The 70,287-nt window shown below is 49.6% G+C and overlaps 1 long non-coding RNA gene across 2 annotated transcripts; it reads left to right on the top strand.

The window, feature by feature from the left end:
* The first annotated feature begins 26,418 nt into the window (after positions 1–26,418).
* LOC127472626 (uncharacterized) lies at positions 26,419–51,155 on the top strand. 2 transcript variants are annotated; one of them, XR_007905091.1, is made up of 3 exons: positions 26,419–26,433; positions 47,066–47,124; positions 51,107–51,155. It is a non-coding gene; the product is annotated as an uncharacterized LOC127472626 (long non-coding RNA). The 2 variants fall into 2 exon arrangements; XR_007905092.1 differs by lacking the exon at positions 47,066–47,124 and adding an exon at positions 35,293–35,351.
* Positions 51,156–70,287: the final 19,132 nt, after the last annotated feature.

Here is a 70,287-nt window from a genome sequence, read left to right as displayed (position 1 = left end):
TTCCAGATTTTCCCACATTTTCCCACATTTTCCCCCATTTTTCTTGATTTTTCCCGATTTTCCCCATTTTTCTGGATTTTTTTCCCATTTTTTCCCATTTACACACATTTTTCCTCATTTTCCCCCATTTTCACGGATTTCTCCTCATTTCCCCCATTTTCCCACAGTTTTTCCCAATTTTTTCACATTTTCCCAGATTTTTCCCCATTTTCCCCATTTTCCCCAGATTTTTCCCCATTTCGCCCCCATTTTCTCCGATTTTTCCCCATTTTCCCACATTTTCCCAAACTTTTTCCCACATTTTCCCAGATTTTCTCCCTATTTCCCCAGATTTTTCCTCATTTTTCCCATTTTTTCCCAGATTTTTTCCCTATTATTTTCCCTAATTTCCTGGATTTCCCCCCTTTTTTTCCCACATTTCCCAGATTTCTTCCCGGATTTCCCCCCATTTTCCATGATTTTTCCCACATTTTTTTCCACATTTTCCCAGATTTTTCCTCATTTTCCCCCATTTTTCCCAGATTTTTCCCCATTTTTCTCAGATTTTTTTCCCCATATTTCCAGATTTTCCCAGAATATTCCCCAGTTTCCCCCCATTTTTTCCCTATTTTCCCAGATTTTTCCCATTTTTTCCCCTTTCCCCCCCATTTTTTCCACATTTTCCCCAGATTTTCTCCCATTTTCCCCAGAATTTCCCAGGTTTTTTCCCAATTTTTCCCCATTTTCCCAGTTTTTTCCCAATTTTTTCCCCATTTTCCCGGATTTTTTCTCGATTTCCCCCCATTTTCCCAGATTTTCCCCCCATTTTTCCCACATTTTCACAGATTTTCACACATTTTTCCCCATTTTCCCCCTTTTTTTCCCTCATTTTTCCATATTTTCCCATATTTTCCCCCATTTTCCCCAGAATTTCCCACATTTTCCCCCAGTTTTCCCCATTTCCCCGGATTTTTCTCACATTTTTCCCAGAATTTTCTGCAATTGCCCCATTTTCCCACATTTTCCCAGATTTTTCACCATTTTCCTGATTTCCCCCCCATTTTTCCCACATTTTCACAGATTTTTCTCCAGATTTCCCCCACATTTTTCCCCCATTTCCCCACATTTTCTTGGATTTTTGGGTCCCCAGTTTTCCAAATTTCCCAAATTTCCCCAGTGGGAAAAAATGGGGGGAAAAAACCAGGAATTTTGGGGAAAATGGGGAAAAACTGGGGAAAAAAGTGGGAAATTTGGTGAACACCAATGAAAAATTGGGAAAAATGGGGGAAAATTTGAGAAAAAAGTGGGAAATTTGGGGAAAATTGATAAAAATGGGGGAAAATGGGGGGAATTTAGGAAAACTGGGGGAAAATCTGGGAAAATGTGGACAAACGGGGGAAATTTTGGGGAAAAAGTCAGAAATTTGGGGAAATGGGGGATTTTGAGGGGAAATGGAGGGAAAACTGGGAAAAAAGTAAGAAATTTGGGGAAAACGGGTGAAAAATCAGGAAAAATGGGGGATAATTGGGAAAAATTAGGGGAAATTTAGGGAAAACTTGGGAAAAAATGGCGGAATTTGGGGAAAATGGGGAAATTTGGGAAAAATGGGGTGAATTGAGAAAAAAATGGGGTAATTTGGGTAAAATTGGATGAAAAATTGGGGAAAGTTGGGAAAAATGGGGGGAAATTTGGGGAAAATGGGAAAAAATGGGGGAAATTTGGGAACAATGGAAGGAATTTGGAAAAAAAATGGGGAAAAATTGAGAAAAATGGGGAAATTTGGGAAAAATGGGGGAAATGGGGGGAAAATTGGGGAAAGAGTGGGAAATTTGGGAGAAATGGATGAAAAACTGGGAAAAATGAGGGGAAAATTTGGGAAAAACTTGGGTGTCCCCACCAGGTTCGGCCCCGCCATGGCCCCGATAGCCCCGGGATCAGGTGAGACCCCTACCCCATGCCCTGACCCCTCCCCCTCCCCGAGGTCACTGCCCTGACCCCCCGAGTCCAGGCTGTGACCCCTCCCCCACCCCGTGGCCCCTCCCACACTTTATGGCCCCTTCCCCATTCTGTGGCCCCTACCCCATTCTGTAGCCCCTACCCCATTCTGTGACCCCTCTCCCACTTCATGGCCCCTCCCCCACTCTCTGACCCCTCCCCCACTCGATGGTCCCTCATCCACTTTATGGCCCCTCCCCCACTCTCAGACCCTTCCCCCACTTTATGGACCCTCCCCCACTCTGTGGCTCCTCCCCCACTCTGTGACCCCTCCCCCATTCTGGGACCCCTCTCCCACTCTGGGGCCCCTCCCCCACTTTACGGCCTCTCCCCCACTCGGTGACCCCTCCCCCACCGACAGCTTCTCCCTGCAGAGAGAACAGCCAACACACTATTTCACTTCTCACTTTAACAAAGCTCTTTTCTCCTTCTAGCCCCTCAAAGGCGCCAAGGCCACATAGGAGGCCACACACAAACAGTACTCCTCTTCCCACTTGACACCACCTTCCCCCTCACTGTTCTACAGGGAACACCAGGAATCTGCTCGCAGAGGCCTCTCGTTTCCCATCAGTAGCTCAGCACAAGGAGTTAAAGGAGCTCAAGCCTTAGGCCACAAGAACTGACAGCGAGGAAACTTTGGGAGCAAACTAATGCTGCTAACACGGACCCAGCTGAATCCAGCACACAATCACAGAATCCAAGAGTCCTTCAGCTTGGAAAAGACCTCCCAGCTCACTGAGTCTTGTGCAGCCCCTCCCCGACCGCCTGCAGGGACTGGATGATGCTTTGCACAAGCACCAAAAGGAATGTTGTGAAAGCCATGGCCTGCAGGAGGACACAGAGAAGGGCTTGGTTGGGGCTGGGAAGGAGGGAGCTGGCGCTGGGGGAGCGGGGATGGAGCCTCGGGGATGTGGCGCAGCAAGGACAGGGGCCCAGGCAGCTGGTAGGTGGAAAGACCTCACCCCTGCCCCAGCAGCAGCACCGGGCCCTGCCCAAGGCGCTCCTGCCAGGGGCTGGGCCCTGCAGGCAGGGGCAGAACCCACTCCCTGGGGCGGCCTTGCTGCCCCGGCCCTCGTCCGGCCCAACCTCTCCCTGTGTGCGTGCTCCCCACAGCACAGGTTGCACTGGGCAGCATCCCCTGATGGGCCCTGCAGAGCTGCCCCACGGGGACACTTCCCTTTTATGTCACAGGTGCCACAGCCTGTCCCAGCCAGCCCTGCCCATTGTCCCCACCCCGGCTCAGTGACTCACAGTGGCCCCTGGCAACCAAAGAACCAAAGCCCCACACCCCCAGAGTGCAGCCCTACCCATGTGCAAGGGGCCCCCAAAGGGTTCCCTGCACAAAGCAGCCCCTCCAAACCCTTGTCAGATAGAAAACTGGGGGACGTGACCCTTGGATGCTTTTAGTACACAGATACAAGCTTTTCTTGAATAATGGAGGGGGTCACTTTTTAATTATTAATATTTACAGTTATCCATTTGGGGACAGGATGTCCTACAGGCTAATGTGCTGTCACATTTGGAGTGAAAAGTACTTTTCAAAGAAACCCAGGGTGCATGGGTGATGCACAGGAAGCTGCCAGGTCACCCAATGTGAAGCTCAACACTGCTTTGCAACAGCACTGCCCTTTCACACACATCTTTGGCAAAGACAAAGATGTCAGGGTTTAGTTTCTAAATCAGTAACACTTGACAAGACCTCTTTATGAACTGACAGCAAGAGAACTTAGGAGCAGCTTAGGGTTGGCAAGTGTAGGAGCCAAGAAGAGAAGGGCTGATGGGTATGTCATGAACACTGACAGCTGGATGGTCGTGGAGCCGACCAAGGACTGCCAGACACAAAAGACATCACCTGCTGGACTTGGCCCAAACACCAGCCCCCTCCTCTCCCTTCTCAACCACTCAACCACAGCCTGCACACACCCACACCTGCCAGGGCCAACTGGCTGTTTCTCTTCTCTTTTCTGCCTGGGGGCGAAGGAAGAAGGACAGGGAGGGCATTTGCCTTCGGGCCAGAGGGAAGGGGAAGGAGATCCCCCCAAATCCATCCCTGGCAGGATGGGGGCTGGAGGGGACATTGGGGGACACCCAAGAATATTTTTGAGGGGAAGAAAGGATGAGGGCACCCACAGGGGGTTGAGGGGGGGGAGGGACCCAGGAATCTCGTAGTGGGACACTGGGGAGTTCCCAGTAGTTTCTTGGAGGGGGGGACCCTCAGCAGTCCAGGGTGGAAAAATGGACGGAGGAATCCGCCGTAAAGGGTGGGTGACACCCAAAAGACTCTAGGAGGGGGTCGGGAGGGGCCCCGGAGTCCTGAAGAGTGTTTGGGGGTCCCCAGGAGGGAGTCTGGGGGTCTGAGGTGGTCCCAGGAGATTTTCAAGGGTTAAGGGGATGCACAGGAGATTTGGGGGAGGAGGGGGAAAGGCGGAGGGTCCCCAGGAGTCTTGGGGAGGATCTGGGCGGTTCCCGAGAGTCTTGGGGGAGATTCGGAGGGGTCACCAGGAGCCCCCGGACCCCCTGAACTCACCCCACACCACCATGGTCTCGTTGGGGCCGCACGTGAAAAACAGTGCGGCGGGGGGAGACCCTGGGGCCGGGATCGATCGGGATCAATCTGGTTCCATCCCGATCCTCCCCTCCTCCGCCATCACCGCCCCGCTCCCGGCAGCCCCCGCGGAAGTTTTGACGTTCTCACCGGCACAAGGACAGGGGCCCAGCAGAATTTGGCAATGACGTCATTCCAACAGAGCCGTTCTATTGACTGCGACCCACGAGGGAGCCCCAAAACCTGTTCATGGCTTGGGGGGGAAGGACAGCCGGCATGGCCGGGAACGGGGGTGCAGAGGGTGTTCAAGTGCCCTGGAAAGGGGCAAAAAACTTTCCCCTCTCCCTCCCAGTGCCCCCTCAGCCCATCCCAGTGTCTCCCCTCTCCCCCAGTGCCCTCTCAGCCCATCCCGGTCTCTCCCTTGCTCTCCCAGTGCCCCCGTCCATTGAGGTCCCAGCCCAACCCTGCCCCCCGCTCTGCTCCGGCCTGGATTTCTCCCCTGCAGGGGCAGCTGAGCTGGCTCCAGGGTGGGCGGGAGCTTTCGGGGCAGGGGGTGGCTCCTGACATGCTGTTGGAACCGCCCCTGTCTGGGCGGGCCCGTCAGCCTGGGGCACCTCCTCACCCGAGCCTGGGGGACGGGCCGGCAACTGGGAGGGGCTTTGGGAAGGAATGGGGAGGCTGAGAAGGGCTTGGAGGTCGTGGGGGTAAGTGGGAAGGGGTTTGGGGGAGTTTGGGGGTTTGGGAGGGAGGTTGGGGAGATTGGGGCAGCTGTGAGGGGTTTTGGGGAATCGTCGGGGATGTGGGAAGGAACTGGGAGAGAGTTTGGGGGCATCCTCAAGGGGAAGGGGGCAACTAGGAGAGGGTTTGAAAGGTCCTGGGAGGGCTGGAGGTAACTGGGAGGGGTTTGGGGGCATCTTGTGGGTTTTTGTGGGTCTGGGAGGCAGTCTGGGGGCCTCGGAGGGTTTAAGGGGAAGTTGGGAGTGTCCTGTGGGACCGGGATGGGATTTGAGGGTTCCCGGAGAGGCTGGGAAGGCTTTATGCCTTTCTACTGCGGGCATTGTCTAGTATTGATGGGGGTAATCCGTGAGTCGACTGTTTCATAATCATCCAAATTTTAACAAGACTTTGAAGGTGGTCAACCTCAGTTTGAAGCAGCTCATTTTTAGCAACAAATTTATCCGATTTTTCTCCTGTTTCCCTCTCAAAGGCTAACGATGACTTCAACACCACATTTTCTGATTTCAAAACAGTAGACTCAACATCAGAAATCCATTCATGACTTCCCTGTCAGCACTCCATCCAAATGTCTGTGCACTCACTGTGGCCTGAGAGAAACCTGCCTGTTTGCAGCGCACTGACTGGGCAACTTTTCTTTTTGCAGGTGGAAAAGGGCAGATATAGAAAAAACAGATGGGTCCAGCAGAAGTGATGCTGCTTCTGTCAAAAGCAGAGCAGAGACCAAAAGCACTTTAGGAAGTTGCTTACAGAAGCACTTGTGCATTCCAAGTTACAGCTCAGGAGTCTCAGTGACTTGTCCAACATGGGAGTTCCTTTTCCATTTCTCAACCCCCAGATTCCTCAGGAGTAGGAAACTGAAAACACTGACTCAGAAAAGCTCCATTCCTTCCTAATAATTGTGCTTTGTCCTTCCCATTTGACAGTGCTCTTGGAAATGTGCTGGTGTGATCTGGATCTGGGAGCAGCCCTGACCTCCCACAGCCCTGACCACACGCACCTCATCCAACGGCAGGAAGAACCTGCCTGGCTCCTGCTGGGGTTCTCACCACCCACCGACAGCTTCTCCCTGCAGAGGGGTGGGCAACTCCCCAGGCAGGATGAGACCTGACCCCAGCAGGCAGCAAAGTCCCTGCCCTGGCACAAAGAACCCCGGAGCACAGGGACCCTGCTCTGCAGGACAGCCCCGGGCATCCCTGGCTGCACCCCCACTTTCCCACCCCGCAGCCATCCCTGGGAGAAGGAGCCCACCTGCGCTGTCCCTCTGACGGTGCTGCAGGGAAGGCCTGCCCTGGAGAACATCCTCCTCCGGCGCAACAGAGAAACTGGGAGAGTCCTGACAGATGTGCAAGGCTGTGGGATGTGGTAGCTTTAGGAGATTCCTCCAGGAACACAAGCGACATTGCCCTGCACCTGTAGACTCACTCTGCAGAGGAGTGTGAAGTTGTGTCCCCAAGTTGTGTCTCAGCTGAACACCTCCCATCTTTCTGCTGCCTTTAACCTCCCTTTACCTTTCTTCTCTTCTCTCGTGCCTACAGGCAGTGCCCTCGGCCCTGCTGGGCTGTGCAGAGGAGCTGCTCCTGGGCAGAGCTGTCTCTCTGCAGTGCTACCCGCTTGCCAGGATTTCCCTGTGTGCCAGGAGCCCGGTCCAGCTGAGCAGCACAGCAAGAGCCAAAGGCAGCCCTTTCTCTGCCCCTCTGGGTTCCCCGCAGGTGTCCCTGGGGTTCCAGGGGAACCTGCTGTGGAACAGACTGAAGGAAACAATGATGTTCCCTCTTCTCACCTCTTCAGTGACACTTCTTTCCAGCAGTGACACTTCTTTCCAGCAGTGACATTTCTCCTCTTAGAAAATTACCAGGGTATGATGATCACCTTTTCTAGTTTCATCATTACACAGGACACCTGGAGGGTGACAGCAAAGGATCTGGTAACTCCCTGGCACAGCGGGGGTTTTCCTGGAGTCACACAGAGAAATGTGTCAGGGCTCTGAGAGGTGTCCAACCATGAGCTGGACTGATGCACTCACGGGGGTGTTCAGAGACACGAGTCCTTCCCTGGCACACACACAGGCAGTTCATTGCAGCAGGGGCAGTGTCTCCCTGGGCTCCTGCTACCACTCCCAGAGCCTGGAGCCACCTCAGCCCTGTAATGCTCCCACCCTGCCCACTCCTACACTTCAGATGAACATTGGGGTTTTCTAGTCACTGGAACTGCCCAGACCAGCCCCTCCCTGGTGCCCCCATCTCCCTGCCCCGCCCCAGCCCAGCAGAGCAGCACAGTCGTTTCTGGTCCTGCAGCAAGAAAGGGAGGCAATAGAGGACAGGGACAGTGACTGCATGTCTGGACTGCTCAGGAGATCATCAGCTCAGGCGGCAGCTCCTGCAGCCCCAGGGCCAGACCCGCTTCCCAGTGGCCCAGGCAGCTGCTGCCACGTGGGCACAAGCTCTGCTGCCCAGGAGGGTCCTGTAGTGAAGGGCTTTGCAGATGGCCATGTAGCGGTCATAGGACATGATGGTGAGAAGGGCAAGCTCCGCTGTGATCAAGAAGAAAAGCAAAAAACACCTGTGCAGCTCATCCTGAGTAGGACATGCCCCTGGTGTTCCAGAGGGAATTGGCCATGGCTTTGGGGAGAGTGGTGCAGATGCAGCCCGGGTGTGTGAGGGAGAGGTGGAGCAAGAAGAAGTCCCTGGGGGGTGTGCGGGTGGTGGTGGCAGGCTACGGCGCTGAGGATGAGGCCGTTGCCCAGGAGGGCAGTCAGGGAGATGCCCAGGAAGAAGCAGAAGTGCAAGAGCTGCAGCCAGGAGGAGGAAGTGGGGGATGGAGCTGCTCTTGGACATGAGCTTCCTCCGGGCATCAGGAAATGTCCAAGGAGGAAAAGGCAGTGAAAACTTTGGGACAGGTTTCCTAGATCAAACCCATGAATTCCTCTGAGCATCTACCCTCATCCCAAGTATCTGCAGTCACACATATATAGATTCTGGACTGTAGAAGACAGGCTTAGCATGACTTTAAGATGATTTCTTCTCAATTCTTTGATTTATTTTTCTACTGCCAGGTCTGAGAGGGGCATCGTGGAACCAAAGGAACCCTGAGACATTTCAGAATCCCACATGTGTTGGGTCTGTCTGAGCTGGAGTTCATTTTCTCACTGCAGGTGTCACAGGGCTGTGCTTTGCATTGGGAGCTACAAAGGGGTTAATCACACCAGTGCTTTGGCAACTGCTGAGCAGGGCTGGTGCAGCATCTGCATTGTCGGTTTCGTCCCCTGAATCGGGGGCAAGATCATGGGAGGCGATACAGACAGGTCAGTTGAGCCAAATGGACCAAAGGGACATTGCAGAATATATGGCGTCAGCTCAGCTACAAGAGCTCAGGAAAGGAACAGGAAAGGGGGAAAATCCATTTTTTTACAATACATGCCTTCTGAGCGGCTTCTCTGTGTGGTGAAGCCCTGCTTCCCATGAAGTGGCCAGGTATCGCTGCTGACAGGAAGTAGAGAGAAAATCTTTTTATTTTCCTCTTCACTTATGCATGCGCAAACTTTGGCTTTTGCTTTAGTAAAGTGCCTGATCTCAAGGTAGAAATAATTTTCCATCTTATTCTGTCTCTTCTGTCTGGCTGGGAAGGGCAGCAATAGAGCAGCTTGGTGGGCACCTGGCATCCAGGTAAGGTCAACCCACTGCAACATTGCAGGGTCTCATGGAACCAAAGGACTGCTGGGAGACTGGGGGAACTCACGGAATCAAGTGGCTGTCGTGGCACTGCCCTGCATCATAGAAGCAAATGTTCCCTGGGAAACTACAGAAACCAGGGACTTAAGGGACATCATTGGGATGTGCGGGACCTCATGGAATTAAACAAATCGTGGGATATCTTTGGAACTTCATGGAATCAAAGGGATTGGAATCAAAGGGATAAAACAAAAGAATTAAACCCCATGACCAGAAACCATTGGATCGAACATTTCTTTAATATGCCAGCTGGGGATTCATGGGGGTACTCTGCCATGCATGAATCAAAGAATCAGTATAAATTTCGGAGTATAAATACAGTGATACTTGAAAGACCCTCCCCTTCACAAGCAGTCCAAAATTCTCTTCTGATTTTAGGGTCAAATAGCCTCTTGGATTTTATTCGTGGAGCAAGACTGCCATCTAGCGTCCATTTCTTCTGGGAGGGGCAGTCCTTTTCACAGAGTGGTCTTCTCCCTTAGCAGGCCTCGTAGCGTCTCTGATTGATCTATCCGACCCCTAACCCCTAAACTAAATGCTTTAGGACCAGCTAAGACGTGTCTTAGAACTTCCCATTTGCTTAAACAATGTAGAATTGACTTTCTTCTTAACAGAACAATCTCTTATTAAACAAGTTTTCTGAGGCCTGTAAGCTAATTTCTTGAAGATGGGCATATGATACACTCTCTATTAGTTTCCATGTATCATCTACATTCTCTCTCCTACAACTAATTGTAGTCTTAAAAGAAAAGAAAAGACTGCTACCATGCCAAGAAAGCAAACCCCTTTGTTGATTAGGATTTTTATCTAAGAAAAACTTCTGATTTACGAAGCCATTAAGGATGGAGATCCTCTCTCATTTCAGTGCCATTGTGACAATATGGGGCCTCATGTAACACATGGAACACAGACCACTGCACATTCCCAAGCAATCAAGGGGCCATTGTAACACTCCAGGGCCTCATGGAAGACGGAGGCGCCGCAGAGAGACCTCAAATCAGAGGTTTGGGCAATCCTCAACCAGAGAAAGTTCAACAAGGGCAAGTGCCAGATTCTGTCCCTCTGATGGGGCAACCCCGAATGTCCGGACAGACTGGGAATGATATTCTGCATAGCAGCGCTGGAAAATGGCGGTTCCAGCAGCATGTCAGGAGCCACCCCCTGCCCTGAAAGCTCCCACCCGCCCTGGAGCCACCTCAGCTGCCCCTGCAGGGGAGAAATCCAGGCCGGAGCAGAGCAGGGGGCAGGGCCGGGCTGGGACCTCGATGGATGGGGGCACTGGGAGAGCAGGGGAGAGACCAGGATGGGCTGAGGGGGCACTGGGGGAGAGGGGAGACACTGGGATGGGCTGAGGGGGCACTGGGAGGGAGAGGGGAAAGTTTTTTGCCCTTTCCAGGGTACTTGAACACCCTCTGCACCCCCGTTCCCGGCCGTGCCGGCGGTCCTTCTCCCCCAAGCCATGAACAGGTTTTGGGGCTCCCTCGTGGGTCGCAGCCAATAGAACGGCTCTGCTGGAATGACGTCATTGCCAAATTCTGCTGGGCCCCTGTCCTTGTGCCGGTGAGTCACTGGATAGAACGTCAAAATTTCAGCGGGGGCTGCCGGGAGCCTGGCGGTGATGGCGGGGGAGGGGAGGATCGGGATTGAACCCGATTGGTCCCGATCGATCCCGGCCCCAGGGTCTCCCCCCGCCGCACTGTTTTTCACGTGGGGCCCCAACGAGGCCATGGTGGTGTGGGGTGAGTTCTGGGGGTCCGGGGGCTCCTGGTGACCCCTTTGAATCTCCCCCAATACACTCGGGAACCGCCCAGATCTCCCCGAAGACTCCTGGGGACTCTCCGCTTTTCCCCCTCCTCCCCCAAATCTCCTGTGCATCCCCTTAACCCTTGAAAATCTCCTGGGACCACCTCAGACCCCCAGACTCCCTCCTGGGGACCCCCAAACACTCTTCAGGACTCCGGGGCCCCTCCCGACCCCCTCCTAGAGTCTTTTGGGTGTCACCCACCCTTTACGGCGGATTCCTCCGTCCATTTTTCCACCCCGGACTGCTGGGGGTCCATCCCCCCAAGAAACTACTGGGAACTCCCCAGTGTCCCACTACGAGATTCCTGGGTCCCTCCCCCCCCCCAACCCCCTGTGGGTGCCCCCATCCTTTCTTCCCCTCAAAAATATTCTTGGGGGTCCCCCAATATCCCCTCCAGCCCCCATCCTGCCAGGGATGGATTTGGGGGGATCTCCTTCCCCTTCCCTCTGGCCCGAAGGCAAATGCCCTTCCTGTCCTTCTTCCTTCGCCCCCAGGCAGAAAAGAGACAGCCAGTTGGCCCTGGCAGGTGTCGGTGTGTGCAGGCTGTGGTTGAGTGGTTGAGAAGGGAGAGGAGGGGGCTGGTGTTTGGGCCAAGTCCAGCAGATGATGTCTTTTGTGTCTGGCAGTCCTTGGTCGGCTCCACGACCATCCAGCTGTCAGTGTTCATGACATACCCATCAGCCCTTCTCTTCTTGGCTCCTACACTTGCCAACCCTAAGCTACTCCTAAGTTCTCTTGCTGTCAGTTCATAAAGAGGTCTTGTCAAGTGTTACTGATTTAGAAACTAAACCCTGACATCTTTGTCTTTGCCAAAGATGTGTGTGAAAGGGCAGTGCTGTTGCAAAGCAGTGTTGAGCTTCACATTGGGTGACCTGGCAGCTTCCTGTGCATCACCCATGCACCCTGGGTTTCTTTGAAAAGTACTTTTCACTCCAAATGTGACAGCACATTAGCCTGTAGGACATCCTGTCCCCAAATGGATAACTGTAAATATTAATAATTAAAAAGTGACCCCCTCCATTATTCAAGAAAAGCTTGTATCTGTGTACTAAAAGCATCCAAGGGTCACGTCCCCCAGTTTTCTATCTGACAAGGGTTTGGAGGGGCTGCTTTGTGCAGGGAACCCTTTGGGGGCCCCTTGCACATGGGTAGGGCTGCACTCTGGGGGTGTGGGGCTTTGGTTCTTTGGTTGCCAGGGGCCACTGTGAGTCACTGAGCCGGGGTGGGGACAATGGGCAGGGCTGGCTGGGACAGGCTGTGGCACCTGTGACATAAAAGGGAAGTGTCCCCGTGGGGCAGCTCTGCAGGGCCCATCAGGGGATGCTGCCCAGTGCAACCTGTGCTGTGGGGAGCACGCACACAGGGAGAGGCTGGGCCGGACGAGGGCCGGGGCAGCAAGGCCGCCCCAGGGAGTGGGTTCTGCCCCTGCCTGCAGGGCCCAGCCCCTGGCAGGAGCGCCTTGGGCAGGGCCCGGTGCTGCTGCTGGGGCAGGGGGTGAGGCCTTGCCGCCTGCCAGCTGCCTGGGCCCCTGTCCTTGCTGCGCCACATCCCCGAGGCTCCATCCCCGTTTCCCTAGCGCCAGCTCCCTCCTTCCCAGCCCCAACCAAGCCCTTCTCTGTGTCCTCCTGCAGGCCATTGTTGCAAAGCAGTTTAAATTTAGTAGTAGAATGGCTAAGGCTTAAGTAAGAGGGTAGGCCTAGAAAGCAACACTTTACAGTAGTGAGTTAAGCAGCAGCCTTGTTCGTGGGAATAGAATGTACTGAAGAAGTAGAAACAATAATCAAAAGATTTAGTCAAGCATGTACGTAACGATTTGTACCTTAGATGTGGTAAGGGTCTGTTAAACAGTTTCTAGGGGGGGTAAGACAACTTAAGCAGATTTATGATTAGAGTAGATGATTGTTAATTGTTATAAACTACTGCACCTGGTTTGCTATAGAAACTGTAATTGTTTTAGCCGTGAGAATACATGTAAACTTGTTTGTGTATAAAAGCTGAACTGAGAACGAGGGTCGTTGGAACCCTGTCTTGGGGCGTTAGCCCGCAGGTTCCCGGGGCCCCGAATAAAGCACCCATAAACCGGCACTTTGTTGGTTTGTGTCTTTGTTTACGGGCAACACCATGGCTTTCACAACATTCCTTTTGGTGCTTGTGCAAAGCATCATCCAGTCCCTGCAGGCGGTCGGGGAGGGGCTGCACAAGACTCAGTGAGCTTGGAGGTCTTTTCCAAGCTGAAGGACTCTTGGATTCTGTGATTGTGTGCTGGATTCAGCTGGGTCCGTGTTAGCAGCATTAGTTTGCTCCCAAAGTTTCCTCGCTGTCAGCTCTTGTGGCCTAAGGCTTGAGCTCCTTTAACTCCTTGTGCTGAGCTACTGATGGGAAACGAGAGGCCTCTGCGAGCAGATTCCTGGTGTTCCCTGTAGAACAGTGAGGGAGAAGGTGTAGTCAAGTGGGAAGAGGAGTACTGTTTGTGTGTGGCCTCCTATGTGACCTTGGCGCCTTTGAGGGGCTTGAAGGAGAAAAGAGTTTTGTTAAAGTGAGAAGTGAAATAGTGTGTTGGCTGTTCTCTCTGCAGGGAGAAGCTGTCGGTGGGGGAGGGGTCACCAAGTGGGGGAGAGGCCGAAAAGTGGGGGAGGGGCCCCAGAGTGGGAGAGGGGTCCCAGAATGGGGGAGGGGTCAGAGAGTGGGGGAGGAGCCACAGAGTGGGGGAGGGTCCATAAAGTGGGGGAAGGGTCTGAGAGTGTGGGAGAGGCCATAAAGTGGATGAGGGGCCATCGAGTGGAGGAGGGACCATGAAGTGGGAGAGGGGTCACAGAATGGGGTAGGGGCTACAGAAGGGGTAGGGGCCACAGAATGGGGAAGGGGCCATAAAGTGTGGGAGGGGCCACGGGGTGGGGGAGGGGTCACAGCCTGGACTCGGGGGGTCAGGGCAGTGACCTCGGGGAGGGGGAGGGGTCAGGGCATGGGGTAGGGGTCTCACCTGATCCCGGGGTTATCGGGGCCATGGCGGGGCCGAACCTGGTGGGGACACCCAAGTTTTTCCCAAATTTTCCCCTCATTTTTCCCAGTTTTTCATCCATTTCTCCCAAATTTCCCACTCTTTCCCCAATTTTCCCCCCATTTCCCCCATTTTTCCCAAATTTCCCCATTTTTCTCAATTTTTCCCCATTTTTTTTCCAAATTCCTTCCATTGTTCCCAAATTTCCCCCATTTTTTCCCATTTTCCCCAAATTTCCCCCCATTTTTCCCAACTTTCCCCAATTTTTCATCCAATTTTACCCAAATTACCCCATTTTTTTCTCAATTCACCCCATTTTTCCCAAATTTCCCCATTTTCCCCAAATTCCGCCATTTTTTCCCAAGTTTTCCCTAAATTTCCCCTAATTTTTCCCAATTATCCCCCATTTTTCCTGATTTTTCACCCGTTTTCCCCAAATTTCTTACTTTTTTCCCAGTTTTCCCTCCATTTCCCCTCAAAATCCCCCATTTCCCCAAATTTCTGACTTTTTCCCCAAAATTTCCCCCGTTTGTCCACATTTTCCCAGATTTTCCCCCAGTTTTCCTAAATTCCCCCCATTTTCCCCCATTTTTATCAATTTTCCCCAAATTTCCCACTTTTTTCTCAAATTTTCCCCCATTTTTCCCAATTTTTCATTGGTGTTCACCAAATTTCCCACTTTTTTCCCCAGTTTTTCCCCATTTTCCCCAAAATTCCTGGTTTTTTCCCCCCATTTTTTCCCACTGGGGAAATTTGGGAAATTTGGAAAACTGGGGACCCAAAAATCCAAGAAAATGTGGGGAAATGGGGGAAAAATGTGGGGGAAATCTGGAGAAAAATCTGTGAAAATGTGGGAAAAATGGGGGGGAAATCAGGAAAATGGTGAAAAATCTGGGAAAATGTGGGAAAATGGGGCAATTGCAGAAAATTCTGGGAAAAATGTGAGAAAAATCCGGGGAAATGGGGAAAACTGGGGGAAAATGTGGGAAATTCTGGGGAAAATGGGGGAAAATATGGGAAAATATGGAAAAATGAGGGAAAAAAAGGGGGAAAATGGGGAAAAATGTGTGAAAATCTGTGAAAATGTGGAAAAAATGGGGGGGGAAAATCTGGGAAAATGGGGGGAAATCGAGAAAAAATCCGGGAAAATGGGGAAAAAATTGGGAAAAAACTGGGAAAATGGGGAAAAATTGGGAAAAAACCTGGGAAATTCTGGGGAAAATGGGAGAAAATCTGGGGAAAATGTGGAAAAAATGGGGGGGAAAGGGGAAAAAATGGGAAAAATCTGGGAAAATAGGGAAAAAATGGGGGGAAACTGGGGAATATTCTGGGAAAATCTGGAAATATGGGGAAAAAAATCTGAGAAAAATGGGGAAAAATCTGGGAAAAATGGGGGAAAATGAGGAAAAATCTGGGAAAATGTGGAAAAAAATGTGGGAAAAATCATGGAAAATGGGGGGAAATCCGGGAAGAAATCTGGGAAATGTGGGAAAAAAAGGGGGGAAATCCAGGAAATTAGGGAAAATAATAGGGAAAAAATCTGGGAAAAAATGGGAAAAATGAGGAAAAATCTGGGGAAATAGGGAGAAAATCTGGGAAAATGTGGGAAAAAGTTTGGGAAAATGTGGGAAAATGGGGAAAAATCGGAGAAAATGGGGGCGAAATGGGGAAAAATCTGGGGAAAATGGGGAAAATGGGGAAAAATCTGGGAAAATGTGAAAAAATTGGGAAAAACTGTGGGAAAATGGGGGAAATGAGGAGAAATCCGTGAAAATGGGGGAAAATGAGGAAAAATGTGTGTAAATGGGAAAAAATGGGAAAAAAATCCAGAAAAATGGGGAAAATCGGGAAAAATCAAGAAAAATGGGGGAAAATGTGGGAAAATGTGGGAAAATCTGGAAGAAAATCTTGAGAAAAATCTGAGAAAATGTGTGAAAAATTGGAAAAAATGTGGGAAAAATGTGGGAAAATGTGGGAAATTCTGGGAAAAGTGGAGGAAAAATCTGGGAATAATCTGGGAAAATGGGGAAAAAATAGGGAAAAATGTGGGAAAATCTGGGAGAAATCTGGGAAAATGGGGACAAACTGGGGGAGAAATGCTGGAAATTCTGGGGAAAATGGGGGGAAATGGAGAAAAATGGGAAAAAATCCCAGAAAATGGGGAAAAATGGGGAAAGATTTAAAAAAAATGGGAAAAAATCTTGGGAAAATCTGGGAAAAATGGGGAAAAATCTGGGAAAATCTGGGAAAAATGAGGAAAAATCTGGGAAAATGTGGAAAAAATGGGAGAAAATCCAGGAAATGGGGAAAAATGGGGAAAGATAAAAAAAATTTTGGAAAAATGGGGAAAATATGGGAAATTGCGGGAAAAATCCAGGAAAATGGGGGAAAAAATCTGGGCAAATCTGGGAAAAAAGTGACAAAAAATCGGGGAAAATGTGGAAAAAATGGGAAAAAAAGTCTGGGAAAATCTGGAGAAAAATGTGTGAAAATCTGGGAAAATCTGGACAAAATGGGGAAAAATCTGGGAAAATGGGGGAAAATGGGAAAAAATCTGGGAAAATGTAGGAAAATTGGGAAAAATGTGGAAAATGGGGGGGAAATGGGTAAAAATTCAGGAAAATGTGGAAAAATGGGGGAAAATCTGGGAAAAATGGGGAAAATGGGGGGAAATGTGGAAAAATGGGGAAAAATGTGGAAAAACTGGGTTAAACTGGGAGGAACTGGGAGAAACTGGGCCAGAGGGAAAGGGATGTTGCCATGGAAATGTGAGCCCGCCCCTCCCCCACCCGGCCCAGGGCCCACGGGGGGGGGGGGAACTGGGTTAAACTGGGACATACTGGGAGGCACTGGGGGGGACACTGGGAGTTACTGGGAGCTACTGGAAGCTACTGGGGGGTCACTGGGGTTACTGGGATGGACACTGGAGTTACTGGGAGCTACTAGGGGGGTCACTGGGGTTACTGGGATGGACACTGGAGTTACTGGGAGCTACTGGGGTGGTCACTGGGGTTACTGGGAGTTACTGGGATAGACACTAGGATTCCTGGGAGTTACTGGGAGCTACTGGGATAGGCACTGGGGTTACTGGGAGCTACTAGGAGCTACTGGGGGGGTCACTGGGGTTACTGGGGGGGTCACTGGAGATACCAGAGGCATTACTGGGGCTACTGGGAGCTACTGGGAGCCACTGGGAGCGGCCCATCCCCCTCCCTCCCCAAGGTCACCCCAAGGACACGGAGGGGGGGAGGAGGGGAAGCCCTGCCCCCTCCCAGTCCCTCCCAGTCCCTCCCAGTTCCCTCCCAGTCCCTCCCAGTACCTGAACTGGTCACACTGGGAGCGGCTCCAGGTGCCCCCTCCAGTTTGGGCCCCAGGAGCTATTTTCGGGACGCGGTGACGTCACTGGGGGGAGGGGCCTCGAGGGGGCAGCCCCTCCCCTCTCCCTTCCCAGTACAGACCAGTAAGGGACCAGTAACGGCCCCAGTGGGGGGGGGAGGGGAAGGAGGGAACAGTGAGGGTGGGGATGGAGCAGGATGGTCCTTGAGCGTGGGGGAAGGGTAGGAGGTTCCCTGAGGGTGGGGGAACGGCAGGACCATCCCTGAGGGTGGGGGAGGGGTAGGCGGGTCCCTGAGGGTGGGGGAGGGGCAGGAGGGACCCCGAGGTGGGGGGAGGGGCAGCAGGGTCCTGAGGGTTGGGGAGGAGCAGGGAGGGCTCCTGAAAGTGAAGGAGGGGCCCTGAGGGTCCCTGAGGGTGGGGGAAGGGTAGGAAGTTCCCCGAGGGTGGGGGAGGGGCAGGAGAGTCTCTGAGGTTGGGGGAGGGGTCCTGAGGGCCCCTGAAGGTGGGGGAGGGGCAGGGAGGGCTCCTGAGAGTGGGGGAGGGGTAGCAGGTTCACTGGGGGAAGGGGAAGGAAGGGACCCTGAGGGTGGGGGAGGGACAGGAGGGACCCTGAGGGTTGGGGAGGTGCAGGAAGGGGGGGGGAGGGGCTTTGGGGGGGCCCTTAAAGGTGGGGGGAGGGGCTGAAAGTGGGTCCATCATTGGGAGGGGACACGCCCACCCAAAACCCAGTAAGTCCCACTTGAGCTCCCAGTTCAGGGAGGGGGAGAGGATGCAAAAGACACGCCCACTTGCAGAGGCTATGGCCACCTTGGGATGGGACACGCCCACCAGGGAGAGACCACGCCCACCTAAAGAAGGGACACGCCCACCCCCAAACCACTAAGTCCCAGCTGAGTTCTGCCTTAACTGGTCCTTACTGGTCCCACCACCCCATTCCGCGTTCCAGTGACCCGTACTGGTCCATACTGGTTTATACTGGTCTATCCTGGTTTATACTGGTCTGTACTGGTCTGACCTTGATGGAGATGCTGAAGTGCTCCCAACCCCCTTAACTGGTCCTTACTGGTCCCACCACCCTATTCCGTGTTCCAGTGACCCGTACTGGTTTATATTGGTCTATACTGGTCCATACTGGTTTATACTAATCTATACTGGTCTATACTGGTCTGTACTGGTGTGACATTGACGGAGATGCTGAAGTGCCCCCAAGCCCCTTAACTGGTCCTTACTGGTCCCACCGCCCCATTCCCCGTTCCAGTCACCTGTACTGGTCCATACTGGTTTATACTGGTTTATAGTGGCCCATACTGGTCTATACGTGTCTATACTGGTTTAAACTGACCTGACCTTGATGGAGATGCTGAAGGGCCCCCAACCCCCTTAACTGGTCCTTACTGGTCCCACTGCCCCATTCCTCATTCCAATGACCCGTACCGGTCTGTACTGGTTTATACTGGTCTATACCGGTCTATACCAGTCCATACTGGTCTATACTGGTTTATACTGGTCTGTACAGGTCTGACCTTGACGGAGATGATGAAGCGCCCCCAACCCCCTTAACTGGTCCTTACTGATCCCACCACCCCATTCCCTGTTTCAGTGACCCGTACTGGTTTATATCGGTTTATACTGCTCTACCCTGGTTTATACTGGTCTATACTGGTCCATACTGGTTTGTACCGGTCTGTACTGGTCTGACCTTGATGGAGATGCTGAAGTGCCCCCAACCCCCTTAACTGGTCCTTACTGGTCCCACCACCCTGCTCGCTGTTCTAGTGACCTGTACTGGTCCATACTGGTCCATACTGGTCCGTACTGGTTTTTTACTGGTCTATACTGGTCTATACTGGTTTATACTGGTCTATACTGGTCTACAGTGGTCTATACTGGTCTGTAATGGTCTGACCTTGATGGAGATGCTGAAGTGCCCCCAACCCCCTTAACTGGTCCTTACTGGTCCCACCGCCCTGCTCCCCATTCCATTGACCCATACTGGGTCGTGGTGGCAAGAACCCCAGCAGGAGCCAGGTGGGGTCTTCCTGCCATTGGATGAGTGCTCTGGGAGGTCAGGGCTGCTCCCAGATCCAGATCACAGCAGCACATTTCCAAGAGCACTGTCAAATGGGAAGGGCAAAGCACAATTATTAGGAAGGAATGGAGCTTTTCTCAGTCAGTGTTTCCAGTTTCCTACTCCTGAGGAATCTGGGGGTTGAGAAATGGAAAAGAAACTCTCATGTTGGACAAGTCACTGAGACTCCTGAGCTGTAACTTGGAATGCGCAAGTGCTTCTGTAAGTAACTTCCTAAAGTGCTTTCGGTCTCTGCTCTGCTTTTGACAGAAGCAGCGTCACTTCTGCTGGACCCATCTGTTTTTTCTTTATCTGCCCTTTTCAACCTGCCTGAGGTTTCTCTCAGGTCAAAGTGAGAGCACAGACATTTGGATGGAGTGCTGACAGGGAAGTCATGAATGGATTTCTGATGTTGAATCTACTGTTTTGAAATCAGAAAATGTGGTGCTGAAGTCATCGTTAGCCTTTGAGAGGGAAACAGGAGAAAAATCGGATAAACTTGTTGCTAAAAATGAGCTGCTTCAAACTGAGGTTGACCACCTTCAAAGTCTTGTTGCGCCAGAGTGCAGAGAGAAAACTGTTGCTAAAAAAACACGCTCCTGGTTTGGTCAGGCAACTTCATAAACCAGTGTCTTACCCTGGCATTGAGACTTGGGAAACCACAGAGAACCCTGATTCTAAGTCTCAGGAGAGAAAGAAACAAGGAGAATTTGAAGTTCAACTGATGTTTCTAGAGTCTCCCAGCTTTCCTCACATTAATGAAAATAGACTGAGTGATCCCTGTGATAATGAACAAAGGGAAGATTATTCTTTACCTCCCTCAATTTCCTTTGTGCCTGATACTGAATCCACTAAAAACCCTTGGACTCAAAAAGAGAACCCGACCCAGAAAACAACTCAATTCATTCTGATTCAAGTGGTTAAAGAGCAGAAGCATTATGGCGATAAACCTGGACAAATTAAAAGCCAACTAGTGAAATCCTATCAGTATATCACATACCTTGGGATTCCACTTTGTTCTCCTCAACAGTTAATACAATTTCCAATGGATATGGGGACAAAATGTTGGCAGCAAAATGCCAAAGATGGGATTAAAACCCAGACGAAAAAGAATTAAAATCACTGGAGAAAAAGAAGAAACCAGTCTTCAACCAAGAGCTTCACCCTGTTACTGTTTTGGTGATATTACCTTTTTGCTTTTTATTCTAATAATCATATTGTATGTTAAAATTTGGATGATTATGAAACAGTCAGCTCACTGATTACCCCCATCAATACTAGAGGATGCCCGCAGTATACACCCGTCCCAGCCCCTCCAGTAGCCGTCAAATCCCGTCCTGGTCCCACAGGACACTCCCAACTTCCCCTCAAACACTCCGAGGCCCCCAGATTGACTCCCAGATCCAGAAAACTCTTGCTGCCTGCCCATGGAGTGCCCAGTGTGGCCCACCAACTGCACCACAAAGTCAAAGCTTCCAGGCTTTCTTTCCTGGCAATTAGGGCTGTTGTTTCCTGTTTTCAGCCATGCCTCCCAACTGATAGCCCAACTCCCAAACTGCTAGCATGCCTGTTGATACAGAATTGTTAAAATAAACCTTACCAGTGTATGTTTTCAGACACCGATTATTTAGTGTCGTTTCACTTTAATCCACCCCAAGGGAATTATTAATAAAAACCTGAGTTACCCCCTCTCCCCTTTTCCTGGGGCGGGTTGTAACACCAATCAGCACTGACTCCGCCCAGTAGGCATAGCAAAGGAAGTTTCCTTTTGGTTTAGGGTTTAGTGTTAGGGTTAGGGTTAGGGTTAGGGTTTATGGTAAGGGTTAGGGTTAGGGTTAGGGTTAGGTTTTGAGGTAGGGTTAGGGTTAGAAAGGGTTAGGGTTAGGGTTAGGGTTAGGGTTAGGGTTAGGTTTTGAGGTAGGGTTAGGGTTAGAAAGGGTTAGGTTTAGGGTTAGGAAATTTAGGATTAGAGATAGAGTTAGCAAAAGTTAGGGTTAGGGTTAGGGTTAGGTTTAGGGTTAGCAAAAGACAGGGTTACTGTTAGGGTTAGGGCTAGGATTAGGGTTAGGGGTATGGGTAAGGGTTAGGGTTGGGAAGAATTTGCCTCAGTGCGTGACCTAACAATCGCCCATGCTGGACACGCAGCGGTGCCCAATAAGCCCCTCTCAGGATATAAGTCTGATTCACAGCCCACCACTGTCAGAATCTTTTGCTTTTTTTCTTGGGTCTCTGCCATTGTTGTTGCTGTTCTGTTGCGTGTCTGGCAGAATACCCACCGCCGTCCAGTATGTACTCTGCTTCTATAGAGCACTGTCCCCTAACCCCAACATTAAAAGAGAGACTGGAAGCTATGTGCAAACCCTGTTCCCTAACCCTAACCCTAAAAAAGAGAGTGCAAACTATGAGCAAACCCTGTTACCTACCCGCCACCTTAAAAAAGAGACTGCAAACTATGCTCAAACCAGATTTCCTGACCCTAATCCTAAAAAAGCGAATGCAAGCTACGTGCAAACCCTGTTCCCTAACCTTAACCTTAAAAAAGAGACTGCAAGTTATGCACAAAACCAGTTCCCTAACCCTAACTTTAAAAAAGAGACTGCAAGCTACTAGGTTTAGGGTTAGGGTTAGGGTTGGGGTTAGGGTTCGGGTTAGAGGTTAGGGTTGGGGTTAGGGATAGGGTTGGTCAGAATCTGTCTCAATGCGCGATCTAACTATCGCGGGTTTACCCCATTCCAGGAACGCAGTGGTGCCCAGGAAACCCCTCTCGGGCTATAAGCCCGATTCAGTGTCCACCGCTGTCAGAATCTTTTGCTTTTTCTCTTGGGTCTCTGCCATTGTTGTTGCTGTTCTGTTGCGTGTCTGGCAGAATACCCACCGCCGTTCGGTATGTACTCTGCTTCTCTAGAGCACTGGCCCCGCGCACTGGGTGGAGTCAAGAGGTGGACTCAGTGCTGATTGGTCCACGTCACTGGCTTTGCCTACTGGGCGGAGTCAGTGCTGATTGGTCCACACAGTAACTGCAAGCTATGCACAAACCATTTTCCCTAACACTAACCCTAAAAAAGAGACTGCAAGCTATTCGCAAACCCGTTACCCTAACCCTAAGAAAAACATGCAAGCTATGCGCAAACCCTTTTCCCTACCCCTCACCTTAAAAAAGAGACTGCAAGCTACTAAGCTTAGGGTTAGGGTTAGGGTTAGGGTTAGGCTTAGACTTTAGTGTTAGGGTTAGGGTTAGGGTTAGGTTTAGTGTTAGGGTTAGGGTTAGGGTTTGGGTTAGGGCTAGGGTTAGGGTTAGGGTTAGGGTTAGGTTTAGTGTTAGTGTTAGGGTTAGGTTTTGAATTAGGGTAAGGGTTAGAAAGGGTTAGGTTTAGGGTTAGCAAAAGACAGGGTTACTATTAGGGTTAGGGTTAGGATTAAAGTTAGGGTTAGGGTTATGGGTAAGGGTTGGTGTTGGGAAGAATTTGCCTCAGTGCGCGATCTAACAATTGCAGTTTTAGCCCATTCCGGACACGCAGCGGTGCCCAATAAGCCCCTCTCAGGCTATAAGTCTGATTCACTGCCCCCCACTGTCAGAATATTTTGCTTTTTCTCTTGGGTCTCTGCCTTTGCTGTTGCTGTTCTGTTGCGTGTCTGGCAGAATACCCACCGCCGTCCAGTATGTACTCTGCTTCTATAGAGCACTGTCCCCTAACCCCAACATTAAAAGAGAGACTGGAAGCTATGCGCAAACCCTTTTCCCTACCCCTAACCCTGAAAACGAGACTGCAAGTTATGCGTAAACCCTCTTCCCTAACCCTAACTTTAAAAAAGAGACTGCAAACTATGCGCAAACCCTGTTCCCTAACCTTAACTTTAAAAACGAGACTGCAAGCTACGCACAAAACCAGTTCCCTAAACCTAAGTTTAAAAAAGAGACTGCAAGCTACTAGGGTTAGGGTTAGGGTTAGGGTTGGGGTTAGGGTTGGGGTTAGGGTTTAGGGTTAGGGTTAGGGTTAGGGTTAGGGTTCGGGTTAGGGTTAAGGTTAGGGTTAGGGTAAGGGTTAGAGGTTAGGGTTGGGGTTAGGGTTAGGGTTGGTCAGAATCTGTCTCAATGCGCGATCTAACTATCGCGGGTTTACCCCATTCCAGGAACGCAGTTTTGCCCAGTAAACCCCTCTCGGGCTATAAGCCCGATTCAGTGCCCACCGCTGTCAGAATCTTTTGCTTTTTCTCTTGGGTCTCTACTTTTGCTGTTGCTGTTCTGTTGCGTGTCTGGCAGAATACCCACCGCCTCTGGTATGTACTCTGCTTCTATAGAGCACTGGCCCCGCCCACTGGGTGGAGTCAAGAGGTGGAGTCTGTGTTGATTTTTCAGCGTCACTGGCTCCGCCTACTGGGCGGAGTCAGTGCTGATTGGTGTTACAACCCGCCCCAGGAAAAGGGGAGAGAGGGTAACTCAGGTTTTTATTAATAATTCCCTTGGGGTGGATTAAAGTGAAACGACACTAAATAATCGGTGTCTGAAAACATATACTGGCAAGGTTAATTTTATCAATTCTGTATCAACAGGCATGCTAGCAGTTTGGGTGCTGTCATACCACAATGTGACACAGAGATAACCTTTGGGGGGGGAAAGAAAATGCATAGGGGAGAGAAAGGCAGGATAAGAGCAAGGGAGAGTAAGAGAAAGAAAAGCTGAGAGTGGACAGATGTATATAGTCACCGCCCACGGGGTCCAGCGATGCTTCCATGTCTGTCAGTTGAAGTGGTGGCCTTGATCTGCCGGGGGTGAAGGAGGGAAGTCCCCATACTCCAAGAAGTTATGAGTTATAGCCATGATTAGTGTCACAGACCATGCCTCGAGCCTCCAACATCTCGAGGGTTGCAGTCTCTCTTCTAAGGTTAGGGAACAGGCTTTGGGCATAGTTTGCAGTTACTGTGTGGACCAATTGTCAGAGACTGAAATGGTTAATGATTTATGCATTCTAGGAGACTTTTCAGGCTTTTGACTTGCATGATACCTCTGATGAGCAGTCGGGTCCCTCCCTCCCTCCAGTGCTGACGGTGTGAAGCCCTGAAAAGGCAAGAGCTGAGCTTACAGGCTTTTGACTGTTGATATATCTGATGAGGAATCAGGCCCCTCCCTCCCTCTGCTATGAGATGTTAGGGTTAGGGTTAGGGTTAAGGTTAGCAAGGGTTAGGGTTTAGGTTTTAGGGTTTACGGTTTGGGGTTTAAGGTTGGGGTGTGGGTTTGGGTTAGGGTTTAGTGTTAGGGTTAGGATTAGGTTTAGGCAGAATCGGTCTCAATGTGTGATCTAACAATCGCGGGCTTAGCCCATTCCAGACACGCAGCGGTGCCCAATAAGCCCCTCTGGGGCTATAAGCCCGATTCACTGCCCACCGCTGTCAGAATCTTTTGCTTTTTCTCTTGGGTCTCTGCCATTGTTGTTGCTGTTCTGTTGCGTGTCTGGTAGAATACCCACCGCCGTTCGGTATGTACTCTGCTTCTATGGAGCACTGGCCCCGCGCACTGGGTGGAGTCAAGAGGTGGACTCAGTGCTGATTGGTCCACGTCACTGGCTTTGCCTACTGGGCGGAGTCAGTGCTGATTGGTCCACACAGTAACTGCAAGCTATGCACAAACCATTTTCCCTAACACTAACCCTAAAAAAGAGACTGCAAGCTATGCGCAAACCAGGTTCCCTAACCCTAACCCTAAAAAAGAGACTGCAAGCTATTCGCAAACCCGTTTCCCTAACCCTAAGAAAAACATGCAAGCTATGCGCAAACCCTTTTCCCTACCCCTCACCTTAAAAAAGAGACTGCAAGCTACTAAACTTAGGGTTAGGGTTAGGCTTAGACTTTAGTGTTAGGGTTAGGGTTAGGGTTTGGGTTAGGGCTTGGGTTAGGGTTAGGGTTAGGGTTAGGTTTAGTGTTAGGGTTAGGGTTAGGTTTTGAATTAGGGTTAGGGTTAGAAAGGGTTGGGGTTAGGGTTAGGAAATTTAAGGTTAGGTTTAGAGTTAGCAAAAGTTAAGGTTAGGGTTAGGGTTAGGTTTAGGGTTAGCAAAAGACAGGGTTACTGTTAGGGTTAGGGTTAGGATTAGGTTTAGGGTTATGGGTAAGGGTTAGGGTTGGGAAGAATTTGCCTCAGTGTGCGATCTAACAATCGCAGTTTTAGCCCATTCCGGATACGCAGCGTTGCCCAATAAGCCCCTCTCAGGCTATAAGCCCGATTCACTGCACACCACTCTCAGAATCTTTTGCTTTTTCTCTTGGGTCTCTGCTTTTGCTGTTGCTGTTCTGTTGCGTGTCTGGCAGAATACCCACCGCCGTCCAGTATGTACTCTGCTTCTATAGAGCACTGTCCCCTAACCCCAACATTAAAAGAGAGACTGGAAGCTATGCGCAAACCCTTTTCCCTAACCCTAACCCTAAAAACGAGACTGCAAGTTATGCGTAAACCCTCTTCCCTAACCCTAACCTTAAAAAAGAGACTGCAAACTCTGCGCAAACCCTGTTCCCTAACCTTAACTTTAAAAACGAGACTGCAAGCTATGCACAAAACCAGTTCCCTAAACCTATCTTTAAAAAAGAGACTGCAAGCTACTAGGGTTACGGTTAGGGTTAGGGTTGGGGTTAGGGTTCGGGTTAGGGTTTAGTTTTAGGGTTTAGGGTTAGGGTTAGGGTTCGGGTTAGGTTTAAGGTTAGGGTTAGGGTAAGGGTTAGGGGTTAGGGTTGAGGTTACGGTTAGGGTTGGTCAGAATCTGTCTAAATGCGCGATCTAACTATCGCGGGTTTACCCCATTCCAGGAACGCTGTGGTGCCCAGTAAACCCCTCTCGGGCTATAAGCCCGATTCAGTGCCCACCGCTGTCAGAATCTTTTGCTTTTTCTCTTGGGTCTCTGCCATTGTTGTTGCTGTTCTGTTGCGTGTCTGGTAGAATACCCACCGCCGTCCGGTATGTACTCTGCTTCTATAGAGCACTGGCCCCGCGCACTGGGTGGGGTTAAGAGGTGGAGTCAGTGCTGATTGGTCCGCGTCACTGGTTTTGCCTACTGGGCCGAGTCAGTGCTGATTGGTCCACACAGTAACTGTAAGGTATGCGCAAACCCTTTTCCCTAACACTAACCCTAAAAAAGAGACTGCAAACTATGCGCAAACCCGGTTCCCTAACCCTAACCCTAAAAAAGAGACTGCAAGCTATGCGCAAACACTTTTCCGCTACCCCTCACCTTAAAAAAGAGACTGCAAGATACTAAGGTTAGGGTTAGGGTTAGGGTTAGGGTTAGGGTTACGGTTTAGGGTTAGGGTTAGGGTTAGGGTTAAGGTTAGGGTTATTGTTAGGGTTAGGTTTAGGGTAAGGGTTAGGGTTATGGGTAAGGGTTAGGGTTGGGAAGAATTTGCCTCAGTGCGTGATCTAACAATCGCGGTTTTAGCCCATTCCGGACACGCAGCGGTGCCCAATAAGCCCCTCTCCGGCCATAAACCCGATTCATTGCCCACCACTGTCACAATCTTTTGCTTTTTCTCTTGGGTCTCTGCCTTTGCTGTTGCTGTTCTGTTGCGTGTCTGGCAGAATACCCACCGCCGTCCGGTACGTACTCTCCTTCTATAGAGCACTGTCCCCTAACCCCAACATTAAAAGAGAGACTGGAAGCTATGCGCAAACCCTTTTCCCTACCCCTAACCCTAAAAACGAGCCTTCAAGTTATGCGCAAACCCTCTTCCCTAACCCTAACCTTAAAAAAGAGACTGCAAGCTATGCGCAAACCCTGTTCCCTAACCCTAACCCTAAAAAAGAGACTGCAAGCTATACACAGACCCTTTTCTCTGAACCTAACCTTAAAAAAGAGACTGCATGCTATGCGCAAACCCGATTCCCTGACCCTAATCCTAAAAAAGCGAATGCAAGCTATGTGCAGACCCTGTTCCCTAAACTTAACCTTAAAAAAGAGACTGCAAGCGATGCACAAAACCAGTTCACTAACCCTAACTTTAAAAAACAGACTGCAAGCTACGAGGGTTAGGGTTAGGGTAAGGGTTAGGGTTGGTGTTAGGGTTTAGGGTTAGGGTTTAAGGTTAGGGTTCGGGTTAGGGTTAGGGTTAGGGTTAGGGTAAGGGTTAGGGGTTAGGGTTGGGGTTAGGGTTAGGGTTAGTCAGTATCTGTCTCAATGCACGATCTAACTATCGTGGGTTTACCCCATTCCAGGAACGCAGTGGTGCCCAGTAAACCCCTCTCGGGCTATAAGCCCGATTCAGTGCCCACCGCTGTCAGAATCTTTTGCTTTTTCTCTTGGGTCTCTGCCATTGTTGTTGCTGTTCTGTTGCGTGTCTGGCAGAATACCCACCGCCGTCCGGTAGGTACTCTGCTTCTATAGAGCACTGGCCCCGCGCACTGGATGGAGTCAAGAGGTGGAGTCAATGCTGATAGTTCCGCGTCACTGACTTTGCCTACTGGCCTGAGTCAGTGCTGATTGGTCCACACAGTAACTGCAAGCTATGCGCAAACCCTTTTCTCTAACACTAACCCTAAATAGAAACTGCAAGCTATGCGAAAACCCGTTTCCCTAACCCTAAAAAAAACCTGCAAGCTATGCGTAAACCCTTTTCCCTACCCCTCACCTTAAAAAAGAGACTGCAAGATACCACGGTCAGGGTTAGGGTTAGGGTTAGGGTTAGGGTTAGGGTTAGGGTTAGGGTTAGGTTTAGGGTTAGTTAAAGACAGGGTTACTGTTAGGGTTAGGGTTAGGGTTAGGGTTAGGGTTATTTTTATGGGTAAGGGTTAGTATTGGGAAGAATTTGCCTCAGTGTGCGATTTAACAATCGCCATTTTAGCCCATTCCGGACACGCAGCGGTGCCCAGTAAGCCCCTCTCAGGCCATAAGCTCGATTCACTGCCCACCACTGTCAGAATCTTTTGCTTTTTCTCTTGGGTCTCTGCTTTTGCTGTTGCTGTTCTGTTGCGTCTCTGGCAGAATACCCACCACCGTCCAGTATGTACTCTGCTTCTATAGAGCACTGTCCCCTAACCCCAACATTAAAAGAGAGACTGGAAGCTATGCGCAAACCCTGTTCCCTAACCCTAACCCTAACCAAGAGACTGGAAGCTATGCGCAAACCCTTTTCCCTCCCCCAACCCTAAAAACGAGACTGCATGTTATGCGCAAACCCTCTTCCCAACCCTAACCTTAAAAAAGAGACTGCAAGCTATACGCAGACCCTTTTCTCTGAACCTAACCTTAAAAAAGAGACTGCAAGCTATGCGCAAACCCGATTCCCTGACCCTAATCCTAAAAACGCGAATGCAAGCTATGTGCAAACCCTGTTCCCTAACCTTAACCTTAAAAAAGAGACTGCAAGCTATGCACAAAACCAGTTCCCTAACCCTAACTTTAAAAAAGAGACTGCAAGCTACTAGGGTTAGGGTTAGGGTTAGGGTAAGGGTTAGGGTTGGGGTTAGGGTTTAGGGTTAGGGTTTAGGGTTAGGGTTAGGGTTAGGGTTCGGGTTCGGGTTAGGGTTAGGGTTAGGGTTCGGGTTCGGGTTAAGGTTAGGGTTAGGGTAAGGGTTAGGGGTTAGGGTTGGGGTTAGGGTTAGGGTTAGTCAGAATCTGTCGCAATGCGCGATCTAACTATCGTGGGTTTATCCAATTCCAGGAACGCAGTGGTGCCCAATAAGCCCCTCTCAGGCTATAAGCTTGATTCAGTGCCCACCACTGTCAGAATCTTTTGCTTTTTCTCTTGGGTCTCTGCTTTTGCTGTTGCTGTTCTGTTGCGTGTCTGGCAGAATACCCACCACCGTCCAGTATGTACTCGGCTTCTATAGAGCACTGTCCCCTAACCCCAACATTAAAAGAGAGACTGGAAGCTCTGCGCAAACCTTTTCCCTAACCCTAACCTTAACCAAAAGACTGGAAGCTATGCGCAAACCCTTTTCCCTCCCCCTAACCCTAAAAACGAGACTGCAAGTTATGCGCAACCCCTCTTCCCTAACCCTAACCTTAAAAAAGAGACTGCAAGCTATACGCAGACCCTTTTCTCTGAACCTAACCTTAAAAAAGAGACTGCAAGCTATGCGCAGACCCGATTCCCTCACCCTAATCCTAAAAAAACGAATGCAAGCTATGTGCAAACCCTGTTCCCTAACCTTAACCTTAAAAAAGAGACTGCAAGCTATGCACAAAACCAGTTCCCTAACCCTAACTTTAAAAAAGAGACTGCAAGCTACTAGGGTTAGGGTTAGGGTTAGGGTAAGGGTTAGGGTTGGTGTTAGGGTTTAGGGTTAGGGTTTAGGGTTAGGATTAGGGTTAGGGTTAGGGTTCGGGTTCGGCTTAGGGTTAGGGTTAGGGTTAGGGTTCGGATTCGGGTTAGGGTTAGGGTTAGGGTTCGGGTTAGGGTTAAGGTTAGGGTTAGGGTAAGGGTTAGGGGTTAGGGTTGGGGTTCGGGTTTGGGTTAGTCAGTTTTTGTCTCAATGTTCGATGTTACTATCGCGGGTTTACCCAATTCCGGGAACGCTGTGGTGCCCAGTAAACCCCTCTCGGGTTATAAGCTTGATTCAGTGCCCACCGCTGTCAGAATCTTTTGTTTTTTCTTTTGGGTCTCTGCCATTGTTGTTGCTGTTCTGTTGCGTGTCTGGTAGAATACCCACCGCCGTTCGGTATGTACTCTGCTTCTATGGAGCACTGGCCCCGCGCACTGGGTGGAGTCAAGAGGTGGACTCAGTGCTGATTGGTCCACGTCACTGGCTTTGCCTACTGGGCGGAGTCAGTGCTGATTGGTCCACACAGTAACTGCAAGCTATGCGCAAACCATTTTCCCTAACACTAACCCTAAAAAAGAGACTGCAAAGCTATGCGCAAACCCTTTTCCCTAACCCTAACCCTAAAAAAGAGACTGCAAGCTATTCGCAAACCCGTTTCCCTAACCCTAAGAAAAACATGCAAGCTATGTGCAAACCCTTTTCCCTACCCCTCACCTTAAAAAAGAGACTGCAAGCTACTAAACTTAGGGTTAGGGTTAGGCTTAGACTTTAGTGTTTGGGTTAGGGTTAGGGTTTGGGTTAGGGCTTGGGTTAGGGTTAGGGTTATGGGTAAGGGTTGGTGTTGGGAAGAATTTGCCTCAGTGCGCGATCTAACAATTGCAGTTTTAGCCCATTCCGGACACACAGCGGTGCCCAATAAGCCCCTCTCAGGCTATAAGTCTGATTCACTGCCCACCACTGTCAGAATATTTTGCTTTTTCTCTTGGGTCTCTGCCTTTGCTGTTGCTGTTCTGTTGGGTGTCTGGCAGAATACCCACCGCCGTCCAGTATGTACTCTGCTTCTATAGAGCACTGTCCCCTAACCCCAACATTAAAAGAGAGACTGGAAGCTATGCGCAAACCCTTTTCCCTACCCCTAACCCTAAAAACGAGACTGCAAGTTATGCGTAAACCCTCTTCCCTAACCGTAACTTTAAAAAAGAGACTGCAAACTATGCGCAAACCCTGTTCCCTAACCTTAACTTTAAAAACGAGACTGCAAGCTACGCACAAAACCAGTTCCCTAAACCTAAGTTTAAAAAAGAGACTGCAAGCTACTAGGGTTAGGGTTAGGGTTAGGGTTGGGGTTAGGGTTGAGGTTAGGGTTTAGGGTTAGGGTTAGGGTTAGGGTTAGGGTTCGGGTTAGGGTTAAGGTTAGGGTTAGGGTAAGGGTTAGAGGTTAGGGTTGGGGTTAGGGTTAGGGTTGGTCAGAATCTGTCTCATTGCGCGATCTAACTATCGCGGGTTTACCCCATTCCAGGAACGCAGTTTTGCCCAGTAAACCCCTCTCGGGCTATAAGCCCGATTCAGTGCCCACCGCTGTCAGAATCTTTTGCTTTTTCTCTTGGGTCTCTACTTTTGCTGTTGCTGTTCTGTTGCGTGTCTGGCAGAATACCCACCGCCTCTGGTATGTACTCTGCTTCTATAGAGCACTGGCCCCGCCCACTGGGTGGAGTCAAGAGGTGGAGTCTGTGTTGATTGTTCAGCGTCACTGGCTCCGCCTACTGGACGGAGTCAGTGCTGATTGGTGTTACAACCCGCCCCAGGAAAAGGGGAGAGGGGGTAACTCAGGTTTTTATTAATAATTCCCTTGGGGTGGATTAAAGTGAAACGACACTAAATAATCGGTGTCTGAAAACATATACTGGCAAGGTAATTTTATCAATTCTGTATCAACAGGCATGCTAGCAGTTTGGGTACTGTCATACCACAATGTGACACAGAGATAACCTTTGGGGGGGGAAAGAAAATGCATAGGGGAGAGAAAGGCAGGATAAGAGCAAGGGAGAGTAAGAGAAAGAAAAGCTGAGAGTGGACAGATGTATATAGTCACTGCCCACGGGGTCCAGAGATGCTTCCATGTCTGTCAGTTGAAGTGGTGGCCTTGATCTGCCGGGGGTGAAGGAGAGAAGTCCCCATACTCCAAGAAGTTATGAGTTATAGCCATGATTAGTGTCACAGACCATGCCTCGAGCCTCCAACATCTCGAGGGTTGCAGTCTCTCTTCTAAGGTTAGGGAACAGGCTTTGGGCATAGCTTGCAGTTACTGTGTGGACCAATTGTCAGAGACTGAAATGGTTAATGATTTATGCATTCTAGGAGACTTTTCAGGCTTTTGACTTGCATGATACCTCTGATGAGCAGTCGGGCCCCTCCCTCCCTCCAGTGCTGACGGTGTGAAGCCCTGAAAAGGCAAGAGCTGAGCTTACAGGCTTTTGACTGTTGATATATCTGATGAGGAATCAGGCCCCTCCCTCCCTCTGCTATGAGATGTTAGGGTTAGGGTTAGGGTTAAGGTTAGCAAGGGTTAGGGTTTAGGTTTTAGGGTTTACGGTTTGGGGTTTAAGGTTGGGGTGTGGGTTTGGGTTAGGGTTTAGTGTTAGGGTTAGGATTAGGTTTAGGCAGAATCGGTCTCAATGTGTGATCTAACAATCACGGGCTTAGCCCATTCCAGACACACAGCGGTGCCCAATAAGCCCCTCTGGGGCTATAAGCCCGATTCACTGCCCACCGCTGTCAGGATCTTTTGCTTTTTCTCTTGGGTCTCTGCCATTGTTGTTGCTGTCCTGTTGCGTGTCTGGTAGAATACCCACCGCCGTTCGGTATGTACTCTGCTTCTATAGAGCACTGGCCCCGCGCACTGGGTGGAGTCAAGAGGTGGACTCAGTGCTGATTGGTCCACGTCACTGGCTTTGCCTACTGGGCGGAGTCAGTGCTGATTGGTCCACACAGTAACTGCAAGCTATGCACAAACCATTTTCCCTAACACTAACCCTAAAAAAGAGACTGCAAGCTATGCGCAAACCAGGTTCCCTAACCCTAACCCTAAAAGAGAGACTGCAAGCTATTCGCAAACCCGTTTCCCTAACCCTAAGAAAAACATGCAAGCTATGCGCAAACCCTTTTCCCTACCCCTCACCTTAAAAAAGAGACTGCAAGCTACTAAACTTAGGGTTAGGGTTAGGCTTAGACTTTAGTGTTAGGGTTAGGGTTAGGGTTTGGGTTAGGGCTTGGGTTAGGGTTAGGGTTAGGGTTAGGTTTAGTGTTAGGGTTAGGGTTAGGTTTTGAATTAGGGTTAGGGTTAGAAAGGGTTAGGATTAGGTTTAGGGTTATGGGTAAGGGTTAGGGTTGGGAAGAATTTACCTCAGTGTGCGATCTAACAATCGCAGTTTTAGCCCATTCCGGACACGCAGCGGTGCCCAATAAGCCCCTCTCAGGCTATAAGCCCGATTCACTGCCCACCACTCTCAGAATCTTTTGCTTTTTCTCTTGGGTCTCTGCTTTTGCTGTTGTTGTTCTGTTGAGTGTCTGGCAGAATACCCACCGCCGTCCAGTATGTACTCTGCTTCTATAGAGCACTGTCCCCTAACCCCAACATTAAAAGAGAGACTGGAAGCTATGCGCAAACCCTTTTCACTAACCCTAACCCTAAAAACGAGACTGCAAGTTCTGCGTAAACCCTCTTCCCTAACCCTAACCTTAAAAAAGAGACTGCAAACTCTGCGCAAACCCTGTTCCCTAACCTTAACTTTAAAAACGAGACTGCAAGCTATGCACAAAACCAGTTCCCTAAACCTATCTTTAAAAAAGAGACTACAAGCTACTAGGGTTACGGTTAGGGTTAGGGTTGGGGTTAGGGTTCGGGTTAGGGTTTAGTTTTAGGGTTTAGGGTTAGGGTTAGGGTTCGGGTTAGGTTTAAGGTTAGGGTTAGGGTAAGGGTTAGGGGTTAGGGTTGAGGTTACGGTTAGGGTTGGTCAGAATCTGTCTAAATGCGCAATCTAACTATCGCGGGTTTACCCCATTCCAGGAACGCTGTGGTGCGCAGTAAACCCCTCTTGGGCTATAAGCCCGATTCAGTGCCCACCGCTGTCAGAATCTTTTGCTTTTTCTCTTGGGTCTCTGCCATTGTTGTTGCTGTTCTGTTGCGTGTCTGGTAGAATACCCACCGCCGTCCGGTATGTACTCTGCTTCTATAGAGCACTGGCCCCGCGCACTGGGTGGGGTCAAGAGGTGGAGTCAGTGCTGATTGGTCGGCGTCACTGGTTTTGCCTACTGGGCCGAGTCAGTGCTGATTGGTCCACACAGTAACTGTAAGGTATGCGCAAACCCTTTTTCCTAACACTAACCCTAAAAAAGAGACTGCAAACTATGCGCAAACCCGGTTCCCTAACCCTAACCCTAAAAAAGAGACTGCAAGCTATGCGCAAACCCTTTTCCGCTACCCCTCACCTTAAAAAAGAGACTGCAAGCTACTAAGGTTAGGGTTAGGGTTAGGGTTAGGGTTAGGGTTAGGGTTACGGTTTAGGGTTAGGGTTAGGGTTAGGGTTAAGGTTAGGGTTATTGTTAGGGTTAGGTTTAGGGTTAGGGTTAGCGTTATGGGTAAGGGTTAGGGTTGGGAAGAATTTGCCTCAGTGCGTGATCTAACAATCGCGGTTTTAGCCCATTCCGGACACGCAGTGGTGCCCAATAAGCCCCTCTCAGGCCATAAACCCGATTCATTGCCCACCACTGTCACAATCTTTTGCTTTTTCTCTTGGGTCTCTGCCTTTGCTGTTGCTGTTCTGTTGGGTGTCTGGCAGAATACCCACCGCCGTCCGGTACGTACTCTCCTTCTATAGAGCACTGTCCCCTAACCCCAACATTAAAAGAGAGACTGGAAGCTATGCGCAAACCCTCTTCCCTAACCCTAACCTTAAAAAAGAGACTGCAAGCTATGCGCAAACCCTGTTCCCTAACCCTAACCCTAAAAAAGAGACTGCAAGCTATACACAGACCCTTTTCTCTGAACCTAACCGTAAAAAAGAGACTGCATGCTATGCGCAAACCCGATTCCCTGACCCTAATCCTAAAAAAGCGAATGCAAGCTATGTGCAGACCCTGTTCCCTAACCTTAACCTTAAAAAAGAGACTGCAAGCGATGCACAAAACCAGTTCACTAACCCTAACTTTAAAAAACAGACTGCAAGCTACGAGGGTTAGGGTTAGGGTAAGGGTTCGGGTTGGGGTTAGGGTTTAGGGTTAGGGTTTAAGGTTAGGGTTCGGGTTAGGGTTAGGGTTAGGGTTAGGGTAAGGGTTAGGGGTTAGGGTTGGGGTTAGGGTTTGGGTTAGTCAGTATCTGTCTCAATGCACGATCTAACTATCGTGGGTTTACCCCATTCCAGGAACGCAGTGGTGCCCAGTAAACCCCTCTCGGGCTATAAGCCCGATTCAGTGCCCACCGCTGTCAGAATCTTTTGCTTTTTCTCTTGGGTCTCTTCCATTGTTGTTGCTGTTCTGTTACGTGTCTGGCAGAATACCCGCCGCCGTCCGGTATGTACTCTGCTTCTATAGAGCACTGGCCCCGCGCACTGGATGGAGTCAAGAGGTGGAGTCAATGCTGATAGGTCTGCGTCACTGGCTTTGCCTACTGGCCCGAGTCAGTGCTGATTGGTCCACACAGTAACTGCAAGCTATGCGCAAACCCTTTTCTCTAACACTAACCCTAAATAGAGACTGCAAGCTATGCGAAAACCCTTTTCCCTAACCCTAAAAAAAACCTGCAAGCTATGCGCAAACCCTTTTCCCTACCCCTCACCTTAAAAAAGAGACTGCAAGATACTTAGGTCAGGGTTAGGGTTAGGGTTAGGGTTAGGGTTAGGGTTAGGGTTAGGGTTAGGGTTAGGTTTAGGGTTAGTAAAAGACAGGGTTACTGTTAGGGTTAGGGTTAGGGTTAGGGTTAGGGTTAGGGTTATTTTTATGGGTAAGGGTTGGTATTGGGAAGAATTTGCCTCAGTGTGCGATCTAACAATCGCAGTTTTAGCCCATTCCGGACACGCAGTGGTGCCCAATAAGCCCCTCTCAGGCTATAAGTCTGATTCACTGCCCACCACTGTCAGAATCTTTTGCTTTTTCTCTTGGGTCTCTACTTTTGCTGTTGCTGTTCTGTTGCGTCTCTGGCAGAATACCCACCACCGTCCAGTATGTACTCTGCTTCTATAGAGCACTGTCCCCTAACCCCAACATTAAAAGAGAGACTGGAAGCTATGCGCAAACCCTGTTCCCTAACCCTAACCCTAACCAAGAGACTGGAAGCTATGCGCAAACCCTTTTCCCTCCCCCAACCCTAAAAACGAGACTGCATGTTATGCGCAAACCCTCTTCCCAACCCTAACCTTAAAAAAGAGACTGCAAGCTATACGCAGACCCTTTTCTCTGAACCTAACCTTAAAAAAGAGACTGCAAGCTATGCGCAAACCCGATTCCCTGACCCTAATCCTAAAAAAGCGAATGCAAGCTATGTGCAAACCCTGTTCCCTAACCTTAACCTTAAAAAAGAGACTGCAAGCTATGCACAAAACCAGTTCCCTAACCCTAACTTTAAAAAAGAGACTGCAAGCTACTAGGGTTAGGGTTAGGGTTAGGGTAAGGGTTAGGGTTGGGGTTAGGGTTTAGGGTTAGGGTTTAGGGTTAGGGTAAGGGTTAGGGTTCGGGTTCGGGTTAGGGTTAGGGTTAGGGTTAGGGTTCGGGTTCGGGTTAAGGTTAGGGTTAGGGTAAGGGTTAGGGGTTAGGGTTGGGGTTAGGGTTAGGGTTAGTCAGAATCTGTCGCAATGCGCGATCTAACTATCGTGGGTTTATCCAATTCCAGGAACGCAGTGGTGCCCAATAAGCCCCTCTCAGGCTATAAGCTTGATTCAGTGCCCACCACTGTCAGAATCTTTTGCTTTTTCTCTTGGGTCTCTGCTTTTGCTGTTGCTGTTCTGTTGCGTGTCTGGCAGAATACCCACCACCGTCCAGTATGTACTCTGCTTCTATAGAGCACTGTCCCCTAACCCCAACATTAAAAGAGAGACTGGAAGCTCTGCGCAAACCTTTTCCCTAACCCTAACCTTAACCAAGAGACTGGAAGCTATGCGCAAACCCTTTTCCCTCCCCCTAACCCTAAAAACGAGACTGCAAGTTATGCGCAACCCCTCTTCCCTAACCCTAACCTTAAAAAAGAGACTGCAAGCTATACGCAGACCCTTTTCTCTGAACCTAACCTTAAAAAAGAGACTGCAAGCTATGCGCAGACCCGATTCCCTCACCCTAATCCTAAAAAAACGAATGCAAGCTATGTGCAAACCCTGTTCCCTAACCTTAACCTTAAAAAAGAGACTGCAAGCTATGCACAAAACCAGTTCCCTAACCCTAACTTTAAAAAAGAGACTGCAAGCTACTAGGGTTAGGGTTAGGGTTAGGGTAAGGGTTAGGGTTGGTGTTAGGGTTTAGGGTTAGGGTTTAGGGTTAGGATTAGGGTTAGGGTTAGGGTTCGGGTTCGGCTTAGGGTTAGGGTTAGGGTTAGGGTTAGGGTTCGGATTCGGGTTAGGGTTAGGGTTAGGGTTCGGGTTAGGGTTCGGGTTAGGGTTAAGGTTAGGGTTAGGGTAAGGGTTAGGGGTTAGGGTTGGGGTTAGGGTTTGGGTTAGTCAGTTTTTGTCTCAATGTGCGATGTTACTATCGCGGGTTTACCCAATTCCGGGAACGCTGTGGTGCCCAGTAAACCCCTCTCGGGTTATAAGCCCGATTCAGTGCCCACCGCTGTCAGAATCTTTTGCTTTTTCTCTTGGGTCTCTGCCATTGTTGTTGCTGTTCTGTTGCGTGTCTGGTAGAATACCCACCGCCGTTCGGTATGTACTCTGCTTCTCTTGAGCACTGGCCCCGCGCACTGGGTGGAGTCAAGAGGTGGACTCAGTGCTGATTGGTCCACGTCACTGGCTTTGCCTACTGGGCGGAGTCAGTGCTGATTGGTCCACACAGTAACTGCAAGCTATGCGCAAACCATTTTCCCTAACACTAACCCTAAAAAAGAGACTGCAAGCTATGCGCAAACCCTGTTCCCTAACCCTAACCCTAAAAAAGAGACTGCAAGCTATTCGCAAACCCGTTTCCCTAACCCTAAGAAAAACATGCAAGCTATGTGCAAACCCTTTTCCCTACCCCTCACCTTAAAAAAGAGACTGCAAGCTACTAAGCTTAGGGTTAGGGTTAGGGTTAGGGTTAGGGTTAGGCTTAGACTTTAGTGTTAGGGTTAGGGTTAGGGTTAGGGTTAGGGTTTGGGTTAGGGCTAGGGTTAGGATTAGGGTTAGGGTTAGGTTTAGTGTTAGTGTTAGGGTTAGGTTTTGAATTAGGGTAAGGGTTTGAAAGGGTTAGGTTTAGGGTTAGCAAAAGACAGGGTTACTATTAGGGTTAGGGTTAGGATTAAAGTTAGGGTTAGGGTTATGGGTAAGGGTTGGTGTTGGGAAGAATTTGCCTCAGTGCGCGATCTAACAATTGCAGTTTTAGCCCATTCCGGACACGCAGCGGTGCCCAATAAGCCCCTCTCAGGCTATAAGTCTGATTCACTGCCCCCCACTGTCAGAATATTTTGCTTTTTCTCTTGGGTCTCTGCCTTTGCTGTTGCTGTTATGTTGCGTGTCTGGCAGAATACCCACCGCCGTCCAGTATGTACTCTGCTTCTATAGAGCACTGTCCCCTAACCCCAACATTAAAAGAGAGACTGGAAGCTATGCGCAAACCCTTTTCCCTACCCCTAACCCTAAAAACGAGACTGCAAGTTATGCGTAAACCCTCTTCCCTAACCCTAACTTTAAAAAAGAGACTGCAAACTATGCGCAAACCCTGTTCCCTAACCTTAACTTTAAAAACGAGACTGCAAGCTACGCACAAAACCAGTTCCCTAAACCTAAGTTTAAAAAAGAGACTGCAAGCTACTAGGGTTAGGGTTAGGGTTAGGGTTGGGGTTAGGGTTGGGGTTAGGGTTTAGGGTTAGGGTTAGGGTTAGGGTTAGGGTTCGGGTTAGGGTTAAGGTTAGGGTTAGGGTAAGGGTTAGAGGTTAGGGTTGGGGTTAGGGTTAGGGTTGGTCAGAATCTGTCTCATTGCGCGATCTAACTATCGCGGGTTTACCCCATTCCAGGAACGCAGTTTTGCCCAGTAAACCCCTCTCGGGCTATAAGCCCGATTCAGTGCCCACCGCTGTCAGAATCTTTTGCTTTTTCTCTTGGGTCTCTACTTTTGCTGTTGCTGTTCTGTTGCGTGTCTGGCAGAATACCCACCGCCTCTGGTATGTACTCTGCTTCTATAGAGCACTGGCCCCGCCCACTGGGTGGAGTCAAGAGGTGGAGTCTGTGTTGATTTTTCAGCGTCACTGGCTCCGCCTACTGGGCGGAGTCAGTGCTGATTGGTGTTACAACCCGCCCCAGGAAAAGGGGAGAGGGGGTAACTCAGGTTTTTATTAATAATTCCCTTGGGGTGGATTAAAGTGAAACGACACTAAATAATCGGTGTCTGAAAACATATACTGGCAAGGTTAATTTTATCAATTCTGTATCAACAGGCATGCTAGCAGTTTGGGTACTGTCATACCACAATGTGACACAGAGATAACCTTTGGGGGGGGAAAGAAAATGCATAGGGGAGAGAAAGGCAGGATAAGAGCAAGGGAGAGTAAGAGAAAGAAAAGCTGAGAGTGGACAGATGTATATAGTCACCGCCCACGGGGTCCAGCGATGCTTCCATGTCTGTCAGTTGAAGTGGTGGCCTTGATCTGCCGGGGGTGAAGGAGAGAAGTCCCCATACTCCAAGAAGTTATGAGTTATAGCCATGATTAGTGTCACAGACCATGCCTCGAGCCTCCAACATCTCGAGGGTTGCAGTCTCTCTTCTAAGGTTAGGGAACAGGCTTTGGGCATAGCTTGCAGTTACTGTGTGGACCAATTGTCAGAGACTGAAATGGTTAATGATTTATGCATTCTAGGAGACTTTTCAGGCTTTTGACTTGCATGATACCTCTGATGAGCAGTCGGGCCCCTCCCTCCCTCCAGTGCTGACGGTGTGAAGCCCTGAAAAGGCAAGAGCTGAGCTTACAGGCTTTTGACTGTTGATATATCTGATGAGGAATCAGGCCCCTCCCTCCTACTGCTATGAGATGTTAGGGTTAGGGTTAGGGTTAAGGTTAGCAAGGGTTAGGGTTTAGGTTTTAGGGTTTACGGTTTGGGGTTTAACGTTGGGGTGTGGGTTTGGGTTAGGGTTTAGTGTTAGGGTTAGGATTAGGTTTAGGCAGAATCGGTCTCAATGTGTGATCTAACAATCACGGGCTTAGCCCATTCCAGACACACAGCGGTGCCCAATATGCCCCTCTGGGGCTATAAGCCCGATTCACTGCCCACCGCTGTCAGGATCTTTTGCTTTTTCTCTTGGGTCTCTGCCATTGTTGTTGCTGTCCTGTTGCGTGTCTGGTAGAATACCCACCGCCGTTCGGTATGTACTCTGCTTCTATAGAGCACTGGCCCCGCGCACTGGGTGGAGTCAAGAGGTGGACTCAGTGCTGATTGGTCCACGTCACTGGCTTTGCCTACTGGGCGGAGTCAGTGCTGATTGGTCCACACAGTAACTGCAAGCTATGCACAAACCATTTTCCCTAACACTAACCCTAAAAAAGAGACTGCAAGCTATGCGCAAACCAGGTTCCCTAACCCTAACCCTAAAAAAGAGACTGCAAGCTATTCGCAAACCCGTTTCCCTAACCCTAAGAAAAACATGCAAGCTATGCGCAAACCCTTTTCCCTACCCCTCACCTTAAAAAAGAGACTGCAAGCTACTAAACTTAGGGTTAGGGTTAGGCTTAGACTTTAGTGTTAGGGTTAGGGTTAGGGTTTGGGTTAGGGCTTGGGTTAGGGTTAGGGTTAGGGTTAGGTTTAGTGTTAGGGTAAGGGTTAGGTTTTGAATTAGGGTTAGGGTTAGAAAGGGTTAGGGTTAGGGTTAGGAAATTTAAGGTTAGGTTTAGAGATAGCATAAGTTAGGGTTAGGGTTAGGGTTAGGTTTAGGGTTAGCAAAAGACAGGGTTACTGTTAGGGTTAGGGTTAGGATTAGGTTTAGGGTTATGGGTAAGGGTTAGGGTTGGGAAGAATTTACCTCAGTGTGCGATCTAACAATCGCAGTTTTAGCCCATTCCGGACACGCAGCGGTGCCCAATAAGCCCCTCTCAGGCTATAAGCCCGATTCACTGCCCACCACTCTCAGAATCTTTTGCTTTTTCTCTTGGGTCTCTGCTTTTGCTGTTGCTGTTCTGTTGCGTGTCTGGCAGAATACCCACCGCCGTCCAGTATGTACTCTGCTTCTATAGAGCACTGTCCCCTAACCCCAACATTAAAAGAGAGACTGGAAGCTATGCGCAAACCCTTTTCCCTAACCCTAACCCTAAAAACGAGACTGCAAGTTATGCGTAAACCCTCTTCCCTAACCCTAACCTTAAAAAAGAGACTGCAAACTCTGCGCAAACCCTGTTCCCTAACCTCAACTTTAAAAACGAGACTGCAAGCTATGCACAAAACCAGTTCCCTAAACCTATCTTTAAAAAAGAGACTACAAGCTACTAGGGTTACGGTTAGGGTTAGGGTTGGGGTTAGGGTTCGGGTTAGGGTTTAGTTTTAGGGTTTAGGGTTAGGGTTAGGGTTCGGGTTAGGTTTAAGGTTAGGGTTAGGGTAAGGGTTAGGGGTTAGGGTTGAGGTTACGGTTAGGGTTGGTCAGAATCTGTCTAAATGCGCAATCTAACTATCGCGGGTTTACCCCATTCCAGGAACGCTGTGGTGCGCAGTAAACCCCTCTCGGGCTATAAGCCCGATTCAGTGCCCACCGCTGTCAGAATCTTTTGCTTTTTCTCTTGGGTCTCTGCCATTGTTGTTGCTGTTCTGTTGCGTCTGGTAGAATACCCGCCGCCGTCCGGTATGTACTCTGCTTCTATAGAGCACTGGCCCCGCGCACTGGGTGGGGTCAAGAGGTGGAGTCAGTGCTGATTGGTCGGCGTCACTGGTTTTGCCTACTGGGCCGAGTCAGTGCTGATTGGTCCACACAGTAACTGCAAGCTATGCGCAAACCCTTTTCCGCTACCCCTCACCTTAAAAAAGAGACTGCAAGCTACTAAGGTTAGGGTTAGGGTTAGGGTTAGGGTTAGGGTTACGGTTTAGGGTTAGGGTTAGGGTTAGGGTTAAGGTTAGGGTTATTGTTAGGGTTAGGTTTAGGGTTAGGGTTAGCGTTATGGGTAAGGGTTAGGGTTGGGAAGAATTTGCCTCAGTGCGTGATCTAACAATCGCGGTTTTAGCCCATTCCGGACACGCAGTGGTGCCCAATAAGCCCCTCTCAGGCCATAAACCCGATTCATTGCCCACCACTGTCACAATCTTTTGCTTTTTCTCTTGGGTCTCTGCCTTTGCTGTTGCTGTTCTGTTGCGTGTCTGGCAGAATACCCACCGCCGTCCGGTATGTACTCTCCTTCTATAGAGCACTGTCCCCTAACCCCAACATTAAAAGAGAGACTGGAAGCTATGCGCAAACCCTCTTCCCTAACCCTAACCTTAAAAAAGAGACTGCAAGCTATGCGCAAACCCTGTTCCCTAACCCTAACCCTAAAAAAGAGACTGCAAGCTATACACAGACCCTTTTCTCTGAACCTAACCGTAAAAAAGAGACTGCATGCTATGCGCAAACCCGATTCCCTGACCCTAATCCTAAAAAAGCGAATGCAAGCTATGTGCAGACCCTGTTCCCTAACCTTAACCTTAAAAAAGAGACTGCAAGCGATGCACAAAACCAGTTCACTAACCCTAACTTTAAAAAACAGACTGCAAGCTACGAGGGTTAGGGTTAGGGTAAGGGTTCGGGTTGGGGTTAGGGTTTAGGGTTAGGGTTTAAGGTTAGGGTTCGGGTTAGGGTTAGGGTTAGGGTTAGGGTAAGGGTTAGGGGTTAGGGTTGGGGTTAGGGTTTGGGTTAGTCAGTATCTGTCTCAATGCACGATCTAACTATCGTGGGTTTACCCCATTCCAGGAACGCAGTGGTGCCCAGTAAACCCCTCTCGGGCTATAAGCCCGATTCAGTGCCCACCGCTGTCAGAATCTTTTGCTTTTTCTCTTGGGTCTCTTCCATTGTTGTTGCTGTTCTGTTACGTGTCTGGCAGAATACCCGCCGCCGTCCGGTATGTACTCTGCTTCTATAGAGCACTGGCCCCGCGCACTGGATGGAGTCAAGAGGTGGAGTCAATGCTGATAGGTCTGCGTCACTGGCTTTGCCTACTGGCCCGAGTCAGTGCTGATTGGTCCACACAGTAACTGCAAGCTATGCGCAAACCCTTTTCTCTAACACTAACCCTAAATAGAGACTGCAAGCTATGCGAAAACCCGTTTCCCTAACCCTAAAAAAAACCTGCAAGCTATGCGTAAACCCTTTTCCCTACCCCTCACCTTAAAAAAGAGACTGCAAGATACCACGGTCAGGGTTAGGGTTAGGGTTAGGGTTAGGGTTAGGGTTAGGGTTAGGGTTAGGGTTAGGTTTAGGGTTAGTAAAAGACAGGGTTACTGTTAGGGTTAGGGTTAGGGTTAGGGTTAGGGTTATTTTTATGGGTAAGGGTTAGTATTGGGAAGAATTTGCCTCAGTGTGCGATCTAACAATCGCAGTTTTAGCCCATTCCGGACACGCAGCGGTGCCCAATAAGCCCCTCTCAGGCTATAAGTCTGATTCACTGCCCACCACTGTCAGAATCTTTTGCTTTTTCTTTTGGGTCTCTGCTTTTGCTGTTGCTGTTCTGTTGCGTCTCTGGCAGAATACCCACCACCGTCCAGTATGTACTCTGCTTCTATAGAGCACTGTCCCCTAACCCCAACATTAAAAGAGAGACTGGAAGCTATGCGCAAACGCTGTTCCCTAACCCTAACCCTAACCAAGAGACTGGAAGCTATGCGCAAACCCTTTTCCCTCCCCCAACCCTAAAAACGAGACTGCATGTTATGCGCAAACCCTCTTCCCAACCCTAACCTTAAAAAAGAGACTGCAAGCTATACGCAGACCCTTTTCTCTGAACCTAACCTTAAAAAAGAGACTGCAAGCTATGCGCAAACCCGATTCCCTGACCCTAATCCTAAAAAAGCGAATGCAAGCTATGTGCAAACCCTGTTCCCTAACCTTAACCTTAAAAAAGAGACTGCAAGCTATGCACAAAACCAGTTCCCTAACCCTAACTTTAAAAAAGAGACTGCAAGCTACTAGGGTTAGGGTTAGGGTTAGGGTAAGGGTTAGGGTTGGGGTTAGGGTTTAGGGTTAGGGTTTGGGGTTAGGGTAAGGGTTAGGGTTCGGGTTCGGGTTAGGGTTAGGGTTAGGGTTCGGGTTCGGGTTAAGGTTAGGGTTAGGGTAAGGGTTAGGGGTTAGGGTTAGGGTTAGTCAGAATCTGTCGCAATGCGCGATCTAACTATCGTGGGTTTATCCAATTCCAGGAACGCAGTGGTGCCCAATAAGCCCCTCTCAGGCTATAAGCTTGATTCAGTGCCCACCACTGTCAGAATCTTTTGTTTTTTCTCTTGGGTCTCTGCTTTTGCTGTTGCTGTTCTGTTGCGTGTCTGGCAGAATACCCACCACCGTCCAGTATGTACTCGGCTTCTATAGAGCACTGTCCCCTATCCCCAACATTAAAAGAGAGACTGGAAGCTCTGCGTAAACCTTTTCCCTAACCCTAACCTTAACCAAGAGACTGGAAACTATGCGCAAACCCTTTTCCCTCCCCCTAACCCTAAAAACGAGACTGCAAGTTATGCGCAACCCCTCTTCCCTAACCCTAACCTTAAAAAAGAGACTGCAAGCGATGCACAAAACCAGTTCAGTAACCCTAACTTTAAAAAACAGACTGCAAGCTACGAGGGTTAGGGTTAGGGTAAGGGTTCGGGTTGGGGTTAGGGTTTAGGGTTAGGGTTTAAGGTTAGGGTTCGGGTTGGGGTTAGGGTTTAGGGTTAGGGTTTAAGGTTAGGGTTCGGGTTAGGGTTAGGGTTAGGGTTAGGGTAAGGGTTAGGGGTTAGGGTTGGGGTTAGGGTTTGGGTTAGTCAGTATCTGTCTCAATGCACGATCTAACTATCGTGGGTTTACCCCATTCCAGGAACGCAGTGGTGCCCAGTAAACCCCTCTCGGGCTATAAGCCCGATTCAGTGCCCACCGCTGTCAGAATCTTTTGCTTTTTCTCTTGGGTCTCTTCCATTGTTGTTGCTGTTCTGTTACGTGTCTGGCAGAATACCCGCCGCCGTCCGGTATGTACTCTGCTTCTATAGAGCACTGGCCCCGCGCACTGGATGGAGTCAAGAGGTGGAGTCAATGCTGATAGGTCTGCGTCACTGGCTTTGCCTACTGGCCCGAGTCAGTGCTGATTGGTCCACACAGTAACTGCAAGCTATGCGCAAACCCTTTTCTCTAACACTAACCCTAAATAGAGACTGCAAGCTATGCGAAAACCCGTTTCCCTAACCCTAAAAAAAACCTGCAAGCTATGCGTAAACCCTTTTCCCTACCCCTCACCTTAAAAAAGAGACTGCAAGATACCACGGTCAGGGTTAGGGTTAGGGTTAGGGTTAGGGTTAGGGTTAGGGTTAGGGTTAGGGTTAGGGTTAGGGTTAGTAAAAGACAGGGTTACTGTTAGGGTTAGGGTTAGGGTTAGGGTTAGGGTTATTTTTATGGGTAAGGGTTAGTATTGGGAAGAATTTGCCTCAGTGTGCGATCTAACAATCGCAGTTTTAGCCCATTCCGGACACGCAGCGGTGCCCAATAAGCCCCTCTCAGGCTATAAGTCTGATTCACTGCCCACCACTGTCAGAATCTTTTGCTTTTTCTTTTGGGTCTCTGCTTTTGCTGTTGCTGTTCTGTTGCGTCTCTGGCAGAATACCCACCACCGTCCAGTATGTACTCTGCTTCTATAGAGCACTGTCCCCTAACCCCAACATTAAAAGAGAGACTGGAAGCTATGCGCAAACGCTGTTCCCTAACCCTAACCCTAACCAAGAGACTGGAAGCTATGCGCAAACCCTTTTCCCTCCCCCAACCCTAAAAACGAGACTGCATGTTATGCGCAAACCCTCTTCCCAACCCTAACCTTAAAAAAGAGACTGCAAGCTATGCGCAAACCCGATTCCCTGACCCTAATCCTAAAAAAGCGAATGCAAGCTATGTGCAAACCCTGTTCCCTAACCTTAACCTTAAAAAAGAGACTGCAAGCTATGCACAAAACCAGTTCCCTAACCCTAACTTTAAAAAAGAGACTGCAAGCTACTAGGGTTAGGGTTAGGGTTAGGGTAAGGGTTAGGGTTGGGGTTAGGGTTTAGGGTTAGGGTTTGGGGTTAGGGTAAGGGTTAGGGTTCGGGTTCGGGTTAGGGTTAGGGTTAGGGTTCGGGTTCGGGTTAAGGTTAGGGTTAGGGTAAGGGTTAGGGGTTAGGGTTGGGGTTAGGGTTAGGGTTAGTCAGAATCTGTCGCAATGCGCGATCTAACTATCGTGGGTTTATCCAATTCCAGGAACGCAGTGGTGCCCAATAAGCCCCTCTCAGGCTATAAGCTTGATTCAGTGCCCACCACTGTCAGAATCTTTTGCTTTTTCTCTTGGGTCTCTGCTTTTGCTGTTGCTGTTCTGTTGCGTGTCTGGCAGAATACCCACCACCGTCCAGTATGTACTCGGCTTCTATAGAGCACTGTCCCCTATCCCCAACATTAAAAGAGAGACTGGAAGCTCTGCGTAAACCTTTTCCCTAACCCTAACCTTAACCAAGAGACTGGAAGCTATGCGCAAACCCTTTTCCCTCCCCCTAACCCTAAAAACGAGACTGCAAGTTATGCGCAACCCCTCTTCCCTAACCCTAACCTTAAAAAAGAGACTGCAAGCGATGCACAAAACCAGTTCAGTAACCCTAACTTTAAAAAACAGACTGCAAGCTACGAGGGTTAGGGTTAGGGTAAGGGTTCGGGTTGGGGTTAGGGTTTAGGGTTAGGGTTTAAGGTTAGGGTTCGGGTTAGGGTTAGGGTTAGGGTTAGGGTAAGGGTTAGGGGTTAGGGTTGGGGTTAGGGTTTGGGTTAGTCAGTATCTGTCTCAATGCACGATCTAACTATCGTGGGTTTACCCCATTCCAGGAACGCAGTGGTGCCCAGTAAACCCCTCTCGGGCTATAAGCCCGATTCAGTGCCCACCACTGTCAGAATCTTTTGCTTTTTCTCTTGGGTCTCTTCCATTGTTGTTGCTGTTCTGTTACGTGTCTGGCAGAATACCCGCCGCCGTCCGGTATGTACTCTGCTTCTATAGAGCACTGGCCCCGCGCACTGGATGGAGTCAAGAGGTGGAGTCAATGCTGATAGGTCTGCGTCACTGGCTTTGCCTACTGGCCCGAGTCAGTGCTGATTGGTCCACACAGTAACTGCAAGCTATGCGCAAACCCTTTTCTCTAACACTAACCCTAAATAGAGACTGCAAGCTATGCGAAAACCCGTTTCCCTAACCCTAAAAAAAACCTGCAAGCTATGCGTAAACCCTTTTCCCTACCCCTCACCTTAAAAAAGAGACTGCAAGATACTTAGGTCAGGGTTAGGGTTAGGGTTAGGGTTAGGGTTAGGGTTAGGGTTAGGGTTAGGGTTAGGTTTAGGGTTAGTAAAAGACAGGGTTACTGTTAGGGTTAGGGTTAGGGTTAGGGTTAGGGTTATTTTTATGGGTAAGGGTTAGTATTGGGAAGAATTTGCCTCAGTGTGCGATCTAACAATCGCAGTTTTAGCCCATTCCGGACACGCAGCGGTGCCCAATAAGCCCCTCTCAGGCTATAAGTCTGATTCACTGCCCACCACTGTCAGAATCTTTTGCTTTTTCTTTTGGGTCTCTGCTTTTGCTGTTGCTGTTCTGTTGCGTCTCTGGCAGAATACCCACCACCGTCCAGTATGTACTCTGCTTCTATAGAGCACTGTCCCCTAACCCCAACATTAAAAGAGAGACTGGAAGCTATGCGCAAACGCTGTTCCCTAACCCTAACCCTAACCAAGAGACTGGAAGCTATGCGCAAACCCTTTTCCCTCCCCCAACCCTAAAAACAAGACTGCATGTTATGCGCAAACCCTCTTCCCAACCCTAACCTTAAAAAAGAGACTGCAAGCTATACGCAGACCCTTTTCTCTGAACCTAACCTTAAAAAAGAGACTGCAAGCTATGCGCAAACCCGATTCCCTGACCCTAATCCTAAAAAAGCGAATGCAAGCTATGTGCAAACCCTGTTCCCTAACCTTAACCTTAAAAAAGAGACTGCAAGCTATGCACAAAACCAGTTCCCTAACCCTAACTTTAAAAAAGAGACTGCAAGCTACTAGGGTTAGGGTTAGGGTTAGGGTAAGGGTTAGGGTTGGGGTTAGGGTTTGGGGTTAGGGTTTAGGGTTAGGGTAAGGGTTAGGGTTCGGGTTCGGGTTAGGGTTAGGGTTAGGGTTCGGGTTCGGGTTAAGGTTAGGGTTAGGGTAAGGGTTAGGGGTTAGGGTTGGGGTTAGGGTTAGGGTTAGTCAGAATCTGTCGCAATGCGCGATCTAACTATCGTGGGTTTATCCAATTCCAGGAACGCAGTGGTGCCCAATAAGCCCCTGTCAGGATATAAGCTTGATTCAGTGCCCACCACTGTCAGAATCTTTTGCTTTTTCTCTTGGGTCTCTGCTTTTGCTGTTGCTGTTCTGTTGCGTGTCTGGCAGAATACCCACCACCGTCCAGTATGTACTCGGCTTCTATAGAGCACTGTCCCCTATCCCCAACATTAAAAGAGAGACTGGAAGCTCTGCGCAAACCTTTTCCCTAGCCCTAACCTTAACCAAGAGACTGGAAGCTATGCGCAAACCCTTTTCCCTCCCCCTAACCCTAAAAACGAGACTGCAAGTTATGCGCAACCCCTCTTCCCTAACCCTAACCTTAAAAAAGAGACTGCAAGCTATACGCAGACCCTTTTCTCTGAACCTAACCTTAAAAAAGAGACTGCAAGCTATGCGCAGACCCGATTCCCTCACCCTAATCCTAAAAAAACGAATGCAAGCTATGTGCAAACCCTGTTCCCTAACCTTAACCTTAAAAAAGAGACTGCAAGCTATGCACAAAACCAGTTCCCTAACCCTAACTTTAAAAAAGAGACTGCAAGCTACTAGGGTTAGGGTTAGGGTTAGGGTAAGGGTTAGGGTTGGTGTTAGGGTTTAGGGTTAGGGTTTAGGGTTAGGATTAGGGTTAGGGTTAGGGTTTAGGGTTAGGGTTAGGGTTAGGGTTTAGGGTTAGGGTTAGGGTTAGGGTTAGGGTTAGGGTTAGGGTTAGGGTTAGGGTTAGGGTTCGGGTTCGGGTTAGGGTTAGGGTTAGGGTTCGGGTTAGGGTTAAGGTTAGTGTTATGGTAAGGGTTAGGGGTTAGGGTTGGGGTTAGGGTTTGGGTTAATCAGTTTTTGTCTCAAAGTGCGATGTTACTATCGCGGGTTTACCCAATTCCGGGAACGCTGTGGTGCCCAGTAAACCCCTCTCGGGCTATAAGCCCGATTCAGTGCCCACCGCTGTCAGAATCTTTTGCTTTTTCTCTTGGGTCTCTGCCATTGTTGTTGCTGTTCTGGTGCCTGTCTGGCAGAATACCCACCGCCGTCCGTTATGTACTCTGCTTCTCTAGAGCACGGGCCCCGCGCACTGGGTGGAGTCAAGAGGTGGAGTCAATGCTGATAGGTCTACGTCACTAGCTTTGCCTACTGGGCCGAGTCAGTGCTGATTGGTCCACACAGTAACTGTAAGCTATGCGCAAACCCTTTTCCCTAACACTAACCCTAAAAAAGAGACTGCAAGCTATGCGCAAACCCGTTTCCCTAACCCTAAAAAAAACCTGCAAGCTATGCGCAAACCCTTTTCCCTACCCCTCACCTTAAATAGAGACTGCAAGATACTAAGTTTAGGGTTAGGGTTAGGGTTAGTGCTAGGGTTTGGGGTTAGGGTTAGGGTTAGGGTTAGGGTTAGGGTTAGGGTTAGGGTTAGGGTTACGGTTAGGGTTATTGTTAGGGTTATGGTAAGGGTTAGTGTTGGGGTTAATGTTAGGGTTAGGTTTTGAGTTAGGGTTAGCTTTAGAAAGGGTTAGGGTTAGGAAACTTAGGGTTAGGGTTAGAGTTAGCAAAAGTTAGGGTTAGGGTTAGGGTTAGGTTTAGGGTTAACAAAAGACAGGGTTACTGTTAGGGTTAGGGTTAGGGTTAGGGTTAGGGTTATGGGTAAGGGTTAGGGTTGGGAAGAATTTGCCTCAGTGCGCGATCTAACAATCGTGATTTTAGCCCATTCCGGACACGCAGCGGTGCCCAATAAGGCCCACTCAGGCTATAAGCCCGATTCGCTGCCCACCGCTGTCAGAATCTTTTACTTTTTCTCTTGGGTCTCTGCTTTTGCTGTTGCTGTTCTGTTGCGTGTCTGGCAGAATACCCACCACCGTCCAGTATGTACTCTGCTTCTATAGAGCACTGTCCCCTAACCCCAACATTAAAAGAGAGACTGGAAGCTATGCGCAAACGCTGTTCCCTAACCCTAACCCTAACCAAGAGACTGGAAGCTATGCGCAATCCCTTTTCCCTCCCCCTAACCCTAAAAACGAGACTGCAAGTTATGCGCAACCCCTCTTCCCTAACCCTAACCTTAAAAAAGAGACTGCAAGCTATACGCAGACCCTTTTCTCTGAACCTAACCTTAAAAAAGAGACTGCAAGCCATGCGCAGACCTGATTCCCTGACCCTAATCCTAAAAAAGCGAATGCACGCTATGTGCAAACCCTGTTCCCTAACCTTAACCTCAAAAAAGAGACTGCAAGCTATGCACAAAACCAGTTCCCTAACCCTAACTTTAAAAAAGAGACTGCAAGCTACTAGGGTTAGGGTTAGGGTTAGGGTAAGGGTTAGGGTTGGGGTTAGGGTTTAGGATTAGGGTTTAGGGTTAGGGTTAGGGTTAGGGTTCGGTTTAGGGTTAAGGTTAGGGTTAGGGTAAGGAGTAGGGGTTTGGGTTGGGGTTAGGGTTAGGGTTAGTCAGAATCTGTCTCAATGCACGATCTAACTATCGCGGGTTTACCCCATTCCAGGAACGCAGTGGTGCCCAGTAAACCCCTCTTGGGCTATAAGCCCGATTCAGTGCCCACCACTGTCAGAATGTTTTGCTTTTTCTCTTGGGTCTCTGCCATTGTTGTTGCTGTTCTGTTGCGCGTCTGGTAGAATACCCGCGACCGTCCGGTATGTACTCCGCTTCTATAGAGCACTGGCCCCGCGTACTGGGTGGAGTCAAGAGGTGGAGTCAATGCTGATTGGACCGCGTCACTGGTTTTGCCTACTGGGCGGAGTCAGTGCTGATTGGTCCACACAGTAACTGCAAGCTATGCGCAAACCCTTTTCCCTAACACTAACCCTAAAAAAGAGACTGCAAACTATGCGCAAACCCGTTTCCCTAACCCTAAAAAAAACCTGCAAGCTATGCGCAAACCCTTTTCCCTACCCCTCACCTTAAAAAAGAGACTGCAAGATACCACGGTCAGGGTTAGGGTTAGGGTTAGGGTTAGGGTTAGGGTTTGGGGTTAGGGTTAGGGTTAGGGTTAGGGTTAGGGTTAGGGTTAGGGTTAGGGTTAGGGTTAAGGTTAGGGTTATTGTTAGGGTTATGGTAAGGGTTAGGGTTGGGGTTAATGTTAGGGTTAGGTTTTGAGTTAGGGTTAGGGTTAGAAAGGGTTAGGGTTAGGAAACTTAGGGTTAGGGTTAGAGTTTGCAAAAGTTAGGGTTAGGGTTAGGGTTAGGTTTAGGGTTAGCAAAAGACAGCGTTACTGTTAGGGTTAGGGTTAGGGTTAGGGTTAGGGTTAGGGTTAGGGTTATGGGTAAGGGTTAGTGTTGGGAAGAATTTTCCTCAGTGTGCGATCTAACAATCGCGATTTTAGCCCATTCCGGACACGCAGCGGTGCCCAGTAAACCCCTCTCAGGCTATAAGCTCGATTCACTGCCCACCACTCTCAGAATCTTTTGCTTTTTCTCTTGGGTCTCTGCTTTTGCTGTTGCTGTTCTGTTGCATGTCTGGCAGAATACCCACCACCGTCCAGTATGTACTCTGCTTCTATAGAGCACTGTCCCCTAACCCCAACATTAAAAGAGAGACTGGAAGCTATGCGCAAACCCTGTTCCCTAACCCTAACCCAAACCAAGACACTGGAAGCTATGCGCAAACCCTTTTCCCTCCCCCTAACCCTAAAAACGAGACTGCAAGTTATGCACAACCCCTCTTCCCTAACCCTAACCTTAAAAAAGAGACTGCAAGCTATGCGCAGACCCGAATCCCTCACCCTAATCCTAAAAAAGCGAATGCCAGCTATGTGCAAACCGTGTTCCCTAACCTTAACCTTAAAAAAGAGACTGCAAGCTACGCACAAAACCAGTTCCCTAACCCTAACTTTAAAAAAGAGACTGCAAGCTACTAGGGTTAGGGTTAGGGTTAGGGTAAGGGTTAGGGTTGGGGTTAGGGTTTAGGGTTAGGGTTAGGGTTAGGTTTCGAGTTCGGGTTAGGGTTAGGGTTAGGGTTCGGTTTAGGGTTAAGGTTAGGGTTAGGGTAAGGGTTAGGGGTTAGGGTTGGGGTTAGGGTTTGGGTTAGTCAGAATCTGTCTCAATGTACGATCTAACTATCGCGGGTTCACCCCATTCCAGGAACGCAGTGGTGCCCAGTAAACCCCTCTTGGGCTATAAGCCCGATTCAGTGCCCACCGCTGTCAGAATCTTTTGCTTTTTCTCTTGGGTCTCTGCCATTGTTGTTGCTGTTCTGTTGCGCGTCTGGTAGAATACCCGCGACCGTCCGGTATGTACTCTGCTTCTATAGAGCACTGGCCCCGCGCACTGGGTGGAGTCAAGGGGTGGAGTCAGTGCTGATTGGTCCGCGTCACTGGCTTTGCCTACTGGGCGGAGTCAGTGCTGATTGGTCCACACAGTAACTGCAAGCTATGCGCAAACCCTTTTCCCTAACACTAACCCTAAAAAAGAGACTGCAAGCTATGCGCAAACCCGTTTCCCTAACCCTAAAAAAAACCTGCAAGCTATGCGCAAACCCTTTTCCCTACCCCTCACCTTAAAAAAGAGACTGCAAGATACCACGGTCAGGGTTAGGGTTAGGGTTAGGGTTAGGGTTAGGGTTTGGGGTTAGGGTTAGGGTTAGGGTTAGGGTTAGGGTTAGGGTTAAGGTTAGGGTTATTGTTAGGGTTATGGTAAGGGTTAGGGTTGGGGTTAATGTTAGGGTTAGGTTTTGGGGTTAATGTTAGGGTTAATGTTAGGCTTAGGGTTAGAAAGGGTTAGGGTTAGGAAACTTAGGGTTAGGGTTAGAGTTTGCAAAAGTTAGGGTTAGGGTTGGGGTTAGGTTTAGGGTTAGCAAAAGACAGCGTTACTGTTAGGGTTAGGGTTAGGGTTAGGGTTAGGATTAGGGTTAGGGTTAGGGTTATGGGTAAGGGTTAGGGTTGGGAAGAATTTGCCTCAGTGTGTGATCTAACAATCGCGATTTTAGCCCATTCCGGACACGCAGCGGTGCCCAGTAAGCCCCTCTCAGGCTATAAGCTCTATTCACTGCCCCCCACTGTCAGAATCTTTTGCTTTTTCTCTTGGGTCTCTGCTTTTGCTGTTGCTGTTCTGTTGCGTGTCTGGCAGAATACCCACCACCGTCCAGTATGTACTCTGCTTCTATAGAGCACTGTCCCCTAACCCCAACATTAAAAGAGAGACTGGAAGCTATGCGCAAACGCTGTTCCCTAACCCTAACCCTAACCAAGAGACTGGAAGCTATGCGCAATCCCTTTTCCCTCCCCCTAACCCTAAAAACGAGACTGCAAGTTATGCGCAACCCCTCTTCCCTAACCCTAACCTTAAAAAAGAGACTGCAAGCTATACGCAGACCCTTTTCTCTGAACCTAACCTTAAAAAAGAGACTGCAAGCCATGCGCAGACCTGATTCCCTGACCCTAATCCTAAAAAAGCGAATGCACGCTATGTGCAAACCCTGTTCCCTAACCTTAACCTCAAAAAAGAGACTGCAAGCTATGCACAAAACCAGTTCCCTAACCCTAACTTTAAAAAAGAGACTGCAAGCTACTAGGGTTAGGGTTAGGGTTAGGGTAAGGGTTAGGGTTGGGGTTAGGGTTTAGGATTAGGGTTTAGGGTTAGGGTTAGGGTTAGGGTTAGGATTCGAGTTCGGGTTAGGGTTAGGGTTAGGGTTCGGTTTAGGGTTAAGGTTAGGGTTAGGGTAAGGGTTAGGGGTTTGGGTTGGGGTTAGGGTTAGGGTTAGTCAGAATCTGTCTCAATGCACGATCTAACTATCGCGGGTTTACCCCATTCCAGGAACGCAGTGGTGCCCAGTAAACCCCTCTTGGGCTATAAGCCCGATTCAGTGCCCACCACTGGCAGAATGTTTTGCTTTTTCTCTTGGGTCTCTGCCATTGTTGTTGCTGTTCTGTTGCGCGTCTGGTAGAATACCCGCGACCGTCCGGTATGTACTCCGCTTCTATAGAGCACTGGCCCCGTGTACTGGGTGGAGTCAAGAGGTGGAGTCAGTGCTGATTGGACCGCGTCACTGGTTTTGCCTACTGGGCGGAGTCAGTGCTGATTGGTCCACACAGTAACTGCAAGCTATGCGCAAACCCTTTTCCCTAACACTAACCCTAAAAAAGAGACTGCAAACTATGCGCAAACCCGTTTCCCTAACCCTAAAAAAAACCTGCAAGCTATGCGCAAACCCTTTTCCCTACCCCTCACCTTAAAAAAGAGACTGCAACATACCACGGTCAGGGTTAGGGTTAGGGTTAGGGTTAGGGTTAGGGTTTGGGGTTAGGGTTAGGGTTAGGGTTAGGGTTAGGGTTAGGGTTAAGGTTAGGGTTATTGTTAGGGTTATGGTAAGGGTTAGGGTTGGGGTTAATGTTAGGGTTAGGTTTTGAGTTAGGGTTAGGGTTAGAAAGGGTTAGGGTTAGGAAACTTAGGGTTAGGGTTAGAGTTTGCAAAAGTTAGGGTTAGGGTTAGGGTTAGGTTTAGGGTTAGCAAAAGACAGCGTTACTGTTAGGGTTAGGGTTAGGGTTAGGGTTAGGGTTAGGGTTAGGGTTATGGGTAAGGGTTAGTGTTAGGAAGAATTTGCCTCAGTGTGCGATCTAACAATCGCGATTTTAGCCCATTCCGGACACGCAGCGGTGCCCAGTAAACCCCTCTCAGGCTATAAGCTCGATTCACTGCCCACCACTCTCAGAATCTTTTGCTTTTTCTCTTGGGTCTCTGCTTTTGCTGTTGCTGTTCTGTTGCATGTCTGGCAGAATACCCACCACCGTCCAGTATGTACTCTGCTTCTATAGAGCACTGTCCCCTAACCCCAACATTAAAAGAGAGACTGGAAGCTATGCGCAAACCCTGTTCCCTAACCCTAACCCAAACCAAGAGACTGGAAGCTATGCGCAAACCCTTTTCCCTCCCCCTAACCCTAAAAACGAGACTGCAAGTTATGCACAACCCCTCTTCCCTAACCCTAACCTTAAAAAAGAGACTGCAAGCTATGCGCAGACCCGAATCCCTCACCCTAATCCTAAAAAAGCGAATGCCAGCTATGTGCAAACCGTGTTCCCTAACCTTAACCTTAAAAAAGAGACTGCAAGCTATGCACAAAACCAGTTCCCTAACCCTAACTTTAAAAAAGAGACTGCAAGCTACTAGGGTTAGGGTTAGGGTTAGGGTAAGGGTTAGGGTTGGGGTTAGGGTTTAGGGTTAGGGTTTAGGGTTAGGGTTAGGGTTAGGTTTCGAGTTCGGGTTAGGGTTAGGGTTAGGGTTCGGTTTAGGGTTAAGGTTAGGGTTAGGGTAAGGGTTAGGGGTTAGGGTTGGGGTTAGGGTTAGGGTTAGTCAGAATCTGTCTCAATGTACGATCTAACTATCGCGGGTTCACCCCATTCCAGGAACGCAGTGGTGCCCAGTAAACCCCTCTTGGGCTATAAGCCCGATTCAGTGCCCACCGCTGTCAGAATCTTTTGCTTTTTCTCTTGGGTCTCTGCCATTGTTGTTGCTGTTCTGTTGCGCGTCTGGTAGAATACCCGCGACCGTCCGGTATGTACTCTGCTTCTATAGAGCACTGGCCCCGCGCACTGGGTGGAGTCAAGGGGTGGAGTCAGTGCTGATTGGTCCGCGTCACTGGCTTTGCCTACTGGGCGGAGTCAGTGCTGATTGGTCCACACAGTAACTGCAAGCTATGCGCAAACCCTTTTCCCTAACACTAACCCTAAAAAAGAGACTGCAAGCTATGCGTAAACCCGTTTCCCTAACCCTAAAAAAAACCTGCAAGCTATGCGCAAACCCTTTTCCCTACCCCTCACCTTAAAAAAGAGACTGCAAGATACCACGGTCAGGGTTAGGGATAGGGTTAGGGTTAGGGTTAGGGTTTGGGGTTAGGGTTAGGGTTAGGGTTAGGGTTAGGGTTAGGGTTAGGGTTAGGGTTAAGGTTAGGGTTATTGTTAGGGTTATGGTAAGGGTTAGGGTTGGGGTTAATGTTAGGGTTAGGTTTTTGGGGTTAATGTTAGGGTTAATGTTAGGGTTAGGGTTAGAAAGGGTTAGGGTTAGGAAACTTAGGGTTAGGGTTAGAGTTTGCAAAAGTTAGGGTTAGGGTTGGGGTTAGGTTTAGGGTTAGCAAAAGACAGCGTTACTGTTAGGGTTAGGGTTAGGGTTAGGGTTAGGGTTAGGGTTAGGGTTAGGGTTATGGGTAAGGGTTAGTGTTGGGAAGAATTTGCCTCAGTGTGCGATCTAACAATCGCGATTTTAGCCCATTCCGGACACGCAGCGGTGCCCAGTAAGCCCCTCTCAGGCTATAAGCTCTATTCACTGCCCCCCACTGTCAGAATCTTTTGCTTTTTCTCTTGGGTCTCTGCTTTTGCTGTTGCTGTTCTGTTGCGTGTCTGGCAGAATACCCACCACCGTCCAGTATGTACTCTGCTTCTATAGAGCACTGTCCCCTAACCCCAACATTAAAAGAGAGACTGGAAGCTATGCGCAAACCCTGTTCCCTAACCCTAACCCTAACCAAGAGACTGGAAGCTATGCGCAATCCCTTTTCCCTCCCCCTAACCCTAAAAACGAGACTGCAAGTTATGCGCAACCCCTCTTCCCTAACCCTAACCTTAAAAAAGAGACTGCAAGCTATACGCAGACCCTTTTCTCTGAACCTAACCTTAAAAAAGAGACTGCAAGCCATGCGCAGACCTGATTCCCTGACCCTAATCCTAAAAAAGCGAATGCACGCTATGTGCAAACCCTGTTCCCTAACCTTAACCTCAAAAAAGAGACTGCAAGCTATGCACAAAACCAGTTCCCTAACCCTAACTTTAAAAAAGAGACTGCAAGCTACTAGGGTTAGGGTTAGGGTTAGGGTAAGGGTTAGGGTTGGGGTTAGGGTTTAGGATTAGGGTTTAGGGTTAGGGTTAGGGTTAGGGTTAGGATTCGAGTTCGGGTTAGGGTTAGGGTTAGGGTTCGGTTTAGGGTTAAGGTTAGGGTTAGGGTAAGGGTTAGGGGTTTGGGTTGGGGTTAGGGTTAGGGTTAGTCAGAATCTGTCTCAATGCACGATCTAACTATCGCGGGTTTACCCCATTCCAGGAACGCAGTGGTGCCCAGTAAACCCCTCTCGGGCTATAAGCCCGATTCAGTGCCCACCACTGTCAGAATGTTTTGCTTTTTCTCTTGGGTCTCTGCCATTGTTGTTGCTGTTCTGTTGCGCGTCTGGTAGAATACCCGCGACCGTCCGGTATGTACTCCGCTTCTATAGAGCACTGGCCCCGCGTACTGGGTGGAGTCAAGAGGTGGAGTCAGTGCTGATTGGACCGCGTCACTGGTTTTGCCTACTGGGCGGAGTCAGTGCTGATTGGTCCACACAGTAACTGCAAGCTATGCGCAAACCCTTTTCCCTAACACTAACCCTAAAAAAGAGACTGCAAACTATGCGCAAACCCGTTTCCCTAACCCTAAAAAAAACCTGCAAGCTATGCGCAAACCCTTTTCCCTACCCCTCACCTTAAAAAAGAGACTGCAAGATACCACGGTCAGGGTTAGGGTTAGGGTTAGGGTTAGGGTTAGGGTTTGGGGTTAGGGTTAGGGTTAGGGTTAGGGTTAGGGTTAGGGTTAGGGTTAGGGTTAAGGTTAGGGTTATTGTTAGGGTTATGGTAAGGGTTAGGGTTGGGGTTAATGTTAGGGTTAGGTTTTGAGTTAGGGTTAGGGTTAGAAAGGGTTAGGGTTAGGAAACTTAGGGTTAGGGTTAGAGTTTGCAAAAGTTAGGGTTAGGGTTAGGGTTAGGGTTAGGGTTATGGGTAAGGGTTAGTGTTGGGAAGAATTTGCCTCAGTGTGCGATCTAACAATCGCGATTTTAGCCCATTCCGGACACGCAGCGGTGCCCAGTAAACCCCTCTCAGGCTATAAGCTCGATTCACTGCCCACCACTCTCAGAATCTTTTGCTTTTTCTCTTGGGTCTCTGCTTTTGCTGTTGCTGTTCTGTTGCATGTCTGGCAGAATACCCACCACCGTCCAGTATGTACTCTGCTTCTATAGAGCACTGTCCCCTAACCCCAACATTAAAAGAGAGACTGGAAGCTATGCGCAAACCCTGTTCCCTAACCCTAACCCTAACCAAGAGACTGGAAGCTATGCGCAATCCCTTTTCCCTCCCCCTAACCCTAAAAACGAGACTGCAAGTTATGCACAACCCCTCTTCCCTAACCCTAACCTTAAAAAAGAGACTGCATGCTATGAGCAGACCCGAATCCCTCACCCTAATCCTAAAAAAGCGAATGCCAGCTATGTGCAAACCCTGTTCCCTAACCTTAACCTTAAAAAAGAGACTGCAAGCTATGCACAAAACCAGTTCCCTAACCCTAACTTTAAAAAAGAGACTGCAAGCTACTAGGGTTAGGGTTAGGGTTAGGGTAAGGGTTAGGGTTGGTGTTAGGGTTTAGGGTTAGTGTTTAGGGTTAGGGTTAGGGTTAGGGTTCGGGTTAGGGTTTGGGTTAGGGTTAGGGTTAGGGTTAGGGTTAGGGTTAGGGTTAGGGTTCGGGTTCGGGTTCGGGTTAGGGTTAGGGTTCGGGTTAGGGTTAAGGTTAGGGTTAGGGTAAGGGTTAGGGGTTAGGGTTGGGGTTAGGGTTTGGGTTAGTCAGTATCTGTCTCAATGCGCGATCTAACTATCGCGGGTTTACCCAATTCCAGGAACGCTGTGGTGCGCAGTAAACCCCTCTCGGGCTATAAGCCCGATTCAGTGCCCACCGCTGTCAGAATCTTTTGCTTTTTCTCTTGGGTCTCTGCCATTGTTGTTGCTGTTCTGTTGCGTCTGGTAGAATACCCGCCGCCGTCCGGTATGTACTCTGCTTCTATAGAGCACTGGCCCCGCGCACTGGGTGGAGTCAAGGGGTGGAGTCAATGCTGATTGGTCCGCGTCACTGGCTTTGCCACCAGGGCGAAGTCAGTGCTGATTGGTCCACACAGTAACTGCAAGCTATGCACAAACCCTTTTCCCTAGCACTAACCCTAAAAAAGAGACTGCAAGCTATGCGCAAACCCGTTTCCCTAACCCTAAAAAAAACCTGCAAGCTATGTGCAAACCCTTTTCCCTATCCCTCACCTTAAAAAAGAGACTGCAAGATACCACGGTCAGGGTTAGGGTTAGGGTTAGGGTTAGGGTTAGGCTTAGGCTTAGACTTTAGTGTTAGGGTTAGGGTTAGGGTAAGGGTTAGGGTTAAGGTTAGGGTTATTGTTAGGGTTATGGTTAGGGTTACGGTTGGGGTTAATGTTAGGGTTAGGTTTTGAGTTAGGGTTAGGGTTAGAAAGGGTTAGGGTTAGGAAACTTAGGGTTAGGGTTAGAGTTACCAAAAGTTAGGGTTAGGGTTAGGGTTAGGTTTAGGGTTAGCAAAAGACAGGGTTACTGTTAGGGTTAGGGTTAGGGTTAGGGTTATGGGTAAGGGTTAGGGTTGGGAAGAATTTGCCTCAGTGTGCGATCTAACAATCGTGATTTTAGCCCATTCCGGACACGCAGCAGTGCCCAATAAGCCCCTCTCAGGTTATAAGCCCGATTCACTGCCCCCCACTGTCAGAATCTTTTGCTTTTTCTCTTGGGTCTCTGCTTTTGCTGTTGCTGTTCTGTTGCGTGTCTGGCAGAATACCCACCACCGTCCAGTATGTACTCTACTTCTATAGAGCACTGTCCCCTAACCCCAACATTAAATGAGAGACTGGAAGCTATGCGCAAACCCTGTTCCCTAACCCTAACCCAAACCAAGACACTGGAAGCTATGCGCAAACCCTTTTCCCTACCCCTAACCCTAAAAACGAGACTGCATGTTATGCACAAACCCTCTTCCCTAACCCTAACCTTAAAAAAGAGACTGCAAGCTATACGCAGACCCTTTTCTCTGAACCTAACCTTAAAAAAGAGACTGCAAGTTATGTGCAAACCCGATTCCCTGACACTAATCCTAAAAAAGCGAATGCAAGCTATGTCCAAACCCTGTTCCGTAACCTTAACCTTAAAAAAGTGACTGCAAGCTACTAGGGTTAGGGTTAGGGTTAGGGTAAGGGTTAGGGTTGGGGTTAGGGTTTAGGGTTAGGGTTTAGGTTTAGGGTTTGGGTTAGGGTTCGGGTTCGGGTTAGGGTTAGGGTTAGGGTTCGGGTTAGGTTTAAGGTTAGGGTTAGGGTAAGGGTTTAGGGTTAGGGTTGGGGTTAGGGTTAGGGTTAGTCAGAATCTGTCTCAATGCGCGATCTAACCATCGCGGGTTTACCCAATTCCAGGAACGCTTTGGTGCCCAGTATACCCCTCTCGGTCTATAAGCCCGATTCAGTGCCCACCGCTGTCAGAATCTTTTGCTTTTTCTCTTGGGTCTCTGCTTTTGCTGTTGCTGTTCGGTTGGGTCTGACAGAATACCCACCGCCGTCCGGTATGTACTCTACTTCTATAGAGCACTGGCCCCGCCCACTGGGTGGAGTCAAGAGGTGGAGTCCGTGTTGATTGTTCTGCGTCACTGGCTCCGACTACTGGGCGGAGTCAGTGCTGATTGGTGTTACAACCCGCCCCAGGAAAAGGGGGGAGGGGGTAACTCAGGTTTTTATTAATAATTCTTTTGGGGTGGATTAAAGTGAAACGACACTAAATAATCGGTATCTGAAAACATATACTGGCAAGGTTTATTTTAACAATTCTGTAGTAACAGGCATGCTAGCAGTTTGGGAGTTGGGCTATCAGTTGGGAGGCATGGCTGAAAACAGGAAACAATAGCTTTAATTGCCAGGAAAGAAAGCCTGGAAGCTTTGGTTTTGTGGTGCAGTTGGTGGGCCACACTGGGCACTCCATGGGCAGGCAGCAAGAGTTTTCTGGATCTGGGAGTCAATCTGGGGGCCTCGGAGTGTTTGAGGGGAAGTTGGGAGTGTCCTGTGGGACCAGGATGGGATTTGACGGCTACTGGAGGGGCTGGGACGGGTGTATACTGCGGGCATCGTCTAGTATTGATGGGGGTAATCAGTGAGCGGACTGTTTCATAATCATCCAAATTTTAACATACAATATGATTATTAGAATAAAAAGCAAAAAGGTAATATCAACAAAACAGTAACAGGCTGAAGCTCTTGGTTGAAGACTGGTTTCTTCTTTTTCTCCAGTGATTTTAATTCTTTTTCGTCTGGGTTTTAATCCCATCTTTGGCATTTTGCTGCCAACATTTTGTCCCCATATCCATTGGAAATTGTATTAACTGTTGAGGAGAACAAAGTGGAATCCCAAGGTATGTGATATATTGATAGGATTTCACTGGTTGGCTTTTAATTTGTCCAGGTTTATCGCCATAATGCTTCTGCTCTTTAACCACTTGAATCAGAATGAATTGAGTTGTTTTCTGGGTCGGGTTCTCTTTTTGAGTCCAAGGGTTTTTAGTGGATTCAGTATCAGGCACAAAGGAAATTGAGGGAGGTAAAGAAGAATCTTCCCTTTGTTCATTATCACAGGGATCACTCAGTCTATTTTCATTAATGTGAGGAAAGCTGGGAGACTCGAGAAACATCAGTTGAACTTCAAATTCTCCTTGTTTCTTTCTCTCCTGAGACTTAGAATCAGGGTTCTCTGTGGTTTCCCAAGTCTCAATGCCAGGGTAAGACACTGGTTTATGAAGTTGCCTGACCAAACCAGGAGCCTGTTTTTTTAGCAACAGTTTTCTCTCTGCACTCTGGCGCAACAAGACTTTGAAGGTGGTCAACCTCAGTTTGAAGCAGCTCATTTTTAGCAACAAGTTTATCTGATTTTTCTCCTGTTTCCCTCTCAAAGGCTAACGATGACTTCAACACCACATTTTCTGATTTCAAAACAGTAGACTCGACATCAGAAATCCATTCATGACTTCCCTGTCAGCACTCCATCCAAATGTCTGTGCTCTCACTTTGACCTGAGAGAAACCTCAGGCAGGTGGAAAAGGGCAGATAAAGAAAAAACAGATGGGTCCAGCAGAAGTGAGGCTGCTTCTGTCAAAAGCAGAGCAGAGACCGAAAGCACTTTAGGAAGTTACTTACAGAAGCACTTGCGCATTCCAAGTTACAGCTCAGGAGTCTCAGTGACTTGTCCAACATGAGAGTTTCTTTTCCATTTCTCAACCCCCAGATTCCTCAGGAGTAGGAAACTGGAAACACTGACTGAGAAAAGCTCCATTCCTTCCTAATAATTGTGCTTTGCCCTTCCCATTTGACAGTGCTCTTGGAAATGTGCTGCTGTGATCTGGATCTGTGAGCAGCCCTGACCTCCCAGAGCACTCATCCAATGGCAGGAAGACCCCACCTGGCTCCTGCTGGGGTTCTTGCCACCACGACCCAGTATGGGTCAATGGAATGGGGAGCAGGGCGGTGGGACCAGTAAGGACCAGTTAAGGGGGTTGGGGGCACTTCAGCATCTCCATCAAGGTCAGACCATTATAGCCCAGTATAGACCAGTGTAGACCAGTATAGACCAGTATAAACCAGTATAGACCAGTATAGACCAGTAAAAAACCAGTACGGACCAGTATGGACCAGTATGGACCAGTACAGGTCACTAGAACAGCGAGCAGGGTGGTGGGACCAGTAAGGACCAGTTAAGGGGGTTGGGGGCACTTCAGCATCTCCATCAAGGTCAGACCAGTACAGACCGGTACAAACCAGTATGGACCAGTATAGACCAGTATAAACCAGGGTAGAGCAGTATAAACCGATATAAACCAGTACGGGTCACTGAAACAGGGAATGGGGTGGTGGGATCAGTAAGGACCAGTTAAGGGGGTTGAGGGTGCTTCATCATCTCCATCAAGGTCAGACCTGTACAGATCAGTATAAACCAGTATAGACCAGTATGGACTGGTATAGACCGGTATAGACCAGTATAAACCAGTACAGACCGGTACGGGTCATTGGAATGAGGAATGGGGCAGTGGGACCAGTAAGGACCAGTTAAGGGGGTTGGGGGCCCTTCAGCATCTCCATCAAGGTCAGGTCAGTTTAAACCAGTATAGACACGTATAGACCAGTATGGGCCACTATAAACCAGTATAAACCAGTATGGACCAGTACAGGTGACTGGAACGGGGAATGGGGCGGTGGGACCAGTAAGGACCAGTTAAGGGGCTTGGGGGCACTTCAGCATCTCCCTCAACGTCACACCAGTACAGACCAGTATAGACCAGTATAGATTAGTATAAACCAGTATGGACCAGTATAGACCAATATAAACCAGTACGGGTCACTGGAACACGGAATAGGGTGGTGGGACCAGTAAGGACCAGTTAAGGGGGTTGGGAGCACTTCAGCATCTCCATCAAGGTCAGACCAGTACAGACCAGTATAAACCAGGATAGACCAGTATAAACCAGTATGGACCAGTACGGGTCACTGAAACGCGGAATGGGGTGGTGGGACCAGTAAGGACCAGTTAAGGCAGAACTCAGCTGGGACTTAGTGGTTTGGGGGTGGGCGTGTCCCTTCTTTAGGTGGGCGTGGTCTCTCCCTGGTGGGCGTGTCCCATCCCAAGGTGGCCATAGCCTCTGCAAGTGGGCGTGTCTTTTGCATCCTCTCCCCCTCCCTGAACTGGGAGCTCAAGTGGGACTTACTGGGTTTTGGGTGGGCGTGTCCCCTCCCAATGATGGACCCACTTTCAGCCCCTCCCCCCACCTTTAAGGGCCCCCCCAAAGCCCCTCCCCCCCCTTCCTGCACCTCCCCAACCCTCAGGGTCCCTCCTGTCCCTCCCCCACCCTCAGGGTCACTTCCTTCCCCTCCCCCCAGTGAACCTGCTACCCCTCCCCCACTCTCAGGAGCCCTCCCTGCCCCTCCCCCACCTTCAGGGGCCCTCAGGACCCCTCCCCCAACCTCAGAGACTCTCCTGCCCCTCCCCCACCCTCGGGGAACTTCCTACCCTTCCCCCACCCTCAGGGACCCTCAGGGCCCCTCCTTCACTTTCAGGGTCCCTCCCTGCCCCTCCCCCACCCTCAGGACCCGCCTACCCCTCCCCCACCCTCAGGGACGGTCCTGCCGTTCCCCCACCCTCAGGGAACCTCCTGCCCTTCCACCACACTCAAGGACCATCCTACTCCATCCCCACCCTCAGTGTTCCCTCCTTCCCCTCCCCCCCCACTGGGACCGTTACTGGTCCCTTACTGGTCTGTACTGGGAAGGGAGAGGGGAGGGGCCGCCCCCTCGAGGTCCCTCACCCCCAGTGACGTCACTGGGTCCCGAAAATAGCCCCGGGGGCCCAAACTGGAGGGGGGACCTGGAGCCACTCCCAGTGTGACCAGTTCAGGTACTGGGAGGGACTGGGAGGGAACTGGGAGGGACTGGGAGGGACTGGGATGGGGCAGGGTTTCCCCTCCTCCCCCCCTCCGTGTCCTTGGGGTGACCTTGGGGAGGGAGGGGGATACACCGCTCCCACTGGCTCCCAGTAGCTCCCAGTAACCCCAGTAATGCCTCCGGTATCTCCAGTGACCCCCCCAGTAACCCCAGTGACCCCCCCAGTAGCTCCTAGTAGCTCCCAGTAACCCCAGTGTCTATCCCAGTAGCTCCCAGTAACTCCCAGGAATCCTAGTGTCCATCCCAGTAACTCCCAGTAACCCCAGTGTCCACCCCAGTAGCTCCCAGTAACTCCCAGTAAGCCCCCCAGTAGCTCCCAGTAACCCCCAGTAACCCCAGTGACCCCCCCAGTAGCTCCCAGTAACTCCAGTGGCCATCCCAGTAACCCCAGTGACCCCCCAGTAGCTTCCAGTAGCTCCCAGTAACTCCCAGTGTCCCCCCCAGTGCCTCCCAGTATGTCCCAGTTTAACCCAGTTCCCCCCCCCCGTGGGTCCTGGGCCGGGTGGGGGAGGGGCGGGCTCACATTTCCATGGCAACATCCCTTTCCCTCTGGCCCAGTTTCTCCCAGTTCCTCCCAGTTTAACCCAGTTTTTCCACATTTTTCCCCATTTTTCCACATTTCCCCCCATTTTCCCCATTTTTCCCAGATTTTCCCCCATTTTTCCACATTTTCCTGAATTTTTACCCATTTCCCCCCCATTTTCCACATTTTTCCCAATTTTCCTACATTTTCCCAGATTTTTTCCCATTTTTCCCCCATTTTCCCCGATTTTTCCCCATTTTGTCCAGATTTTCCCAGATTTTCACACATTTTTCTCCAGATTTTTTTTCCCATTTTTTCCACATTTTCCCCGATTTTTTCTCACATTTTTCCCAGACTTGCCCAGATTTTTTCCCCCATTTTCCTGCATTTTTCCCACAATTTCCCATATTTTCCCCATTTCTCCAAAATTTTTTTATCTTTCCCCATTTCTCCCCATTTCCTGGATTTTCTCCCATTTTTTCCACATTTTCCCAGATTTTTCCAGATTTTTCCCAGATTTTCCCAAGATTTTTTCCCATTTTTTTAAATCTTTTCCCATTTTTCCCCATTTTCTGGGATTTTTTCCCATTTTTCTCCATTTCCCCCCATTTTCCCCAGAATTTCCAGCATTTCTCCCCCAGTTTGTCCCCATTTTCCCAGATTTCTCCCAGATTTTCCCACATTTTTCCCTATTTTTTCCCCATTTTCCCGGATTTTTCCCAGATTTTTCCTCCACTTTTCCCAGAATTTCCCACATTTTCCCACATTTTTCCCACATTTTTTCCCATTTTTCACACATTTTCTCAGATTTTTCTCCAGATTTTCTTCCAGATTTTCCCACATTTTCCCACATTTTCCCACATTTTCCCCCATTTTTCTTGATTTTTCGCAATTTTCCCCATTTTTCCGGATTTTTTTCCCATTTTTTCCCATTTACACACATTTTTCCTCATTTTCCCCCATTTTCACGGATTTCTCCTCATTTCCCCCATTTTCCCACAGTTTTTCCCAATTTTTTCACATTTTCCCAGATTTTTCCCCACTCTCCCCATTTTCCCCACATTTTTCCCAATTTCACCCCCATTTTCTCGCATTTTTCCCCATTCTCCCAATTTTTTTCCCACATTTTCCCAGATTTTCTCCTTATTTCCCCAGATTTTTACTCATTTTCCCCATTTTTTCCCAGATTTTTTCCTGATTATTTTCCCGGATTTCCCCCCTTTTTTTCCCACATTTCCCCGGATTTTTTCCCAATTTCCCCCCATTTTCCATGATTTTTCCCACATTTTCCCAGATTTTTCCTCATTTTCCCCCATTTTTCCCAGATTTTTCCCCATTTTTCTCAGATTTTTTTCCCCATATTTCCAGATTTTCCCAGAATATTCCCCAGTTTCCCCCCATTTTTTCCCTATTTTCCCAGATTTTTCCCATTTTTTCCCCTTTCCCCCCCATTTTTTCCACATTTTCCCCAGATTTTCTCCCATTTTCCCCAGAATTTCCCAGGATTTTTCCCAATTTTTCCCCATTTTCCCAGTTTTTTCCCAATTTTTCTCCATTTTCCCGGATTTTTTCTCGATTTCCCCCCATTTTCCCAGATTTTCCCCCCATTTTTCCCACATTTTCACAGATTTTTCTCTGGATTTTCCCCTCATTTTTCCCCCATTTCCCCACATTTTCTTGGATTTTTGGGTCCCCAGTTTTCCAAATTTCCAAAATTTCCCCAGTGGGAAAAAATGGGGGGAAAAATCCAGGAATTTTGGGGAAAATGGGGAAAAATTGGGGGAAAAATTGGGGAAATTTGGTGAACACGAATGAAAAATTGGGAAAAATGGGGGAAAATTTGAGAAAAAAGTGGGAAATTTGGGGAAAATTGATAAAAATGGGGGAAAATGGGGGGAATTTAGGAAAACTGGGGGAAAATCCGGGAAAATGTGGACAAACGGGGGAAATTTTGGGGAAAAAGTCAGAAATTTGTGGAAATGGGGGATTTTGAGGGGAAATGGAGGGAAAATTGGGAAAAAAGTAAGAAATTTGGGGAAAACGGGTGAAAAATCAGGAAAAATGGGGGATAATTGGGAAAAATTAGGGGAAATTTAGGAAAAAAATGGGAAAAATTGGCAGAATTTGGGGAAAATGGGGAAATTTGGGAAAAATGGGGTGAATTGAGAAAAAAAATGGGGGAATTTGGGTAAAATTGGATGAAAAATTGGGGAAAGTTGGGAAAAATGGGGGGAAATTTGGGGAAAATGGGAAAAAATGGGGGAAATTTGGGAACAATGGAAGGAATTTGGAAAAAAAATGGGGAAAAATTGAGAAAAATGGGGAAATTTGGGAAAAATGGGGGAAATGGGGGGAAAATTGGGGAAAGAGTGGGAAATTTGGGAGAAATGGATGAAAAACTGGGAAAAATGAGGGGAAATTTGGGAAAAACTTGGGTGTCCCCACCAGGTTCGGCCCCGCCATGGCCCCGATAGCCCCGGGATCAGGTGAGACCCCTACCCCATGCCCTGACCCCTCCCCCTCCGCGAGGTCACTGCCCTGACCCCCCGAGTCCAGGCTCTGACCCCTCCCCCACCCCGTGGCCCCTCCCACACTTTATGGCCCCTTCCACATTCTGTGACCCCTACCCCATTCTGTAGCCCCTACCCCATTCTGTGACCCCTCTCCCACTTCATGACCCCTCCCCCACTCTCTGACCCCTCCCCCACTCTGTGGCTCCTCATCCACTTTATGGCCCCTCCCACACTCTCAGACTCTTCCCCCACTCTATGGCCCCTCCCCCACTCTGTGGCTCCTCCCCCACTCTCTGACCCCTCCCCCATTCTGGGACCCCTCTCCCACTCTGGGGCCCCTCCCCCACTTTATGGCCTCTCCCCCACTCGGTGACCCCTCCCCCACCGACAGCTTCTCCCTGCAGAGAGAACAGCCAACACACTATTTCACTTCTCACTTTAACAAAGCTCTTTTCTCCTTCAAGCCCCTCAAAGGCGCCAAGGCCACATAGGAGGCCACACACAAACAGTACTCCTCTTCCCACTTGACACCACCTTCTCCCTCACTGTTCTACAGGGAACACCAGGAATCTACTCGCAGAGGCCTCTCGTTTCCCATCAGTAGCTCAGCACAAGGAGTTAAAGGAGCTCAAGCCTTAGGTCACAAGAGCTGACAGCGAGGAAACTTTGGGAGCAAACTAATGCTGCTAACATGGACCCAGCTGAATCCAGCACACAATCACAGAATCCAAGAGTCCTTCAGCTTGGAAAAGACCTCCAAGATCACTGAGTCTTGTGCAGCCCCTCCCCGACCGCCTGCAGGAACTGGATGATGCTTTGCACAAGCACCAAAAGGAATGTGAAAGCCATGGCCTGCAGGAGGACACAGAGAAGGGCTTGGTTGGGGCTGGGAAGGAGGGAGCTGGCACTGGGGGAGCAAGGATGGAGCCTCGGGGATGTGGCGCAGCAAGGACAGGGGCCCAGGCAGCTGGCAGGGGGCAAGGCCTCACCCCCTGCCCCAGCAGCAGCACCGGGCCCTGCCTCTCCCTGTGTGCGTGCTCCCCACAGCACAGGCTGCACTGGGCAGCATCCCCTGATGGGCCCTGCAGAGCTGCCCCACGGGGACACTTCCCTTTTATGTCACAGGTGCCACAGCCTGTCCCAGCCAACCCTGCCCATTGTCCCCACCCCGGCTCAGTGACTCACAGTGGCCCCTGGCAACCAAAGAACCAAAGCCCCACACCCCCAGAGTGCAGCCCTACCCATGTGCAAGGGGCCCCCAAAGGGTTCCCTGCACAAAGCAGCCCCTCCAAACCCTTGTCAGATAGAAAACTGGGGGACGTGACCCTTGGATGCTTTTAGTACACAGATACAAGCTTTTCTTGAATAATGGAGGGGGTCACTTTTTTATTATTAATATTTACAGTTATCCTTTTGGAGACAGGATGTCCTACAGGCTAATGTGCTGTCACATTTGGAGTGAAAAGTACTTTTCAAAGAAACCCAGGGTGCATGGGTGATGCACAGGAAGCTGCCAAGTCACCCAGTGTGAAGCTCAACACTGCTTTGCAACAGCACTGCCCTTTCACACACATCATTGGCAAAGACAAAGATGTCAGGCTTTAGTTTCTAAATCAGTAACACTTGACAAGACCTCTTTATGAACTGACAGCAAGAGAACTTCGGAGCAGCTTAGGGTTGGCAAGTGTAGGAGCCAAGAAGAGAAGGGCTGATGGGTATGTCATGAGCACTGACAGCTGGATGGTCGTGGAGTCGACCAAGGACTGCCAGACACGAAAGACATCACCTGCTGGACTTGGCCCAAACACCAGCCCCCTCCTCTCCCTTCTCAACCACTCAACCACAGCCTGCACACACCCACACCTGCCAGGGCCAACTGGCTGTTTCTCTTCTCTTTTCTGCTTGGGGGCGAAGGAAGAAGGACAGGAACGGCATTTGCTTTTGGGCCAGAGGGAAGGGGAGGGAGATCCCCCCAAATCCATCCCTGGCAGGATGGGGGCTGGAGGGGACATTGGGGGACCCCTAAGAATATTTTCGAGGGGAAGAAAGGATGGGGGCACCCACAGGGGGTTGGGGGGGGGAGGCACCCAGGAATCTCATGGTGGGACACTGGGGAGTTCCCAGTAGTTTCTTGGCAGGGGGGACCCCCAGCAGTCCGGGTTGGAAAAATGGACGGAGGAATCCGCCGTAAAGGGTGGGTGACACCCAAAAGACTCTAGGAGGGGGTCGGGAGGGGCCCCGGAGTCCTGAAGAGTGTTTCGGGGTCCCCAGAAGGGAGTCTGGGGGTCTGAGGTGGTCCCAGGAGATTTTCAAGGGTTAAGGGGATGCACAGGAGATTTGGGGGAGGAAGGGGAAAGGTGGAGGGTCCCCAGGAGTCTTGGGGGGGATCTGGGCGGTTCCTGAGAGTCTTGGGGGAGATTCAAAGGGGTCACCAGGAGCCCCCGGACCTACCGAACTCACCCCACACCACAATGGTCTCGTTGGGGCCGCACGTGAAAAACAGCGTGGCGGGGGGAGACCCTGGGGCCGGGATCGATCGGGACCAATCGGGTTCAATCCCGATCCTCCCCTCCCCCGCCATCACCGCCCCGCTCCCGGTAGCCCCCGCGGAAGTTTCCACGTTCTATTGGGTGACTCACCGGCACAAGGACAGGGGCCCAGCAGAATTTGGCAATGACGTCATTCCAGCAGAGCCATTCTATTGGCTGCGACCCACGAGGGAGCCCCAAAACCTGTTCATGGCTTGGGGGGGAAGGACAGCCGGCACGGCCGGGAACGGGGGTGCAGAGGGTGTTCAAGTGCCCAGGAAAGGGGCAAAAAGCTTTCCCCTCTCCCTCCCAGTGCCCCCTCAGCCCATCCCAGTGTCTCCCCTCTCCCCCAGTGCCCTCTCAGCCCATCCTGG

This window comes from Manacus candei, unplaced genomic scaffold, assembly GCF_025592945.1.
Source record: "Manacus candei isolate 608988 ecotype Guabito, Panama unplaced genomic scaffold, ASM2559294v1 h1tg000029l, whole genome shotgun sequence".
Taxonomy (NCBI): domain Eukaryota; kingdom Metazoa; phylum Chordata; class Aves; order Passeriformes; family Pipridae; genus Manacus; species Manacus candei.
The sequence above is the reverse complement of the archived record's forward strand: the minus strand, read 5'-3'. Positions and strand labels throughout refer to the sequence as shown.